Raw genomic sequence first — 72,089 nt, 5'->3', positions numbered from 1 at the left:
CTTGCTGGGACTCTGGGCAAGACACTTAATATAGCTGAACATGGTAAGGCTGAATTTGATGAAGGCTCTGAGCATCCGGAACTCCTTGGAGATGCGCGTTTCATAAATATCCCACGGTTGGAGTAGTGACAAATCCCTAGGAGTCCTGTGTTTCGATTTCCAGATTCCAAGGAGGGGACACGAGGCCTTCTGCCTCTAAGTCTTCCCTAGCCCAGAGAGGAGGAAGATGAAATGATGGAAAAGGAATTGTGAGCATTTACTGAATGATAATACTGTTGGAGTCATCATAGAAATACTGCCCCAGGAATTTTCTCTTCTGGCATCTAATTTTTTTTAAATCTTCTTGGGCTTTTCCTGATCCATTGGCCAACACTGTTGGATAGCAGACAGTATTATGATTCTAGAACACAGGGTTTTCCACGTGGCAAACCCACAGGGGTAGATACTTGTCTCCATGACATGTGTCCCTTCCAGCCATGGTACTAACAGGAGTTCCACACAGCGTCTAAGGGAAGACGGCACTTCTGTGGCTTATCCTTTATGGTGGGTAGAACGAATCCTCTCCGGGGACAGGGAGTCTAGGGGGGTTTTCTCTGCACTAGACCAGACCTTATTATAGGAAATGATGTGGACCCTCCAAAAATCTGAAATGCACTTTCACACTTATTATTTCTTTTGATTCTTCACAACAATCTACGAGCATGAGCTCATTCGTTTAAAAACATTTACTACTGAACAGCCACTCTGGCCACACACATGTTTTGGTGAGTGATGTGACTTTGCTGGTGAATTAGAGGTACTGGCTATCCTGGCACTGAAGACTGAGGGTGTCGTGGTCCCTCCGCATTTCAGGAGGTCAGCTCCAGGACCCCCCATGGATATCTAAACCCTTGGACACTCAAGTCCCTCATGTAAAGTGGCACAGTATTTGACATAGCTTATACACATCCTCTAGTATACTTAAAATCATCTCTGAATGACCCGTAACACCTAATACAGTGCAAATGGCTGTTATACTGTTTAGGAGATAATGATAAGGGGAAAGAAATCTGTCCATTCCCAGTATAGAAGTATAGATGATTTATTTTCCTGAATATATATATATATATATATATACTTTTTTTTTTTTTTCCCCCAAATAGTAGGTTGAATCTGATGATGCAGAACCCGTGAATGCAGGAAGCCCATTGTAAACAGAATCGCAAAGTAAGATAAGCCAATTCTTAAAACTGTGGTAACGAAGGTAGACTGTAATGAGCTTCACGATGTTAGAAGCTCTGCTTCACAGAAGGAGGAAGTGGAGGGCAGAGGGTTAAATGACTCCAGCAAGGTCATGAGTCATGCCCACCGTCATCCAGCAGGGCCTGTGGACTAGCATCCCAAGGTAGGGAAGGCATTGGTCTAAATAGAAATGATGACTTTTTCTACTTGGAGGGGATTGAAAAGTTTAATGTGCTTCTTTCTTTGTTTTCTGTGTCTTGAGTAACACAGTTGAATTGGTCCTGTGCTCATCAACATGGAATGACCTAAAGCCGTCCTGCAGATAGCAGGATTTCCCCAGCCACTCGAGCCGATGCAGGCCCTGGGGGATTTGGAGAGCTTTTGAAGGGTCTCCCTGGCATCCAACTGTGCCCATCAGCATCTCCAGTTGCTTTTCCTCCTTGATAAAAAACCCTGATCCCGTTCGGGTCAGTTTCAATGGAGAGCAAGAAGCCCAGGAAGAGAGCTAACCGACTTAACCCTTCTGCAGGGGGACTTAATTTGCTGGGTTAGCTGGGGGCTATGCAATACCTATTGCTCAGATTTCCTGCTCCTCTCTGACCTGTCCTTCTCTCATAAGGATTACGTCTTCCTCTGGGATTGGACTTCGAGGCCTGCTTTTTAGATGGGGATTTATTTGAAACGGGCGAATGAAACTTATCTAGCCATTAGCCTGTTGCCATTATTCCTGTCTGGTCAGCCAAATGAGAGCTCAGACAGAGATCCCGGAGCCTCGCCTTGACCATACCGCATTCATCCACGAGTGTGGAATTTCGAGGAACGGCCCGAGAGCTGGAGCAGTTTACCCTTCTTGGGTCCCCACCACTGCATTTGGTTGATGCAATTTTCAGCTTGATGTGGACTTTGGTTTTGCTTTGTTTCATATTCTGGTTTCCTCGACAGCTCAGAGCCCACAGCCACTTCTTTGGAGAAACACATTATTTCCCATTGACCAAATATAGAAATCATTCAGTGATTGTCCAGGAAAAAAAAAAAAAAAAAAGTCATTACTTGCTTTCCCCCAAATTCTTTATCCCATTGGCTATGGGAATTAGATAAGATTAAGTTCTTAGGCAACATCAACTTATGGGGCAGACAGATTCTGTGCTGTTCAGCTGTGTCAGGACAACATTTCTATCTGCTTAAACAGAAGACAATGTGCCCAACACGCATACTCAGCCAGCCACGCCAGGTCTGCCTTAAGTAGAGCAGCATTAGGTTACTTTAAGGTGACAATTTCTAAATGAGAGCAAAACTGTGTAATAAGATTTAAAAAATTGGACCCATTCTTAGTTCACCAGCTCCCCAGCCAGTGACAAAATATGCCATTAGTGGCCACAGCACGATTCTGAAAATATACCTTCCTTACGATTTAACGCTTTTTTTTTTTTTCCCTGTGAGCTAAAAATTACAAAGCCCCGGATTTCATCGCTCTTGCAATCTATTCTTTTCCCCTGACTTCCTGTTTTCATGAAATTTTAATCAGGCACTTAAAATAAATAGCTATGCAGAGTTTCTCTCCCTCCCCCAACGCCTGGGATGGATGTTTTGGGTAGTGATAGTCCAGAGACCTTGAGAGCGGTGAATCCCGTTCTGTCCTGGCAAGACAACAGAAATTGAAACACAGCTCTGTCCACCACCACGTACTCAGAGGGGACGGAGTGGTCCTGGTGGATCAAACACATTGCATGTTGGACTTTTTCTTCTTCCTCTTCCAAATATCGACAGCAATCTGGTCAATGTACAAGGCAAGCAAGATAAAACACCACTACTTTATTCTAGGAGAATGAAAGAAAAAAGGAATAAGCCACAGTAAACTTTTCAAATCCCTCTAAAGTGGAGAAATTAGCTATTTAATGTGGGCTGCTGCTTGTTATTGGTAATGGTTTGAAGGGTGTATATTTGAGTCCTCTTCATTTAAGCAAAAGATGCCTAGTTTTAAAACCAGCAAAGATTTGGCATTCTTTTTAATGAAATGATTCTATCTACAAATGACATAGGGAAATTTAGTATTTGGGTCACAGAACCATTATATTAGGGATGGATGTCTTTTCTAGTTCTAACTTCAGGTTTCAAGGACCAAGGAAGAGGTAAGAATACTACAGGAAGAACAGGGTTGCCACCTCCCATGCTCTGTAAATCGAAGCCCGAGGAACCTGGAAAGAAAATCCTTAGAGACACATGAGGAAATCAGCTTCCTTGCCTGCAACTCCCAAGCTTCCGTGTGACAGCTAGCGCGCAGCGGGAAAGACTCACTTCAGCAGTGGCAGGGCAGTGGAGCCCTGTGGCGTTCCATCCTTCAACCCCCAAGAAGCATCGTGAATCTTCTCGCCTCTTTTGCTTCAAATGCAACTCAGTCCACACTAACTGACAAATGGCCAAGGATGGAGAGTTCCCTGACTCCAGAGGTCCAGTGCCTGGCTTTAAATACTAGGAGATGTGTCTTATACTTGAATAATGAGCTGGTAAATATTTCTTACTGGACACGCGCGCACACAAACACACACACACACACACATACACACCACAGACGAAAATGGCGGCAGGGAACCCTGGTTCTCACAAGTTCCTGGGGTGTCAGCACCCCACCATTGCCAATTTCAAACTACTGTGGCATCCTCAAATGTGAATTTGAGAGATGGGTAGTAACTTCCCCCTGGTAATACCTGTAACAATGGCATAGAGAACAGTGTTATATGTTAAAATAATTAGGAAGCAAGTATTTTTGAGTATTTAATGGCATTAAAAAAGAATCTGATTGTAAGCTTATATAATTTAATTTTTAATAATGGTGTTGCACAACAACTCACAACATTTCTGAAAATTTAACAGTGGGTTCTTGTGAAACACACCAAGCACCCCCTGGGACACACCCGTGTGGCAGGGGGACCTGGCAGAAGAGCTTTGTCCAGTTGGGAATGGCTTCCTGTCATCTGTGGCTCAGTAGACTTGCCTATTTCCAAGGATAAACCATATTTTTGGCTTTGTAATAGTTTGGTCTTAGTCTCCCCCCCAAAAAGATTCCCCAAATTGACCACAAAATACCACTGTTGTCTGTTTTTGTTTGTTTGACAGTTTCAACTTGTATGTCTCCAAATACAGCTGCTTGTCAGCCTTCTTACCTTGTTTAAGTGGAATGTGAATAACCTCTGAAGAGAGGAATCAACTCTCCAAACAAAAGAAGTCATTCAACTTTACAGAACCTCATGTCAGAAGAACCTGAAAATATTCCCCTTCCTACTGGCCCAGAGGATAAATTTCCACTCAGGAAAAGAAAAGAGATTAAATTTCCACCAGGTTACTTTTCTAATGTCAATGCTGGAGAGCACATAGAACAGGCAGTCTGGGGTGCTGCCGCTGATGGGGGTCCCATCATTTGGTTATATTCATCAAGACCACTTCTCAGAGAAGCTGAGAGGGACAGCTGTAAGAATTCCTGAAGTTTGCAGAAGAGAACACTTCGAGGATTGGCAAGAGCACCTGAGAAAGGCCTCCCAGTAAGATGGAGCCTGCTAGGCGTTGGTTCCAGACCAACAGAGAAGAAGGTGAGAGTTTCGCAGCAAAAATCAAATTTGAGGATTCAGTTCAAGTTTCCAGGGGCCTCTTATTCCAGTACTTTTCTCTGCCCCCTTTAATTCCTTGGCCGTGTCCGATTCCAAGGTCCCAGCAGCCCTTTACCCCTTTTCTTGGCAGTCTCCATAAGCAATGGTACGGTTTTCTGGAATGGTACTCTCGGAGAAGAGCGCCAGGCTCCTGCGGTTGGATGCACTGAGCTCCTGTGAACCACCCACACTATCAACAGACACCATCCCAGTGGCCGGGAAATCATCCTGCTCCTGGCAAATCCTCACCACTTGGGTAGGAACTGAGCAAAATGATCCAAGCCAAGCAAAACCTAGCAGAGCAGGCTCTCTGTACTGAAATCCAGATTCAGCAGGAAGGATCTTGGCAGGGCTACAGCTGGGCTCAGCCCTGGTTAATGTCACAACCATATCTCAAATAACCCATTCTCTTAATAAAACACAGTTTGACTTAGGGCTTTGAGATATCAATTCGAAGGGAGAAAAATATCAAGAGGGAAGCCAGGAGGGAGCCTCCTACCAGATTAGCGCTCTTATTGGATGCATATGCTTACACGCATTTCTGACAGAATAGTCCAGAACTCTGAAATTGAAATTGGCCATCTTTGGCTCCTTTTTAACTTACAATCACTAAGTACTCGGGAATTCTCAGAAATGCTGAGATTTCTTAGGGCTGGTTGTCTGCAATACTGTGACTTCCCTTCAGCCCCATCTAGGCGGTTGGGACCCGGTGCAGGATTTCCCTGCGTTTGCATATTTATAGGGTCTCCTCCAGGTCCACTGAACAGAGCTGGGTGCCAGCGAAAGGAAATCAGGCTGTCAGGAGTTTCTATTTTTGTTCTTATCTATAGTCTTAGTAAGCCAACTCAATTCCCCCAATGGAGAGGAAAACCACCTTACGACTCCACAGCCACATCAGGGGCATCCTGAGCAGACGGGGATGTGGGAAGGGGACTGGGGTCAAAAACCTCCAAACTCCAGCTCCTTTCCCCTGGGCAAAAGCGGGAAGAGGGTTTACTTTGGACTCAGAGCACCTGAGTTTGCTCCAGGGTCCACCTCTCTCTAGCTGGAAGCTGGAAAACTTCCTGGATATCCTGAGTCTTGGTTTCCTTATGCATGAATAAACAAACAGAAAATGAAAAATGAAAAGGGAGAAATTCCCCATTGGGGAAAGTAGGGTCAAGGGTGTTCAGAAGTCCGTCTACGATTTTATCAATTTCCCAAGTCTATAATTTTTCCAGAATAAATGGTTTTTAATAATAATAACAGCAACAATAAATTTAATAGTATCTCAGAGGGTGTTTGGGAAAGGTTAGATGTATAGCAGATCATCGACATTTCAAAAATGCTGGCTGAAAACAGATGGGAACGTGAAGACTAAGCACTAGATGAATATAATTTTAACTCAGTTTCAAACAAGGGAGGATGCAGGTTATGTTCATCAATCATCAGGAGAGACGTTTCCCTCTTAAAGAACAAAAGTGAGACGTTCTCACCAAATAGCCTCAAGTGGGAGCCAACCACGTGCATTAATAATGTTCTCTTCATGGAGGACCCAACCTTGAAGAAATCCCCAAATGTTTCCTCTTAAAGCCCTCGTTACCTTTACCTCTCTTCTAGCCTGAGAACACACTCTCATGACCCAAGATTTCCATTTCTCAGATGGGAAAACAGACCTGGAAGACTAGTGGTCTGTCCAAGGTCTCACAAGCAGCTCGAATAGGCCAGCAGGCTGATACACATCTATGGTCACATCATCTTCCATTTGGCTGACCCATCTCATCAGGGTCCTGAAGGAACTTAAAATTCAGAGCCCCTGCGGGCATTAAGAAAAAAAAAAAAGATGTAAATATAGATGGAGTATCCCTTATCCCAAATGCTTGGGATCAGAAATGCTTCCAATTTCTATTTTTTTTTCAGATTTTGAAATATTTGCATACCTATCAGCAGATATCTTAGGGGCAGGACCCAAGTCTAAACAGGAGATTTGTTTATGCTCCACATTCACCTTGGACACATAGCCCGAAGGTCATTTTAGACAAGCGCACCTGCAGTTTGATGATGACCTGACCCACGAGGCCGGGTGTGGAATTGTCCAACTGGGGCATCATGTGGGCACTTGGCATGTTTTATATTTGGAGCATTTTGCATTTCCAATATTCAGATTAGGTATACTCAGCTCATACTTGGAAGGGTTGGAACCCTATTTACTAAAAAAAATAAATAACTAAAAAACAAATAAATTACATGCCTTTGGGAAGCATGTACCGAGTGCACTAAATGGCAAAACTCAGGAAAAAACAATTAAGGATGTTATTAATTGTATAACGTGTTTTTCTTTTACAAATGTAAATGGACATGTGTACCAATACCTCAGAAAACAGATACAAACCAAACCCAAATATTAATAAGGGTTTTTCTAGTGATTGAAAAAAATGACTGCATGACTATTAATTTTGTTTTTGATTTTCTGAATTTTTAAAAAAGTTCTCTAATGTATGTCTTTTCTAATAAAATATATTAATAAGTAATTGTTTTATCAATTTTTTTCAAAGTTAGTTATGATTGCTTCTCTGCATAATTTTGATCCTGGAGAGAGTAAGAATCATGGGCCTGGGGATGGGAGAAATGGAGATTAAATAGTCTTTCACCACTTCCCTGGGGGCCAGGAAGGACTCTGAGTCATACTGTGGCTGATGGGGAGACGGCAGGGGGAGAACGGCTCAAGAGTGGGGAACTAAAGACTTATTGTGGACCCGCCCTCAGGAGGGTTTTGGGTAAAATCACAAATCCCAAGCTCTCATTTCCTAAAAGTCCTGCCTCATCAAGTGTCGGGAAGTCAATAGGATGAAGTGTGCACCCTGAACACTCTAGGTGAAGAGAAGTTACCAACGTGAGACATCTTAATTCTATCGCTGTGGAGCTTTTATAGTCCTACCCTGGCCTGAGTGTTTCCTAGGATGACTTCCATTTCTCCCCCACTTCAAAGAATTAAATAAAAGATAGACCAAACTATGGGGAGAGAAGCCTATTCTCTGTACCTCCTCCCTCTGAAAGGGATTCTGGAAGGAGTTTCCTGAGCTAGGAAAGCACAGGGAAGCAGGGGCAGAGAAGCTTGGGAGCTCTGATGTCCTGCTGTCTGAGCGCTCTGGGAAGGGTGTGTGCAGGCAGGGGGCCAGCAGAATGCCCCCTGAGAAGGCATAAATACAGGCTGCCCATTTCCACGTGACTGGCATATGTTATGGTTGGATGTGAGGCATCCTCTGAAAGTTCGCGTGTGAGACAACGCAATAAGATTTAGAGGAGAAACGATTGGGTTATGAGAGTCTTGTCTCAATCAGTGAATTAATTCCCTGACTGAATTGACTGAGTGTAACTGACAACTGACGGTGAGTAGGGTCTGGCTGGAGAAGGTGGGCATCGGAGGCGTGGCTTTGGGGTATATATTTTATACCTGTAGAATAGAGTCTCTCTGCTTTCTGATCATCATGTGAGCTGCTTCCCTCTGCCACATTCTTCTGCCGTGATGTTCAGCCTCCCCTTGAGCCCGGAGGAATGGAGGCTGCTGTCTATGGACTGAGACCTCAGGAAGTTTCACCAAACACAGGACAGAAAGATGAAGCACGTGTCCAACAGATGAGGAGCCTCTGCATGTGGGGGCAACTCAAATCTCTAAATCCAACAGATTTCTGGTTTCTCAGGCGCCACATCGAGCAGTCTTTTCTCAGAAAAGAACGTTCAAATTATCTGCCCTTGATGAACTCAGACAAGACTTCGGTAGTACGAAGACATGGAACTAAGCATCCTGATCAGATCCTTAAGAGAAATGGCACCACCTCAGCCCCACGTTATTTCAGGTTTTTAGTGAAGTCGAGTGAGGGCCTCTGTCAGGCACAATAATGGAGAAGGTGTGTGTGTGTGTGTGTGTGTGTGTGTGTGTGTGTGTGTGTGTTGCCAGACCAAGAAGATGAACAAAAAAACACAACAGAACCGGTCAGTGCCTCGGATGTCTTTGAAGAAGCACATGGATCTTGTCTCACAGTCCCCAAGTGGCCAACATATCCATGTGGTCAGTACCAGCTTTGCACAGTTAAAAAAAAGAAAACAAATATCCAAATATCCAATATCATTGCTGCGAGCTGGCCTGTGGGTCTCTGCCGACATCTGACCTGCTTCACACAACCTCCTGGCCTCTAAAAATAGATATTCTGTGGTACATATAATTTTTATAAGATGACTAATACAGGAATGCCCTTTGGGATAACTTAGTGTCTTCATTTCTCCTTTTTCTCTCTATATTTATCTATGTCTTCACTGGCTTCTTTGGATAAAAGTTAGACTGTAGCAGCTAGGGGCCAAGAGGATTAAGCAGGAAATTATTTATCCATTCGTTAAAGGACTGTAATAGTTTGTCAAGAGAAGAGATATTTATGTATTTTTAAAGAGGGACAGAGCAATGGAGAGATGGGGGTCTCACTGTCCCGCAACTTACCAGCTAATCTGACAAGAACTCTTTAACTTCATTTGTACTTTAAACAGCATTCCTTTGATTACAGAGACCAGAACCCACTTGGAGAGGTGGTTCAGAGTTGGCTGTTCATTAATAATGGCGTGGGGACAAGCAACGAGATTTAATTTCTAAGCTTTGGCATTGTTTTACTCCTTCCAACAAAAATAGCACTCCAGCATAATATGTTATTAATTTTCTCTCTTAGCTAAAACAGCAAATAAATAAAAATTCAGGTGTCGTGCAAACTTGTGCTTCTGCTTCTCCTGTGTCTCCCTTCCTCACTGTCTTGCCAATGCAGTTTTGTTCTTGTGAACAAAGAAGTTAGATGAGCTGCACACTTGGATTTAAGAGATCAAGGATCATTCTGGAAAAGTGCCAGAAATCTGTACTGGAACATGATGGTTTGAAGCTCACTGAGCGCCGGTACACACCTAGGTCTTGATGCTTTACATGCAATATGGTTGACCCCCAAGATCTGAGACTTACCGAGTACTGCCAGTTGTCTACCTTAAAGACCAGTGACCAGTCTCTAACTACTGCCTATGAGGGGCCCAGACTTGGAGGGAGATAAGGGGAAAGAAAGATGACACGTCGGAGCCCAGGTTCTCACCCCAGCCTCACCATCTCTAGATCTCGGTTTTCATTTCCTTGTTTGTTGGTGTTGGTGAAAATACCCAGGTCCTCTCCACGCTGGCTGCACTGACCGTGAACTGCTCTGTGGAGCTGCCCTCCTGCCTCAAAGTCTTCCCTGGAATCTCGACCTCCTCCCGGGAAGCCCTCCTTGATTCCCTGTGGACAGGGTCATTTGTTCATTCTGCATTTTGGATCAGCAAGGAAAGGCGAGGCTCTGAACAACCCCCGCTCCCAGGGGTTGGCGCCCAGAGGCTCGCTGCCTAGTCCCACTACAGCAAGTCTGCAGGGGCCCGGTAGAGGTTGTTATTCACATCATGAAGTCACTCGGAGACCCCAGCAGTTGGCCGTGCCATTTTCCAACACCATCATCTTAACGTGTGTCTTCCTGGTTTGCCAAAGCAGAAGAAGAGAGTCTGAACAGTTCTGCTCTAACTTTCAAGTGACTCCACCCAGAAATGACATCAGCCACTTTTACTCCTATTTTATTGGCCACAGCAATAGATGGGTCCTGCCCTGAAGTCAAGAGGTGTTTGGAAACATCCTTAGGCTCAGGAAGGGAAGAAGAGCTGGAAATATTAAAAAGTGTATCGTTTATCACACGTTTCTGTCATATACACTATTCAGGAAGGATTGCAGGCAGTGTCAAAAACTTTCATTCAGCTATAGTCCTATAGGAAATGTCCGCCAAGGCAATGCCCAGGATCTGCATATATGTCTTTCTCCCATTGCATTTCCAGAACTGGGGTTGGGTCCAATTCACTTCTAGTGCTAAAGTTCAGGTAGATAGTAGGTGCTCAATAAATATTATGTAGATAGCTAGATAGATGGTAGATAGAACGGATATACAAAGAGAAGCCCTTCTTAGCTATGCCAGGTCCCCTTGTAGGGCAGCTCTTGGGTACTCATCACCATCTTGAGTACCCAAAACTCTGGCCCAGGCAGAGCCCATGAACTTTTAGAGCATAGAATTCACTGCTGATTTCTGCTAGTTGAAAATAGCAACCAGACACGGATTCTGTGATGCAGTTGGTAGAAAGAACTTCTGTGTGTGCACCTGTGTGTGTGTGTGTGTGTGTGTGTGTGTGCATGAGAGAGAGAGACAGAGACAGAGAGACACAGATAGACAGAGACAGAGAGATCAATCTATTTTAAGGTTGTTTCACTTTTGTTGATTCATTTGTTGATTGTCACAGAGCAGAACTCGGTGACTGCAGCTTTCTAATAAGTTTTAATGTCTGCTGGAGTGCTTTTCCTTCTCACTCTTCCTTTCCAAACACAAGGAAAGGTCATGGCTTCTATTTTTCTTCTCTCCATGCACTTTATAGACTAGGATTCACACTTTGCGACCAGACCCATAAGAACTCAAATTCTGCATTTTCAGATCATGAAGTGTGGGACAAAACTACTTTCTGTGCCTAAGATTCAGTCTGCTCATCTGTGGGATGGGATGAGGGGGTTTCCAGGACACGTGATGCCATGGGAGCCTACTCAAGTCAGGGGTTCGGGGCCTGAACTATGGAACATACCCAAGCAATGGCCACTGCCATTCTGAGGTTCCCAGGTTTCACATTCCATCCCTGACCTCATCTGGGGGTGAAAAAGATGCCAGCTGTCTCACTGGCATTCAGGGCTCCGGGTTTGAATTTTGCTGCTTTGGCATTTCAAGGTGGCAGATCTCATGGCATCCCAGGAATTTCTAGGAGCCATCTGTTCTCAAGCCTGTGTGCAGCGAACAACTCCCTATTCCACTCGGAAAAGACCATGGGTTCTGAGAGCTGCAGAGTCGACTCCAAGCCAGGGCAGCATCCTTCCATGCCCAGGTCTGATTGGAAACAAGAGTGATGATTCTGGACATGAAGGCCAGCCCTGCCCACTTAGTGCTGTGTGACCTTGGGCATGCCACTTCCACTGCTGTGCCCCTGGGTCCTCAGCTGTGAGGTGGAGCTTGCAGTAACACCTTCCTTTTAGAATTCTTGTAGGAGGGCAGATGACTGTGAATATAAACCCTCGTCACAAGGCTTGGCACAGCATGCACCTGGGGACCACTGGAGGCTCATGACCATGTGTCTGGGTGGGCCTGCTGGTGCCACCCCCAGGGAAAGCCAGGGCCCAGTACAGTGGAGACAGCACCTCTGAATCTGACTAGGACTCTGTGCTGATCCAAAGCTCATTTGAGCAGTGAAAATATTCACCAAATGGCCTACTTCACCATGCCATAGGAGGTGCTGACTCGGTAGTTTGCCAGAGTGGTCTTCCCGGGATCCTATGGAGGTGCAGCCTGGTGAACCCGGAGGCTCCTTCCTCTCTCTCCCTCTCACGTTCTCTCTCTGGGTGAAGTCAAAACACAATAAAAAATGAACCAACACCATCAGTGGAAGGAAGGCTTTCAAGACAAATGCTGTTAGAAAGTTGCCTGTTTACAAAAAAAAAAAAAAAAAATGAGGCCAGCATCCCATATTAAATTCCAAAATAAATTCTGGATGTGTTGAAGATTTAAATGTCAGATATAAAAATCATAAAAAATGAAGAAAGTAAGGATGAAGTGATGACCAATGTATACGCGGGGAAATCTGTCTAAACACTGAAGCAAAGAAAGACTATATTGAAGTGTAGTACATTTCATTTATAAATGTTATACCTGTAAAAATGTAAAGGTAATTAACAGGCCAGGATGCACATGGAAAACATTGCATCAGAAATATAATAAAGGGCTAGTACACCATATGTAAATAACTATGAGAAATCAACAAGAAAAACATCAATATTCATGGACAAAAATGTGAGGTAAGGGAAGAAAAGAACTGACAATTTACAGAAGGAGGATTACGATGACTGTAAATAAAAAAATGGAAATGTATTTGTGAGCAAAGATATGAATATAGGATATTGAAACAATAATACATCATTGTGCTTTTGTGTCAAAGAAAGTTCTATACAATGAATAATTCTCTTAAGGCAGCTCAGTGAAACTTGTAAAATTTGTAGTAGGATAGGCTGTTTCAATCTTTGTGAAAAGCAATTTTGTTTTATGTATTGAGATTTTGCAAATTCTCAATTTTGCACATTGTTGCAAATTCTATTTGTTAGAATTTATGCTAAAGAAATATAGACTCTGTACAAAGATGTGCAGTGTAGTGTTATTTGTAATAGAAAAAAAATGGAGAAAATGTAAGTGTCCAATAATAACCTCATGATTGAATTACTTCATTTATAAAGAATAACATTCAGCAGCCTTTAATTTCTGGGGCAATAATTAATTACACATAGCCTAAAACTTCATGGAATAATACAGGTCGCCTCTCTGTATAAATACACAAGATCATAATCACGTGAAACACTCCGAAGAGTGTATGCATTAAGTGGCAACCTTCTCCAGAGCTTTTTTCTGAGAGTATTATGAGTGAGTTTTGGCTTCTCTTTTTTGTCCTGTTCTCTAAGTATTAGACTATACTATTCCTATAATAAAACTATGTTTCTAAGGAAACAGGACCAGATCAGTCCCTCCTGGAAGAGACTCCCTCTGTCAGTTGTTCCTGCTAAAGGGAGGACTCAGACCACGGTCACAGACTCTCTGTCAACTGGAAACCGTAGGCCGTGGGGCCTCGTTGGAGGAAGTGGGCTACCGAGGGCAGCCCTTGGGGATTATATTCTGTCCCTGGCCCCTTCCTCACTTTCTCTCTGCTTCCTGCCTCTCCTGAGCTGAGCAGGTTTCCTCCACCACACCCTTCTGCCATGATTCTGTGCCTCACTTCAGACCCAGAGCAATGGAGCCAGCCAGCCATGGACGGAAGCCTTCGAAGTTATGAGCCAGACTCACCCTTCATCCCTTTCAGTGGTTATTGTCAGGTATTCTGGTCATAGTGACAAAAAAGCTCACCCTTGAGGGCAGCCACACACCAAAGCCTCTGGGGCCAGCTCAGGAGACACTCCCTGGGGACTGGGCGACCCCTGCGAGTTTCTTCTGGCATCGGGATCCCACCCTGCTCACCTTCCTGTTGCCCATCGGGAACACCCCAGGAACCCCTGTGGGAAGCCCTGGCCCACACCGGGCGTCTGCTTCCTGCAGTGCACCACAGAGTGGGCGGCACGACCTTGTGAGGGTCTGGGTGAATGAGAAAGCTACACTTTTCACAGCAGAGCGGAGGGAAAGGATCCTGTATCAGATGTGAGCACCAGGAAGCCCCTCTTCTTTTGCGAGTGGAGGGGACGCAGTTATCTTAAGGATGTTGGGAGAAGGGAGGCGTCAAGGGGTCGGCCCCTGAAAGAGCTTAGCGGAGTCGGCCACGGGGTAGATTCAAGGTTAAGGGCACGTGGCTACTGCGGTCACCAGCACAGCGTCACCACCAGCACCACCACCGCCAGTGCCAATGGCTGCCATTTCTATACTGTTCTGGTTCTGCTTAGACGGCTGCTTTCTGCCTTCATGCTACGATCACTGTTACGACCCCTGTTGTTCGCATCACAGCCACTGCTGAGAAGCCGTGGCTCTTACTGCTGCCGACACTGTCCTGCCGCTGCCGCCCTTACTTCTGTTGCTGTGCTGGCACTGCTACCGCTATCGCCATTGCTACTATTTGACGCCCCCTTTACTACTACTGCGGCTGCTTGGCTGTTGTTAGTTCAAACAGCTCATGTGCGTTTATAGCCTCCACATTTTCCAGAATGGGGGGAAATAATCTTGAATTATTGTGTCCCGTCATCTCCGAAAGCTCTCCCATAACTGTCAGACGATGCACCTGTTGGTGTGGAAAATATGTGTGCCTGTAACTCAGATCCTTGTTGAGTGAAGCAGCAATGCTGAGGCGTCTGCGTCAGGCCCAGTGGGGACTCTGTGTACATTATTAGTCCCCACCTCCCTGCCAAAGAAAGCTCTGCCACCCAGGAATTGTTCTCCTTTTAAGGATGAGGAAACTGAGGCTTGGAGCCCAAGTGGGCAAGCGGGCGAAGGGCGGGCAGGCTCAAAGATGTCCTCCCAGGGCTCCTTCCACCGACTGAGCTGCTGGGTTTTGAAATAATGACAAAAAGAGGTTCTGTCCTGGCATCGGCTCAATTTGATTGTGGCAGGAAACAGGTTTCAGAATAAGAAAGAGGCTGAGCCGATTTGTCCCCGTTCTCCGGACTCCCTCCGAGAGCTGCAGTCCTTGGTGACAACTTTCCGCACCTAGTAATGAGAACCCATGTCGTCAGCAAGTGACCGTCTGCCTGGGACACTGGTCTCCCTGAGGCCCACCTGCCCAGGGAGGATGAGCAAATGGCATCAGGGAGGAAATGGAAGGCCACGGGAGCCCATGGTGCCAATGTGTGGGACAGAAGCAGGAAGCGGCTCCTGGGCCGGCGGGGCCTCCCGCTAGCTGGGCTGGTGTCCCCAAGGCCCCCTGGTGCGTGTTATTTTTGGACCCCACCACGTGATGAGTAAGTGCCTGTCGGATTAGATAGAGTCAAGGCCAGCTTCCAGGCTGGTGTCTCCCAAGCAACTCGGGTCAGAGGGACTGAGGCCTATGGCGGGCTTCCAGCTCCACCCACCCCAGACCTCTCCAGGGCCCTGGATAACGAAAGGAAGCATGGCGAGCCAGGGGGAAAGCTCTTCCTTCCCCTCCAACCGGGCTCTCCGGACGGCGCACGTAGAGACCAGACCTGAAGACCTGGGCAGAATGGCTTCTGCCAGGCGCGTCTCGCTAGTTCGGCCTACGTGAGGCCTGAGCTTGGATGGCGGACTGGGTTTCCTGGGCTGGGAGGGATTTGCTTCCTTCCCTGTGGGACTCGCCCCTCAACCTCGGCATTTCCAGGCACTGTCTCTGGCCTGGCTTAATCTCTCGGGACCATGACGAGCAGACCATGAGCGACTTTAAGAAAGGAGTTTCAAGGTGCTTGGTTTTACATAATTAAGCCCCCAGGTGGCCTTTCCATCACAAGTCAGGGGAAGCTGCCCTGCAGTAGAAAAGAAGCCATCCCGTGGGTGCCAGCAGAATCCCGCCTGCCTGGGTGTGTAGTTCTGTCTTTCCATCTCTCTCTCTCAACCACGTAAGCAATAAAACTCAGCAAAAAGGTTCAGGTTTTTTAAAAGCAGAACCATGTCACCATGAGTTTTGCATTTCGCTCGACAAAGTCATTTGGTCGGCGACATCATGAACAGTGACAACTGTGATAAAAGCAGATTCTTCCCAGGCATTCGGAAGGACGAGAGACAAAGGCAGCCCTTGCCCGAGCTACCTGCGTCTGTCAACACGACTCTGCAGTCTCTGGCAGACACGCAAGAGTGGAGTCTGGAGCCAGAGAGAGCTGGGGTTCAATTCCAGCCGTGCGCCAGGCAAGTGACACAGCCCTGATGTAGCTGCCTTCTGGGCTCTCACTTGCCTGGGGTATAAAATGGGAAAGGTTCCTGCCGGGAAGGCTCTGTGCCAAGATCTCAAGAGCTGCTTATGCAAAGTGCTTGTGGCTGACCCCGTGTGGCTGCTCAGCCAGTGGCGGGGTGTGCTCAAGATGGCGGCCCTCCTCCTTCTCACAGTTTCCTGTGGGCAGGAGAAGAAGGTGCAGCGTGCCTCCCTGTCTAATGCTCCGGCTTCTGGGACAACACAGTTTAGGGCTCAAGCTTGTCCACGTGTCAACGCTAGGTCTACAGCTGAGTAATTTCCAGGCCTTTTTTCTCATACCAACATATGGAGTCAAACACCAAGAGACCCTCCATCATTGAATCTTGGACCAAGAGATGGGAAAAGTTTATAAGGTTAAGTTTTAAAAAGCCACACAGCAGGCAGTAAGATAGGGTCAGCTCTATGTGGAGGAGCTTCAACACAGAATAGAAGACCAAATACAAAAATAACAAATAACTATTTAGACTCGTGTTGTTCAGTGCAATAGAAATTAAATTTTCAAGTAATTAAAATGAACTATAGTTAAGCATTCAGTTTTCCTTTCATGTTAGTCTTATTTTCAGTGCTCAAGTCACCTGTGGCAGGTGGCTACTACTTTTGATAGCAGTAGATCTAGAACATTCCATCACCTGAGAAAGTCCCATTGGACAGCCCTGAGATTAAGGGATCATAAGCTATTTCAGTCTTTATTTTTCTAAATCATATTTCATCATTATTTTTTTTTTCTATTTTAAAAAACTCAATATGGACAGGCCAAGAAGATAACTAAAATACTATTTCGGTTTATGTATTAATACTGTGCACTGATTACATTCATATTTGTAAATTTATTAGTATTGTTATATGACCTTGACCCCACATGGCAATCCTGAAACCACAAATAGAGGCGCCGTCCTATTAATAAGTGAGGTTGATGCTTTTAGGGATTTTCGTGTCTGGGTGAGGTGGAGATGAGCCCCCAGAAGTTCCCCGTTGTTCAATGCGAACTCAAACCGTCTTGGGCCGGGACCTCCAGATCCCTTGGAACGGGACAACTCTCCCTGCTCCTCGAGAGGTCATGGGCATGCCTTCCATTTGCTTTCTTTTGTAACTCCTACAGTGTTACACAGATGGCCTTGAGTCTTCCCTTCCATGGTTTTAGATTCTATTCTTAAGCAATGTGAGGGGGAAAGTAAGGCTAGGCAGGGAAAAAGAACAGACAGCACAAGGTGCACCCAGCACAGGTAAAATCCAACCTGGGAAGACACCTGGGCATGTGCGTATGTTTGGGTGAGGGAGGGGAAAGCATTTCCAAGCACACATGCACAAGGCCCTGGGTTTGAACCCCAGTGTTGGAAAAGAAGAAAAAAGTGAGAAATGCAAAATCAGAGTCTGCTTAATCTGTAATGCCTGGTGCAAAATGGTAATGCCAGGTTAGCCAGGATTTCAAGAGGGTCAGGGGAACATGAAAGCAAGAAGGAGGCCCTGTTCAGCCTCCCATGCTGCGTATCCCTGAAACCAGCTCTTTTCTAGACTTTTCCACACACCACAGGGTTGATAAAGAAATTTCAGTTTAAAAAAAATTGTGGGCATTCCAAAATAACCAGTCACGCTTTTTTGTCTTTTGCTTTTTTTTTTTTTTTTTTTTTGCTTTGGAACTAGTATTGCTGCAAATCCCTCCTAAACATCCTATCATTGGGTCTACCTTCCATCAATATTTGACTCTGGAACGTCTCTGTGTAGCCTACTTCAATATCTGGTACACTCGTAGAATCAGAGAGTAAAAAGGCGGTCACAGGTTTGGAGTCTAGCAGATGTTGAAGTGCACAAAGCATCAACAAATGCAAGAGATCTATCCGCCAGGGAGACTACAGCCACTAACAATGTATTGTATACCTGAGAGACTTGGAGAGATGACTTTAAGAGTCTTACCAGAGAAAATGAGGAGCAGGCGCGGTAGCACACGTTAATGAGCCCGATTCCACCACATCACAGTGCAGACTTCAGAACATGTTACTGTGCAACCCAAACATAGACAACTTTGTCTTTATGAAATAAAAAATGGATAGTAAAAAAGATGCCATTCTACTGGGAAAAAATTAAGTTGGTGTGACTGCCACTACTGTCCTGGAAGGCCTGAGGAGACTCTATGACCCTAAACTTGACCTCACTGGCCGAAGACAGAGAAGTCCCGTTCTTGGCACACTGGTCTATGTCCACCTTGTAAAGTAACCAAGTCATTTTATCTTGGATGCCACTGCTTGGTAACACAAATGAAAATCAAGATCAATGGAAGAATCACCTAGACTCACTCCTGAGTCCACACCTACAGAATGGGCTTTGGCCTCGTCCTCTTTACTTGGAACCATTTTCTGTAAGGAGTGGGGCGATGTGGAATGGGATGGGAGGGGCTAGAAAGTTTCAGCGTGTTTGGGAATGCAGAAGTGTGATAAGATCAGTTTCGAGTTTGCAGCAGAGAAGTCTATCCTTAGGGAAACTTAAAAATTAGAACTACGCCATTTCACGTAAGAGCAAGATGGCCTTAAGAGAAGCCACTTGGTTTACATCAGGATGTGGTAGCTAGTTCCTGGAAGGAAGGAGTCAGCCTGGAAGCTACCCTCTGTGTCATGGCTGTCCTTGTATCCAGCATCTTCTGATCAGGAGCAAGGTGAGGAGCTGGGCACTGTCCCTGAAGATAGAAGCTGCATGGTCATATACTCACAAGATGGTAAATATTATTAAATGTAGGCAGGGAACAGATCACGGTTGGACACACAGATACTTCAAATCCACCTCTGTGTATGGCTAGCTGGGACCTGGGGAAAGTAACTTTCTCTTTCTGCCTCAGTTTCCTTCTCTGTGAAATGGGGAGTACCTGCCTCACGAGAAAGTGTATATACCAAAGAGAAAAGGCACATGAAGAGCTCGACCCAACACCCAACCCCACGGTTAACAGGGCTGTGGAGACAACAGCAGGGAGGTCAGATTGCGTGGCTATTTATGAACTGGAAACTAAATGAGGAATCTACACGTGGCAAACATATTTTTCTTAGCTGGATTTTGGGACATATGATTTGATAATTTCAATGGCACATTTGGGAGCAATGACATTGAAAGTTTTAATTCACATAGGTGTTGGGTGGGGCAGGACATGTCATGTAGCTGTCATGGCCAGAGGACCATGAATAGTGTGCCTGAAGGTTTTTCTTTCAAATGTTCCTTTCCCAGGTCAGGTGTATCTAGCACTAGGTTGAAGGCAAAGAGAGGGACCTGGAGATGAAGAGGCAGTCTCCACCTGAAATGCAGGAGCACACGCCCCCACATGCACTAGCAGGCACGCACACGCACACACACCCGACACACGTGCATGCCTGCATCGACACACATAGACACACGTGCAATCAGTTTGTTAAAGCATTCTAAGTCTATGCTAGTCTCCAAGTTGACACACTTACACAAACACACACCCTCACTCACTTGTCTTGAAAAAACACTTAGAAATACCTTTGTGGAAACCCCTAAGAATTAATTTTAAGGTCATTTGGAACTCTATATCCTGCACATTGTTATACAGATGCAAAAGATAGCTCTTCTGGAATTGATATAGCCAGATCCACTGGAAGAGACTAAGATTCCCAAGAACCATCCTGGATCCCAGGAAGTTCAGCTGCTAATGGCTCAAAGGTCTGTACTACACGCATGCTTCACATATAGGACAGCTCATTGCAGAAGCCCCAGAATCCACTCAGAGGTGAGCCAGGACTTCACATCTGCCCACAGCTGACCATTTCTCTCCATCTTCTCTAACCCAAACTCACCATCTGTTTTGGTTTAAAAATTATATTTATCTTTGTGTGTGTATGTGTGTGTGTGTGTGTGTGTGTGTGTGTGTGTGAGGGATAGAGATATACAATAGTGTAGAAGTATAAGTATTTTGTTTCCTAATACATGGGCTCACCAAAGAAACAGGTTCACCAAAAACTGAGATCAGTTGCTTTAATAAACATATCATGGTTTGATGTAGTGGTTGTTTTCTTTTTTAGACTTGATTTATCTGTCACTTTCTTTCCAAATTTGATTTATTGGTCAATTTCTTTTCAAGATTTGATTTATTGGTCAATTTCTCTTCAAGATTTGATTAAAACACATTACATAAGTCTTTTCAGATCTATTTCTAAATATCATATATATTTCTAAGTATGGATGTTTAAAGTCTTTATTCATAAATGTTCTTGATTGATGCTTGTTTTTTCATTAGTTTTTTTTTTCCTATATACTCCAGGTAGTCATTTATTCTGTAATCGGAATCAACATAAACAAACCGTAAAATCCAATTGTGTAATGAATTACTCATATCTCAGACTCAGAGAGAAAAGGAACTTCAGACATAGCAAGGTAAAATCATCTGTGCGTGTGTGTCAGGGGGCACATTGGTTGGTTGATCTTGAATCTCTGGATTTATAGATGCATTATCAAACAGTTCTGCAGGATAGGATTCCAGCATGACATCTCCTGTGACCATTAATTGGTCCTTGGCTACTCGGATGGCCTTGACAATGGAGAGTCCTGTAACATTCTGGAAAATGTTTCATTTTAATGTCTCCACAGTGCTTAGCCTCTTCTCTCTTGGCGCTTCCCTACAGACTCCATCAGGAAGCAATGCCTGCCAGACACCCCAGCCCTCTATCAGGCCCTAGGATGCTGGGTGCTCCCTTGGACGGCAGGTCATCCAAGGTGGGCTGGGGCATGACAGAACAGGCAGATCTGGATCTGAGAGTCCGAGGGCTCAGAGTCACACACCTTCTTGTCTACGCCCCTGAAACCTCTCAGGATAAGAAGAGCATTCAGAAACGAGTTACCAGTATGTGCTCTGGGAGGATGGAAGGTACATCAGCATGTGTCATTATTTAGAAAAGAAATAATTACGTCCCTCTGCCTCCACACACTCTTGGCCTGGTTTCCTCATCTGTAGAACAAGAACAGTATCACTCACTCTGGAAGGAAGTCTCAAAGAATAAATACACTAACACATGCAAAGCGCAGGGCCCCGGCCTGGGGAGACGGCCGCTGCTGCCGTCTGCTTCATAGGATGGCAGTGAATACTAAGGACAGCTGAAGAAGTGTCGTCTGCTGACCAGTCGTGGCGGGTCGGGCCTGGGGCACACTGCTCCAGGCGGCATCTGCCAGGGTGCGGTTGGTGTTGCAGACTCTCCCACTTCCGGCTGGGTAGACTCAGTCAAGGCCAGAACAGTGAGCATCATCCCCTCTCCCGGCTGGGGCTGCCTCACTCCTCAAGGTAGCCTTCTGCACTTTAAGAAGTTCAAGATTATGTTTTTTTGTGAAAGCACGTTGGAGCTCTAAGTCACTCAACAACTGCAGGTCATTAATGTCAACTTCAAGGGAAGGACTTGGGTGGTTGCAGCAAGGACTGAACTTAGTTGATTCTCTGCCCGGCCCTTGGCATGGTCAGTGAAGAGCAGCTTTGATTACACTGGCCATGTCCCCAGGGTGGAAACCTCTCTTTCAGATTGGCACTCCTCTGAAAGTGATCCCTTGTGGTTCCCTGTTGTCTCTCCGAAGCCTGGTGCCAATGTGGGTCATCTTGCAGCATCTGAAAAAGGGGGCGGACAAAGCCTGATTCAACCACCTTTTCTCCTGTCTTATTTAACAAATTGGGATTCTAAGAAAATTATATCTTCAAAATTGTGTGTAAGATAAATCTCCAGTCTGGGTGCTGTGATGCAGACTTGTAATCCCAGAGGCTGGGGGAGGCTGAGGCAGGAGGATCGTGAGTTCGAAGCCAGCCTCAGCCACTCAGTGAGCCCCTGTCTCTAAATAAAAATGTAAAAAAGGGCTGGGAATGTGGCTAAGTGCGTCAATCTCCAGTACCGAAACACACAAATAAACAAATAAATCTCCAACTCTTTACCATGATACAAAGCCTGAGACCTACTTGCCCTGTGACCCATCTCCCCTGGGACCTACCTGCCTGTTCGTGCAGGCCTTCTGTGGCACCCTGCTCTTGGAACAATGGGAAATGCTGGCTATTCGTTGGAAAATCGTCCTGCTCCCTGGATCTTCAGAGTCTCTGCACTCACCAATCTTTCTTCTGAAGCCACTTTGCTATCTCCAGCGACTGGAGAGTCCCTCATCTTCCCATAATGCTCATTTCAAGTCCTGCCTCTTCTGTAACCCTTTCTAAACTCCTCCACCCTTGGACAGTCCCCCTTCTCTCCCCTCAGGCCTCAGGGCAGATCTCATCCCTTATCATTTGCCTTCCTTCTCCGTGCAGCCTTCCCGGGCTGTGTGCCTGGGTTCTCCCATCTGGATCTGATGCCTCTGACTGGGGACCGCGAGGGCTGCTTTCCCTGAGCGGTCACGTTTACAGCAGTGGGCTCCCGGCTGGCCAGGGAGGCCTTGGAAAGCAGCGACATCAATGAGCAGGACTGAGGCTCTAAGTCTGCCACAATCCCAATCAACTAGACTCCATTCGGCTGCACCAGTTGGGTTTGGGAACAAGACTAGGAAGATGTGGTAACTCCTGCCCACTTCCACTTGGGCACGGTTGAAGGAGCATGGAGGTCGGCATGCAGGCGAATCAGGGTCTGCAGTTCCCATCTGTGGGAAGCTTGACTCTCCACCTCTCCACCTGCACAATGGGTTACTAACATCCCAGACCTGGAAGAGTTGGGAGTAGTAAGTGATGGGAAAAAACAATGGTCGTGGCACTTAGTAGGTACTCAAAAATGCTGACTCCCACGCTGAACCTCTGGGTCTCAAGGGAGGCAGCCACCCTCAGAGCCAGGCATCTCCTGGACTGCCTGGGCCTCACAGGCTCTCTGCTGCATAAGGAAACTGCACTACTCAGCATTTGGCTGGAGAGTATCAAAGAGCCAGGCCACTTGGAGCCCCGGGGCCCAGACCAAGACCAGTGAGAGGTAGGGTTGGCCTGTGTCATCTGGAAGGCTGTGGAAGTCTTTAGCTCCTCCTGTTACAGAATTCTCTGTTTGGGGACAGCTCAGGCAGACAGGGTGGAGCAGTTTATGCTCCAAAATCACCTTTGTCAAAGAGATGCCTCAGCCATCCTACCCCAAGCCTGTGGACTGGCATGATGAAATTAGGCTGGTCAGAGAGCTGCCAGGTCCCAGCCCCGCTCCAGGCATGCCACGGCCTCCAAGGAGGCCCAAGGGAAGGCTGTTCGTTCTCAGAATTCTTTGCTCTGCCTTCTTAAGGGGTGTCTAGCAAGGCACGCAGGGCATCTCCATAGTGACGGTTGTCATTGTACTCAGCGACAGCCCTGCTTTACTCAGTTCTCCTACCTTTGCTAAAAAACAGCAATCAAAATAAGAGCAACAGCAAGCTCACCGTGCATGTACCGGTGCCTGGAACTGCCCTGATGCTGCAGAAGGATTTCCTAGGGCCGTTTTGTCAACAACCCTGTTGAGGCAGGGACCAAACTCTCCATTGTACAGATGAGAGCACAGAATCGAAAGCAAGTGGTTAAGTCAGTGTCCCATAGCTGTGTCTGTTGGTCTCTAGAGTCTGTCTTCCTAATCTCTCCAGTCCTCGCTCATTAGGAAGGTGGAAGAGTGTGAGCCACATCAAAGACGCTGAGACAAGGGAAAGACCACCTCAAGGGAATTTGAGGTCCAGTGGTAAAGAACGTCAAGGGTCAGTAATTGATTGGAATTCCAGCAGTCTGAGGAACATTTCAGAAGGAATGTCACAAGACAGAAGCCAGGAAGATAACTGGGTGAAGGAGGATGCTTACAAACAAGTGAAAGCCCCCTTATCTCCTCTGGTTTGGGCCTCTTGACCCACTGGGTGAAGTTCACCAGGACAGTCATTAGAAAGGACGATTTTTTGAGCCCAATCTCACTTCCAAAGACATGGAATTTTCAAGATGTGTCCAGAAAACTAACTGACCATTGAACAAGCTCTCCCAGGTGAGACTTTTGTACCCTCCAAATTTGAAAATAGTAAAGCTTCTCATGGTCTCCCTGTCCTATAGTACAGGGACAAACCTGATGTGGCCCTTCATGCTTCTGCCCTCAGACTTATGGCTGCTCCCACCATTGTCGATTCAAACAAAGTAATAAAGAAAGGGCAGAATTCTGGCTTCCTCAGAAGCTAGAACCCAAACTGTGGGTAATTTAAATCTGATAGGAAGAACTTTTGGCCAGGAGGAGTGGACAGATGAACTCCCTCTATCTTCTTCTTAATGTTTGTTCTAAGGACATATCTTGAAATAAACAGCTGGTCTTCATGAGCTGTAAGCAGTGACAACATATCAATACACTTCCAGCCTCCTCTAGTCCACTGCCTGGACACGAACCCAGGCTGCTCTGGGCTGTGTTTCTCAATAAAGGACCAGTGCTCAATGCAAGAAGCAGTATAAGAAGCACCGCTCTATAGGTTACAGTCTGAGATCTCTGGAATACACTGTTCTTTGCTATTTGACCGCTTACTACCTCTGAACAAGTGTGCTGGTAAACATTTAATGATCAGCCTTCCAAGGAGAAAAAAGCCCTGATTTTAGTGTTTGCTGATTTCTGTGGGTAAAGATGCCCACAATGGCTGAATTTAACCGACCAACATGATATTATTAACTGCAAGATTGGGAAGAAATTACCAATGTTGCATCAGTGTAAGCTATTTCTATCGAATGATACATACGTATTAATAACCTCAAGGATAAAAACATTGCAAAATTTACCCCTTAGCTCAAGCTCCTCTTCAAAGCATGTCTTGAGTGTCCAACAAGTTTTCCATAATCTGGTTTAGCATATTGATTTTAGAGAGCTATGTGGATTTTCTGCCTTCCGAGGTCCTTGGTTATCACTGCCTGAACCTACAATAATATTCCTTCAGAAGGAGATTATAAACTGGATGATCTCATGAGGAAACTCAGTTTAAAAGAGGTAAAAGTCCAGAAATTAACTGGTGACATTTTATGAACAATTCAGTCACATAATAACAGAAATTATGAGAGTGAGGTTTAAGTGGGTAACGTAGATCTTTGAGCAGTCTTCTGAAATATCTCTTTGGTTTTTATTCATCAAATCAAGTTGAATTGGCACCTTCCCATTATAACTATGAAAATTTGGTGAAATTAGATTATCTCCATACCTTAATTTACTCATCTGAAAAATGGGACTAACTAATGATAACCACATCACAGAACTTAATATATATGAAGAGCTTAACATAGTGCTCTGCACAAAGTACTCTCTAAGTCTCTGCTATGTTGGGGATTTCCTGTTATAGGGGATCTGCCATACTCACATACAGGAGAGCACTGTTTAGCCAACCCTCACTTTGACAGGCTTCAGCCAGCAGGATCTTCTTTTTTTTTCCCCTCTAAATTCAATTCCATTTCTAATGCCAGCTATATCGACACTTGGGCTGATGAGGAAGAGCTAAGCAAGACTTTTCTGCCAAGGTAATTTCCCAAAGTTTCCATTTTTGGAGGAGAAAATTAGACAATAGCCAAAATCAGCAGTTTGAGGGTAGAGGAGGAGAAAATGAGCTTCTCTTTGCCAATGGTCTTGTCACAGAATTTTCCAGGCTCCCAGGTGCAGAGTGGGAGAAGAACTGTTCTGCCCATGAACAAGAAGAAATAGATCCACCAGTAAAGTCAGCCCAAAGGCAGAGCCCAAGGAGATGAGGGCTGCTTTAACTGTGGGTACTTGCTGTTTACTACCATTGTACCCAACCCACCATTTACCACTTGTGTGGCCTTGGGCATGTCAGAGCCTCTAAGACTGTTTCCCCATCTACAAAGCAGGGAGAGAAATGGAGGCCAAGTCTTTGGGTGTTGTGTGGATTCAGTAGGATGATCTATGTTAGAGTTGAACCTAGTCACCCTCTAGTCATGTCAAATGAGCACAGTGATCCATAAACTGAGCCCAAAGGGTGCTTCAGGGAAAGACAGTGAGTGTCCCATGCTGCCAGGAGAGCAGATCAAGGGAAGCATATGGGCATCACTTGCCCACCCCAAAATGTCAAAACCAGGTCCCTGTTCTAGAGTTTGAGCATCAGACTGAGCAAGTTTGCAAGTGACCCACATGCCTTACAGCTGGAGTGCTTTGGCCTCGGGTTGTTTGGGTTTGAGGGCCCATTTTCCTAGCACAGTGGCCATCAGAAAGAGTCAAAAATAATATGAAAGGGAATTGTGTCCATGTATGCTTAAGTTAGATCTGGAGATAAGAAAGGAAGGAGGGAAGGAGAAACTGAGGGAGAGAAGGAAGGAAAGAAGGGTTAGCTTATCAATCCATCTTCAAGGAAATGCCATGGTTTGTGTTGTATAGCCATAACTGTATTTGACTAACTATATTGATTTGATTGTCATTTCATATGATCATAGTTCAGCCCTTCCTTGGGCTGAAATTAAAAAGCAATATTAGAACTAATTTTTATCATTATTTTCTCATTGAAGAGATAAAGGGAGGTTTGTATTAAACTTTGAAGGGATTGGATTTATTATATCAAGAGAGTGAGACACAGAGATAGCTTGTCCCTCTGGAAGAAGTGGGAATGGGGGTCTTCATGAAGAGTGGGAACACAATCATGGCCCTAAGGACATATTGCTGAGTGGCAGACACACCCTCTCCTCCATAGCATCTAGTTGGGATTAACGCCAAGAGTCCAAGGACTTTCACTGGGACAACAAAACAAAAGAATGTTCTCCCTGTGGCTGTAAAAGATTGTCAACCTGGCTCTCGTGTTTGTAACAGGGGTTCCTGATTCCTGGAAGTTCGTTAATTTGGAGGGATTATCAAGTAGCCCTCCAGCATCCTCTCCCTAAAGCCAGGAAAACCATCCACAGCATTTGTTTGTTCTTGGCTGGACACAGTTGCTTCTCCTCTGAACCAACAGAAACACCACCAAACCCCCATTCAAGGTATGCCCTGTCAGTCTCCTCAAGTCCCCATAGTTGTTCAGGGACTGTGGGCCTTGATTTAATTGCCGTTTCTGAAACCAGAATCACTCGTGAAACATAAGTGTGGATTCCCAAGGACATGGCTGTGGTTTGCTTAGCTATTAACCGAGCTCACACCACTGAGAACACAGCTTTCAGGGGGCCCTGGTCCCAGGCACTGGGTATCTGTAACCCACATGGCACTCTTGTTAGACCAAACTGCTGCTAAGGGAGGTGGAGGTTCAGTTTACCACTTAGATCACCCTGACCGTCCACATGCAAGACCTCCAAGGCCCCAGTCATTCTTTCTCCTCAGAAATGTGCGAATTCCAAACATGTGATAGTCGGCAATGATTAGACTGGATCTTCCCAAGGGGGAGTCTGCAAGAGACAGATTTTAAAAGTCACGTAGTTTTACCTGTTGCCCTGATCCCCCATTCAGTAATTTAAAAGGAAGCAAATGCCAGGTGATTGAAAAGCTTGAGCCCTCCGCTCTTTTATTGACTTGTCACTACAGATAAATTGACTATAATTTACTTCAAGAGTAAATTACAAGATGTTCATAAAAAAGAGGCGTACATTACGGTCTCTAATTAAGATGTTCAACATGATCCTCCTTTAAATTGGAGAAGCCAACGGAAATGGAAAGCACTGATGGTGACTTATTTCACTCTGCTTCTTTCCCTTTCTCTCTATCATGTCGAGTTATTGTCTGGCAATCTGATGGGCAGATGTGGTAAAGCAGAGCCTGGTCCTCCAAGTTCTGCTACCCCAATGCTATTTTGGTTTTGTGGAGTTTGTTTTGTGTTTCTACTCGTGTCTATGCTCTTAACACTATTCTTCGAAGAAATTCCGAAACCACATACTGCTTTGGAGACCCTACTGGTTAAATCAGAGACCAAAAGGATTTGGGATGGATGGGGGGAGAAACACCTGCATGAGCCCCCATCAGAGCACTAGAAAGTAGGTTGAGCCCGTGGAGTCCTCAAACACACACGCGCACACACGCGCGTGCACACACACGCACATTTAAAAAATAACCTGAACTATTTGACTTTTTGTCTGCAAACGCATGCAGTTACGGACCATGCCTTAGGGAGGGGAACAGAAAACGTTCTCTAGAGCCAAGAAAGAAAAGAAAGTTGGAACAGTGACCCACACAATTCAAAATGCAAGCCAGGGGCTGCAGAGAAAGGCCTGGTGGTGTGTCTGGGTTCTTCACAAGAGAAGCATCCCAAGCTAGGACTCAGCCTGGTAGCTATTTGCCTTCATTTGATCAAAAAGAAATTTGTTGAGTAGCCGAAGTGTGCCAGGCACCACGCTGCTGTGAGGGACCAGAAACAGATCCAGGGGTGTCTCCAGTCTAAACAGGAGCCGCCATTCCCCGGGGCTCATGCCGCCACGAGCCAGTTCTTAGCTGCTGCCTGCCTTCAGCATGTTTCTGCCTCACCCCCGACCCAGGACGTAACCTGCTGGTGCTGAGCTCAAACAGCACATCTGCAAACATTCAGACCACGCTTGGCCTGTTCCCAGACTTCAGGCCCCTGGCACGATGATCAGGGAACACTTGTTTAAGGTCTACACCAACGGAGCCAATGGACCGAGAAGCGGCTGGTGGGCCAGACCGGCTCCCTTTGCTCCCTCAGAGCTCACGGTGCTTTTCCACACTGTCCACAGCCTGGACAGGAACTGACACCACAGAATGCTTCTCAGCCTCACCCCTGACCACAGTCCCAAGGAGGCAGACTCCTCCATGTCTGCAGACCTGGGACCCCAGGCCAAAGCATCAAGCTCTCCCCTGCCTCATTCTTAAGGCTCCAGGCTCTGGGGAAGGCACCTCCCCCTCACCAGAAACCTGCTCTCCAGGGCTCTAACTGGGACTGGCTTGTGGAGGAACGAGTAGAAGATGAAGAGCAAATGGATGCAGGTGTGGCTCTGAGGCCTTCATCTTTGTCCCTCTGGATCCAGCCCCTCCCCAGGTCCAGAAAGCAGAGTAGATCCCTCCCTCCTTTTGAAGTTCCAAATCAAATCAGAGCAAAGACCCAACTCTTCAGCCTCCTGTTTCTAGTTTACATCTGTCTACCAGACAGGAAGTTCTCCATTTGTCCTTTTTGCTGTCCCTCTATCCACTCAGCAAATATGAAGTCCCCACTGTGTGCAAGAGTGGAGCCGACAGTGACCATCTGGGGATGTTGGTAAAGCCAACTCCAAACTATTAGCTCGGGTCGAAGTTTCTTCTTAATCTGGTTCACAATTCCATGTATTTCAAAGGCACAAAGGGAGAGCCTTCCTGAAAGGTGGGGCTCATTTCAAGTAAAACTAACCCTACTCTCAAGATTCCCTCCCCAGGGCTACTGCTTCCCCCTTGGGTCTCCAGGGATTCCCATTCAGTGGCTTTCCCTGAGCAAATGCAGGTCCTGTGGGGTGGCCACTGTCCTCTTCACCTTTGCCCTTTCTTTGTTTTGTTCCAGAGAAGCTGGGAAGAGAATTTCTTGGTCCTGGGAAGCATGCTGGCTCTGCAGGGGACTTCTTACACCTGTCCCCCGGTAGGTCCGTCCTGGTTGCAGGGAAGGAGGAAGGAGGAATCGTGGAGAAGAAAAGGGAGAGAGCACAGGACTGGGATCGCCGGTGTGGGAGCCGAGCCCTGACACAGGCCAGGGAACGAGCGGTGGACCAGGCACGCCATCTCCTGCAGCACTGGAGTCTCCGTGGGCCTGATAACCACCCTGCTGGAGGTTCTGAAGGAGCCCCACTGTTCACAAAGTGTGGTCACCTAGATGAGCCCTCTCCAGCCATGTGACAATCCCAGGAGGAGGGAACACCCCGTGCCCTTCGGCACACCCATCTCCTCTGCTCGTGAACATCAAGATTTTGATCAGGTGTGCTCAGGCAACATGGTTCTGGGGGAGCCTAGCAGATTCCAGCTCTGGGGCCTGTGTGGGGTGAATCTTGATCAGTCTAAGGCCACAGTGGTTAATCCTGCAATGAGCACCACTTGGAGGGAGAAGGGATGCCCGTGCACTGTGCACTCTCTTCTGCCTTGGGATTGGCCCTTGAGCCCCACCTTCATCCAATTGCCCAAGCCCAAGAACGGTGGATGGAAAGAGGAGAGAGAGTACTCCTCTATCATGAAGCAGGGGAAGTCAAAACACGCACTGCTCTGTGCCCGCAACTTCTCAGGGGAGATTACAAGTCATTCGTACCATGCGGAGTCAATTTTTCTGTCACTAAAGACCCCAAATACCCTTTCACAGTCTTCTCTATTGGCTTCTCAAGCTATGGCCCATGGGGACTCAGTCTACTACCGATTTTATGGGGATAGGAAAAAAACCCTTATCAGAATTCAGAGCTCAGCCCAGTCTGATCACATATGGAGACCCACAAAATTGAAATTATTTTCCAGCTGACCATTTACAGAAAAGATGGCAACCCCTCTCTATAACATCACTACCCAACTTTAGCAAGCCCTCATGAATTCATAGCACGCCCCTGAGGACTGAAGATATCCTTAAATTCCCCTAAGTGGGCAGTATCCTCCCCCATTTTATAGATGAGGAAACTGATGTTCTGAGAGGTAGAGGCACTTGCCTCAGGTCACACAGCTAGAAACTGATTGAACAGCAGGTCTGGCAAACTCCAGGTCATGGACTATTCCTTTGAGAGTGATCCCGCCTGGGTCCTCCAGCTCCTGTTGACTCCTAGGCCTAGGTTTGTATATTAAAAACCAACTCAGGCAATTCTGACCTTCAGACAGGTACAAATCTCTGTAGGTAGTCTGCTCATTGTTTCTCAAACATATATGCACATCGGGATCCATTAAATGCCCACCCTCTGCCTTTAGAGAGACCATGACAATCTCTGACCAGTAGAAAGGAACACAGGTCTGACTTTATGAAGTTTTTAGTCCAGCATCAAGGAGACATTTATCTCCTGAATCTCACAATAAGTACAAAGTTACAAAAGGCCGTAACAGTTGGGAGAGGAGAAAGAAGGGCCTGGGCTGGTCAGGAAAGAGGCTACAGAGCAAGGGTCAGGTGCCATGATGCAGGGCCTCAAGCCCTCCTGGGTGCACAGCCCAGCAAGTGACGCATGAGTTGGGGAGCCGATCTGCTTCTTGGGAGGAAGAAAATACAGGCACATCTTGCTCACCTTGTGGTGGCTGCAGAACAAGCCACCTGCAGACGCCTGATCCTGCCCAGGCATCCCATCACACCTGACTCTCCCCTGCTTCAGTATGGACCTCATTATTCCTGTCCAAGAGTGAAGTACACAGCCGCCCATGTTAGTGGACACCCTCACTTTGTGTCTAACTGGCTTGAATCCTTAGACCTGAACAGATGCTTAAGGGGCTTCGGAAACATCTCATCAGGACGTAGGCCTTTGGAAAGCTGTAGCGGGGCAGCTCTTGAGCGGACACCATTCTAAATGGACAATAAGATGGTACAGGGCTGGGACAAAGGCTTCCATGTCACCTCCCTCCCCTCCATTCCTCATTCCCAATAAATAAATCCCATCTACCAGGCGGCGGGCCTTCCCGTGTCCAGGGAGGTGTGCCCAAAATTCCTCCTGGCCCCAGAAATAGAACCTTGAAGCTTCCCACTAATTTTTATAAGGCACTAAATGTGAATTTCCTTCTCCTGTGTTGGAGAACTGGAAATTAAGCTTAACGTACAAACCTTTATTTTCCAAAGAGGCAGGTTGGCCTTCTTCTATCGACAGACTCCAGAGCTTAGATTTATTACAGAATGGTAATCAGGCAAAAGAATAAATACACTGCATCTTTAATTCATTAATCACCTCGGAAAGCAAAATGAACTACAGTAAAGAAGACAATCTGTTTTCGAATGTTGGAGGTGGGGGAAGAGGGAGCCAGTTTCTCAATAAAAGCCGGTTGCTAAAATCCATCTTGTGTGCAGATCAGAGAAAGAACAGTTCGCCTCTGAGGCTGTGGTTCTGCTGGGAGCTGGGAGCTCTGCAGAGGAGGCCGGGCCTGGTGTCTGTAAACGGTGCCTGGTTGTCCCTGTTGTCCTCTGCTGGGCTCCTGTTGTAACTCATATCTTGAACCACAGACTGGCTCAGAGACCATGCATTGGAGTCAGATTGTCCAGGGTTCAAATTCCTGCTCCACCTGGGAAATAGGGAGTCCTGGGGGAGTCATCCTGATGTACTGCCTTGGGACACACCAATCTCATAGGATGTGGGTTCAAGAGGTGTTTTGTCTTTGCAACATTTTGCTTTACCGAATTCTCATGGAAACAAACCTGGGCTAAGGTTCCAAATACAGGCAAAACTCGCACATTAGGTTCTCCTGCGGTCATGAGCAGCTGTGCCCAGGTGGAGCTGGCATCTGGCTTTGCGTCTCAGATCTGCCTGGCAGGCTAAGAGCTTGCCTTGTTCCTACTGCTGCTGTTCCTGAGTCCTGGCAACCTGGAAACTAGAAATAACTGTCTTTCCTCGTCTTTAACAGACCTACAAATTGAACAGCAGTTAAGGCAGCATCTTAGCCTCTCTGAGCCAGCCTTCAGAATTAAGGTCTGTGCAAAGAAATGATAGAGAACAAGGACCACAGACGGTGTTGACTAAGCCCTTCCAGGGAGTTGAAAAGACTTTTCTCCTTTCATCTCTGCACGGGGTTGGCCCTCTGACTGTGCCCATTTTACAGATGAGAAAAGAAGTTCATGAGGGAGATCAAGTCTCTCCCACACGCTCACGCTCATGGCTGGGAGGTGAATAACTGCCACCCGCTCTTCAATGCGCACTTTCCACTGTGGTACTGCCGCAGGAGACTCCCATTCACTCTCAGCAACAAACTAAAAACACAAGCCCGACTCTCCCTCCTTTCCACATGAAGCCAGACAGGCTAGAGAGGCTAAACCCAGGTTTTTCCACTGACATTTGGGGCTGGGTCATGTTCTGTGGTGACAACTGCTCTGTACGTTGCAGGACACTGAATGGCATCCCCAGCTTCAACCCGTAGTACATTTCTGCCAAGAAATGACAATCAAAACCATCACCAGATGTTGCCCAGTGTCCTCTGGGAAGCTATGTTGCCCCAGTCAAGTCCCAGTGCATGAGCCCAGGTGAGATCACGCAGGTGAGAAGCCTGGAGTTGGGAAGGCATCTGGTCTACCTGACCACTCCTTGAGATTGTTTTTCAAGTGTCACTTTAAGTATCTGAGAACAGCAGATCTCAATGCTCAAGTGTGGCCCCTCTTCCTGTATCCCCTGGGGACTGGTTAGAAAATGTACATTTTCAGATCCCTCCCCCAGGCCACCTGAATCAGACACCTGGGGGTGGAGTCCAGCAGCCAACAGATTCAGGTCCTCACTCAAGTGGGAGAGCCAGCTCCTTAATGCAGTTAGTGGTTCTCAGCTGTGCCTTAGAGTCACCTGGGGAACACTGGAAACATGGGTGCCCGGCCCCACCCTGAAACTCTTATTTAGTTCATCAAGGGTGGGCACAGGTACCGGGATTTTGAAAGCTTTTGATAATTCTCACAAGTAGCCAAGGTCCAGAAGCACTGGCCTGGAAAGTGCTCCCCCTCGTTTCCAGGAGGTGCTGGCCCAAACCCAATAGGCCAAATAGGAGCCATCGAGGTCAGTCTCACAACTCATCAGCTCAGGTCTGGCACAGATGCAGCGAGGACCTCACAGTGGTCCCATTTGCTGTCAGTCTCAAACCAAAATCATAAAGCCCAGCCCAGCTCGTCTCATTATTCCTTTTTTTTTTTTTTTTTTTTTTTTTATCCTCCTCCATTGATTTCTCTGAATGTCTGAAGTTTGGGGAAGCTATTTAGTTAGACTGCACCAGCTCAGCTCAACAGGCCTCCACTAAATTTGGCAGGTTCATGCTTTCCGTTATGCTGGACATATCTGGAAGGCGAAGGCATTGTCACTGTGGGTGGAAATGGAATCCAACTTCTCCTTTAACAACACCTGAGCATCCTTCAGGGCTCCGCCTGACCGGATCCCTCCCTTCCGTAACTGTGCTGCTTTGTCCCTGTCCCTCCTCAGCCTTTGGCAAGCCTACCTCCTCACCAGCCTTTCAAATTCCAAAGTCATTCACTGATTAACCTGGCTCTGTTCCCTCTTTCCCTGTTCCCATAGCCCAGAACATTCTGTCACTTCTTCCCAGGTGCCTGTCACTTCCCCTTTCCCTGACATCCTTCTTTGATGCCTCCTCCAGCCCACAATGGTCTCCCTCTTCTCCATTCCTGGTGTTTCCCGCCAGAGCAGCAAGCTTAGCCGTGCGTTTGGTAGTTTTCTGTTCGCCAATCTTATCACCCAGCTTCTGACGTGGCTGTGTACAGGTAAGGCCTTGCTGGAGCTCTCCAGGTGGGTGGGAGTGTGGAAGGGATGACTGACGTCAGAGCAGCAGCATTGCCCCCTGCAAGCAACCTACCACGGCTCATTGCACGCTGCCAATATCAGTCCCTGAATGTGGAATGGGAAGATGAACACACAGTTAGCTCCTGCAAGTCAAAGACACTAGCTCTGGCACACGGCGGACAGGAAACCTACCAAACATTCACTGGGAATGCATTCTGTGCAAGTCCCTGTGCTACACCCTCAGCACAGGGGAGAAAAAGTAGAACACTGGATCACAGTCTAGAATGGAGCAAAGAGGAAACTGCCTTTCAGAGTGGCAGGCCACAGGCGGAAGACAAGGGACAGACAGGTAAAAAGAAGGGAGCAGCCAGCCTTTCCCAAACAGGCCCTGGGATTTCCTTGAGTTCTGAGAACAAAAATCCTCAGTGTTTTTGTACCAAGAAGGCATAGTTGTTGCTGGTCACTTCTGCTGTCACCTGAATGGTAATGGGAGCAAACAGTGGAAATGGGCACGTAATAAATGCCACCAGGTTTGTTGGTTAACCTGCAGAAAATTCTGCAAGGCTGACTTTAGGATCCCCATCTGCAAGTTGAGGACACAAGGACCTTAAGAAGGGAGGTGAATTCGCCAAAGTCACTAGCTAGGAAGGTGTGGCATTGTGGAGGCTGCTCGGCCCTGACATACCTGAGTTTCCAGAAAAGAAAGTGGTCCTTTTCTGCATCCAAGGCCTTCTCAGCTAACAGTCCCTTACAGAGAACTATTCCCCAAAGATATTCAAACTGGGTTCATTGACCTGGAGCCCCAGGGGACCCGGGCGGGGAAGAGGGCCAGGGTCTTGGAGGACCCACTCTATCCTCAGCAGTTTCCCGTTTCTATTCTATATAGGGATCCCACATAAACTTTCATTTTACAAATGGCTCCTCTGCTGAAACAAAACAAAATAAAATGAGTTTGAAAGCCTCTGATTCGTGCTACATCCTTAAATTTATGGAAGCAGTAACTGAAGCCGGGGGAGCTGCTGGCGGCCATTCCCAACACGCTGCATTTCTTGCTAACCTAATGGAGTGTTGGAATACTCCGGGAGTGAAAGAACTTCGGGGAGATTGTCAACAATGCATCAAAGCCCAAAGGTCTCCCTGCCAAAATGGAAAACTGCTGAAACAAAATTTTTAACCACCAGCAACCACTGTCCCTGGACTCAAAGGAATGGGGGTGCACCCCATGACGTCCTCTGCTGGGTCCCTGCAGCAAGGGTCTCTGGTAGTTCCGGGCTTGGCATTGCCAATGTCTCAACACCCAGTTGCATCCAGATTCATGCTGGAAACACCGGCCCTCATGGTGTTCTACATAATTTCTCTGCAGGGGGTACTGCCCTGGTCACTGTCTCCCACAAACTGCAACAAAAGGTCAAAGAAATAGAGGGGCAGAAACTCCGCCTCCGCTGTCTACCCGCCACCCGACTCTCTTCATCTCTGTCCTCCTGAGAGACTATGACTGCATTGCTGTATTTTAAGATATAACTCACAAATTAAAAAACCGAAAGAAGAAACACATTTTTCTGTCAATGGCTTAAGGGGATTCCACCTCTAAGCTGCTGCTAAAGCTTTCTTAGTCTTTTTTACATTTGTAGCATTTTGGAGCAATTTGCTGGAGTCAAAGAAAGCAGTGAAATTTCCACAACCGACTTCAAAGTCCCCAAATCCTGCATCAGTGGAAGGGAGTCTGGGAGCAACACCAGAGGGGACGTTTTTCAAAGAGGCGTGTGTAGGAACGTGCCAGGCATTTTTGCCCTGCGTCTCCGATTGATGTTAATGGCAGACATGTGACCAAATCCCCTTGTAGTTCTTTGAAAAATGCCCCTCCCTTTCTTTCCCCCAATACTGTGGGCTGTGACAATGCAGATGATGTGGGGGGAAAAAATAAAAAGTAAGGAGCCAGAACCGCTGCCTCAGCTCCTGGAGCCCTACCGGCCTTACTGAACGCATCTGGGCCCCTTTAACCCGGTGGAGAGTGTGGAACAGGGGCGGGTGGACGGAGCAGAGGGGCTGGACGACTAGAAGGCTTCACACTTGGAAGATGAATTCCAGACAGAAATGATTTGAGAAGAGGGCACTGTCCCCGGGCACCACCCCACGGCTCATTCCTCTCTTCTGTCACTTAGCCTTCCCTTCCCATCCCCTTCTTGTCTGACCGGTCGATTTCTGCTCCACCTGGCCATGGTCTCTCCATCTCCCTCTGTGCTCAGGGTAATCCTTCCTCCCCAGTGCCTAAGTGACCTGTTGTGTCAGCTGAAGCTCCAGTGCCAAGTTCATTTTCTGCTGCAGGTAGTGCCCGGTGTTGGCGGAGTGAAATCTTAAAACCATTAAATCATAACAACTTTGAGGCGAACCCACGGGAGGAAAGGTGCATTTTCCATAGATCTCCAGAAGAGGACGTTAAGAAAGAATCCTAGTGCAGAGGGCCCCTAGCAGGCTGTCCAGGAAAGGAAACTGAGCCACAGCAGTGATTAGAAAGTGACAGGAGAGGGGTCTTTTGAAAAGCTGGAAGAGGAATAAGAGAAGGACTTCTCATTTTGACAGATTGCAAAGCTGGCCTCTTCAGCATTTCACAAACTTTGGGGGCTCTGATCTGCGGTTGGTCTGCTTGTCTGTGTTCCTAATTGCTCATCCAGGCGCACCCTGAGCTTTCTGAGGGGGCTCGTAGACAGCTACTGCATGCCACTCTTGGATACGGGGTTGTGCTAGACACAGAATAAATGAAGTGTGAACTCCACGCCCAGGGTGCACAGTGTCCAAGAGGAGAATAGAAACTCAGGGCACAATCATGTCATGAAGGAGGGCATGAGTGTCTTCAACACAGTCCATTTTGGTGTGGCTTAATTCTGTGCTTTAGTGGAGAATCGATGTGTCTGAGAATCTATGTGTGATCCAGCCTTTGGGTTAACAGGAGCCAAGGTCATCTTCCCTTGTTCCCGTTCCTGCTATAACCCCGACTGCATACCACATTAGCACCTGAGGATAATGATGACGGATAATATAAATATCTCATTTGAATCGGCAGAAGACTGTGCACAGAACTCAGGAATACATCTATCTTGGTAACTTGAAAACTAAATACATTATTCTCCTTTGTATGCAGAAATTTTTTTGAAAAATTACACTGTTAAAATTAGCCATTCTACCAGCTCAAATCCACTGTAGCCCCTGTGGCTCACTCGCTGGTTTGGGAAGAATGATCAGTTAGCTGACTGTGTAGACCAGCAAAGGTCTTTGATTTTCAGTCAATTGACTCATTTTGCAAAAGAGAAGGAGACCCAGCAAGGAAATCAGGGGACGGTGATCCACCCAGGTCCCAAGGGTTGCTTAGTGCCAAGACAGTTTTAAAGCTGAGACTTCCGATTCCTGTTTCCTTTCCCGGGACGCCTTATCCGACTGCCTTGCCCTGCTTATGAAGTATAGATTGATGTTAATGGAGGACCAGGAAGGCTAGGCGCAGCAGGGAATACACAGGGCAATTGTTCACCCCTTTCCACTTTAAACCGGACCTGGAAAATGCTGAGTGGTCAGACATGGGATAAAATGTGGGAATGTTACCAGCAGCTCCTTCATGTGTCCCTCAGACTCTTCTGTGGGAGTCCTCAGTCCTGGTTGTACATTTGAATTTCTGAGAATTCTTTAAAAATACTGATGCCTGAGCACCATTGACCCCTAAAGGTTATGACTTAATTGGTCTGGGGCAGGACATTAATGTTTTTTAAAGACCCCCCTTTGCACCCCTCATACACACATACACACACACACAGACACACACACACACACACACACACACACACACACACACACACACACACCAGAAGCATCCCAGGTTGACAACCATTCTCCAGGTTCAGAGACCTGTTTAGGACTGGGCAGGCCTCTGTCCCTCTTGTTGCTCTCTCCAAAAGAGATGCCGAGGAGTCTCAGGTACCACTTGTCCTCCTCAGCCCAAGCCTGTTCTCAGAACATCTGACTGGGCGGGCAGCTGACCGTGAGGACCCACCCGAGCCACTGCTGACAGGATGAGAGTGAGTGAACTGCTATCTTTGCAGTTCACAAACTGGAATTTAAAACCTTCAACCAGCCTGTGCATGGAGCTTAAGAGGAAAGGGCGTTTCCTGAGGACCCGGGCAGGGGGCGAAGGTGGGGATCAAGCGTTCACTGAGCTGGGTCTGTAGGGAGAACACGGCAGATGTGCCAAAAGAAGGAGGGGAGGAAAGAGGGACAGAGGGAATGGACCTTTATCTTCATCTCCTCCACGCTGGATTTTATTTTATATTCACAACAGATATCTTTGTTCCTATAACAAAGACACAGAAGCCTCAAGGCAGTTCCTAAGGAATCCTTGGTCAAAGCCCTAGGCAATGAAAACACTCCTTATGGTGGCTCTGTTTTCCTTGGATGGCTCATACAGGGTTTCTACCAGAGCAGAGGATCCCAAATGGGGGTCCTGGATCCTGTGGGGACCCGTGAGCTCTTCCCATTGCTGTGACACACAGCATCCCCCCATGACAACCCTCTTCTCTTGAACATCCATCATGGGATCGTGCTGACCTGATCCTGCTGATCTGATCCTGCTGATCCAATGAACAAAATGAGTACATAGAATGAGAGATGAATCATCAGACACAGGGCACAGAGAGGGAGACTAACGAAAGAGTCCTGGCGTGCTGAAAACAATAATGAGGACTTTGATACTTTAAGCAGCTATCTTTTAAAAACTGTCCCTACACAATGCTAGTTCCATGAGATGGTTAACTAAAAAAAGCTCCCACGTTCACATAAGTTTGGAAAACATCGGGCACCGTTTGTGTTGGTACAACACACCCACACATGATATACACATTAGCATATAAAGGCTCTGAGATGACGGTACCAAAATTACACGTTTAACTTTAACCCATAATGTCCCTAAATCACTTGACCACAGAAGTCCCCAGAGCATAGCTTTTTTATTCCCCCACCCTGGGGATAAAAAGTACAGCAGATAATAGGTCTATCACCTTTTTTTTTTTTTTTCTTTTTGAAAGAGTAAGGCAGATAACAGCTATAAACTATTGTTCTTCTCCATTTTTCAATTTTGAAACCATTTATTTTAAAGCAGAAAGGGAAAGTCCAATATCATCATAGCAAAGTTATTCTAGTACAAACCAAGGCTTGCAAGGTCAAGGTCAAATTTTCATCCTATATAACTTGGTCCATGGTCAAGCATGGCAGGGTGTTTACCCTGTGCCAGGTGCTTTACATACATTATCATATTTAACTCAGGTGCTTTACATACATTATCATATTTAATCCTTTGCTCAGGCCTTTGAGGGACTAACCCTATCTTACAGAAGTGGAGACTCTGTGTTCTTTTTGGACCTACTGCAGATTTAGCTGACAACTTTTTATCAAATGGGGCTTGCGCGGGAGTGATTTAACGTGGATTTATCTTCACTATCCAGCAATTTCCTGAGTAACAATTGTGCACCTGACACTTTACATATTACAAGGTATTAAGGAAATGTATCATCTATTATTTTTAAAAATGTGTTTGAAATGACAATCTTTATTTTTTGAGTAGAGAAAGGTGACTCCGTTACCTCCCCAAATCCAGCCATGGGACCATTTGCTTTTAGAGCTGGAACAGTCCTTGGAGTGGAGACCGTAGTCGTCACAGCTCCGATCCCCTGGACATGGGTCAGGTGATTGGGGTTTTATTCTGGCCTTGATGGACCCCACTTGGATGAAGGTGACTGGAAAGGAGCGGGTACCTGGGCTCCCACTGCACAAGTGGAGGTTACCAATGGGGTGTGCAAAGCAGGAGTGAGGGACTGACTGGTCAGGGCAGGGGCAGCTGGTGTCTATTTAGAAACACCTGCATGACTGTCATGTAGGGTCCAAGGTCACCTTCATTGCTTTGGTGCCTGAGTTTCCTCAACTAAATAAAGGAGATTAAAATATCTGCCCCCCTGGTTGATTTAAGGATCAAAGATGGCACAGGTGCTGCCTCCCAAGAGATGCCCCATCCACGGTAGCTCACCGTCGGAGCCCATGTGACTTGGGCGATCTCTGAAGGGCAAGGCAGGGCCGAGACCTGTTCCTCAACTCCATGGACATTTTCTCTAACTCCCGACAAACTCAGGCTGTCCCCAAAAGACCAGAAGAATGTCAACTCCCTTTAGATTAGAAAAAATGTTTTTGATTCTCCTAATAGTCTCTATATTTATAGATTTAGGAGAAAAGAAGTCTGTAGTAAAATTTTTTGAATGAATATTATAGCGCAAAACCCAAGAAATGTTCTAAATGGTGACTCAATCTCCATGGCTCCCTCAGGGAACCCCTTTTCTATGTCTTCCTCTTCATTTGGGTGATCTTTGCAAAACCTGAGCTCCAGATAATCACTCGCTTGGGCTCTTCAGTACCCCTGATGCTGGTTACATGTGCTGGCCTCCCAGTTGCAAATTTATGTCTCTGGTATCTTTGTAAAAAAAATATATATTTTCCAATTTTAGAACGTAAAACCCTGCTAATGAACAAGTAACATATAGCAAATAACGGGTAGAATGTCTTCTCTAGAAAGAAATTTCAATGAATGAGACAATCTGGCATTAATTTAAAGTGAGTGTTTGTTTTACTAACATTCGTAAATTTCATCCTTCATTAAACACCACACCATACGCTTATAACGTGGTATGGCCATTGTTTTTGTAAGTTATAGAAAACACTTTATTTCATTGCAATGTTTTGATGTGTGTTTGTCAAGATTCAGGCCAGGGACCCAATTTTCCAGAGAGCCATACCAAGTTCCTCTCACGGCTCATCAATCCCAAAACTATTTACCCAGGACTCAGGTGGATACGAATATTTTCACTGATACTTATGATCAATTTTATCTCTAGTTTTAAAGCATGTATCCTTTTCCATACTCAAAGGTTTTATTGTATCGTGCCTAGTTTCTAGATAGAATTCTAGAGCCCTGTTCATTTCTCATATTAACAGCTTAATATTTAGACTTGGGAAGAAAGACAAGGAAAAATGGAATGAGAAAACTTTAGGTTTCCCAGTAAGTAACACTTGCCTTTCACTTGGCAGACATCAGGATGAGTTGACACACGGAGTCTTCCGAAAATCTGCCCTTCCACGTTTGAACCCAACAGTCCAAGAAATACGTGAATAATTTTGGCTTGATATTAATCACAAATTATTTTTTCCTTTAAAGAATTAATTAAAAACACTAGATGGAATAAATATTTCAGGAGACCAGCAGCAAAATGGGAAAATACCATGTGTTTGGAGTTTTAGTGCCCTCTGAGTACAGAAATTTATTTGCAGCAAGCAGAAAATAGACAGCCAGCATAAAAACACAGCAGAGTCCCCCTAGTAAAATTATTTATCAAGCTAACAAGGGAGGGACCCTTCTAGTAACAACAAGCCAGCCAGGAAAAGCCATGGCTTTATATTTTACCTTTGGGTTAGCAAACCAGTAAAAATGCCAACTGACAAGCACTTCACATAAACATTTCTTTCTAAATGAGCTTCCTTGTTAGGGGGAAAGGAAAAAAAAAAGTCTTCCAAGCTAAGGAGTACTACAGCTTACAGAGAATTCTAGCATGCATATTTTGACTCTTCAGCACACAAATACACAACCGAAGATACAAGGCAATGTACATTACAAATGGAGTTTAAGCAACAGATTAGAAGTTCATCATGGAGCACCTGCTTACACCCTCAGCAGTGCATCCCTGAACTTGGATGTTGAGCAGTCGCAGGATCGGCAGATGCTTTTTCAGAATTAGTTTTAACAGGCTCTGAAACCAACCACATATATTCACACACACCCATGTGTACTGTGTGTCCTAACATTGCCACTACTGTAACGGCCTCCTTGCTCTATTTTTTTCCAAATATTTATTTTACGAGCAAAACCCCAAGGTGGGATTTTACAGTTTAGCTTAACAATACCAAACTTTGATTATAAATTACAAATCTCTTTATGGCAGCTTGCAATACAGCAAAACAAAATAGCAAGACGAAAACGAAAGAAAGAGAAGGAAAAAGGAACCTCGGAGTGAACCAGCGACCTGATCCCAATTAAATTTTAAAGAAATAGTAAAAAAAAAAAGAAAAAAAAATGCAATCTCAGAATAACTGCATCCTCAATGGCTCTGAGAATAACTTTTGCCAAATTTACAATGAAATCACACGCTAGGATCCCATCTTTCCTAAAGTGGAAATCCCACGGGTTAATGGTGGAATGATAGGAAGGTGCCTTTTTTATTGTGGAAGAAAACGATGCTGGTCACAGTTACAAGAATGACACTGTAAAATGCTGAGTGGAGACAGCCAGAAACCTCTTGCAGGAGCCAGACCCCCACCCTGCTCCCCACCCATGCCTTAGAGGAGGCTTCTCAGAGGCAGGGATGGCGTTCCCTTACTAATATCAGCTACACTCAAACAAAATAGAAGGAAAAAATGAAAAACAAATCCTTCCTTATGTTTTTCCTTCTCCAGGACAGGGTGACATTTCATGACGCCTCTGTGCAACCTCCCACCCTCAGGCAGGAGTCAAGTTGCACCCTGTGCCGTTCTTCCAGGGTCAAGGCCCAGACTCTCCAACTCTAATCTTACAGTCCGGTTTGGGATCTGGGTGCATTCTTTGCCCACAAATCTGTAGGGGTAGCCCAGGCCTTGTGGTATTTCGTGATCACATTCCTGCTTTGCCCTTGGATGAGGGGTCACCAAGCAAGCAGAGATCAGAGCAAGCAGATCTAACACTCTAAATAACTAGGCTCCCCAGCTGCCAAGGGAGACTGGAATGTCTGCGCGCTTCACACGCTTTGCAACCACTTTACCACTGTCACCTGAGTTGGGGCTGGACTTTGAAAGCCACAGAGATGGAAGTTCTGATTCAGTGGTCCTTCTGAGCAGGTGGGGAGGCGATGGGTCTAGGAAAAGAGTGAGATGCCAAGGCCACAGGCAAGGAGAGCAGTAGAGCCCTCAGACCTGGGTAGACCAGCAGACCCGGAGTGACTGGGAGAAATCCTGTCCCCATCCTGTGGCCTCTAGCTCTAGGAGGGCAAAGCCAGACCATGCCCTTTAGTTTCCTCTTGTTGTAGATGATGGCAAGAAACTGCTCAGAGTTTCAAAAGGAGAAGAAAAAAGAAAAAGAAGAAGAAAAATAAGACATAGAAAGTCTGGAAATAATAAAAACAATAGCAAATCAACAAAACAACCTTTAAGTGTTGGGACATAGTTTCAAGTGCATTCTGGGCACAGGCACAAAGACTGATAAAGCAGGTCTTAGGCTGGGTCACAAAGGTCCGCAACAGGGAAGGAGATTTCTGACCTCTCTTGGCTTCCATTGCTGCTGAGAGGCGAGCTGTGCCAAGCATCCCTGCCAGTGGACTTAGGCGCCTTCCCAAAGGCAGCTCATGATCCAGACTGCTCAAGGTACAGCGTGCACCTTCAGATGATTTGAAAGAATTCAAATCACTCCATGAAAAGAGAGAGTAAAGAAGAAAAGGAACGGGGAATATAAACAGAAAATTCTTCTCTATGCAAAACGTTCAGCCCAGCAAGACCCCCAACATTAGGTTTCTCCCCCATTTCCTGCACATCAGGAATGAACCTCATTTTAAACATAAACAAACTGGAGGCATACCACTGCGCAGTATAGACTTCAGCCCTTTAATTAACTACCATGGGTAACAAAGGGACTCTGCGTTGATTAACTTTACTGAGGCGGAGTCACCCCTGCATTAGAATCCTTTTAAATAATTACGAACTCCAACTCAACCCTGCTGCTGGAAGCAGGCAGAAGCCAGGGAAGAAGAAAAGAAACTTTTGGCCTAGAACCCAATCTAAAGGAAGATGACCTCAGGGTCAATTTCTGGGAGCATTTCAGATCAATTCAATTCGCACCTCCACTGCCTACCTGCGAGCAAGTGAGCTTCCCCTGCTTTTCAATAGACCCAAATGACTCGAAATCGTCACTGACTGCATGGGAATGAGCACATTATTAGAAGATGTTAGCTGAGGGAAAAGGGGAAAAATTCCTACCAACACCTCCCTGTGCCTCTGTTTTTGGACTGTCTGTCTCACTTCACTGGTGAGTGTTTCATAGGCTGCACCCCAGATTCCTAAACAGGTGCTAATGTCTTCCAGCAGCTTACACCTGAGGTTACTGCTCAAGTGACCACCTTGTCCCCATTGAGCAGACCTGTAAATCCCACCGCTGGTTTGATTTTCCCATGGAGCACCTGAAACTGGGCCCTCCCTTCCCCCACCCGGGCAGGCTAGTTCCCATCTGCAAGGATCTAAGTGCTAATAGCTTTATTACATTTCCTGTAGATGCTGGAGAGGCACACTGAATTTTCCCCCTGGGTTTCCCTTGTCCTCGCCTTTTCCAAATATTACAAAATGGAAAGCAAAAACAAACAAACAAAAAACCCTCAACCCTGGTGCTTAGCTCATTTATTGCTGATAATTTCATTAGGTGTCAGGAAAAGCAAAAAAAAAAAAAAAAAAAAAAAAAAAATGCAGACACAAAACAACAACTTGACAGTAATTTTTGGAGTGAGGAAATGAGAGACTCAGTAAGCTGCAGGTGAAGGGAGTTTCAACACTGGCGTCTGCGAACGGCAGCAGTAAATCTGAGCTTTTGGCAGGTGCCTGAGTGCATGGCGTGCTTTTAGAACGAAAGCTTTTTACAGAAGCACCATTGTTTTAAGTAATGAGTCCTGCACTTTTGTAGAAATTCCTTCTTCCTTTCCTCCCCCCAAATCCATCATGTTTTTTTAAGTCCACCCCTCTAAGAGTATCCCAGAGTCTACTGAAAATAATGCACACTCCTGTAGCATCATTAGGCCAGTTATTCTGCTATAATTAATTGATTGAATCGGCTCAGTCGTGGGCCAGTGTCTGCAGAATGGAAAACACATTAGCCAGACTGTATGTGAAGGAGGTGCGGTGGCTGATACGGAGGGGCATAATAGAAATAAACGAACACAACGACGAAAGCAGTCAGGGGGAGTCTGAATAATAAAATGCCCCCTAATTTTGTCAGTGCCCATAGATACCTTGATGCAATGTGCTTGGGTTATACTCATGGAATTTGTGATAGGTTGGTCCCTGTTGCAGATATCCCAGCAAGATATCATCTCCTCCTCAGGTCGTGGGGTGGCCAGGACCAGCCATGTGGACCTTTCAGAACTTCTGATGTGGGTTTTCACATGCCCTTCACATGGACACACCAGATTCACTGCTTCCATTAAGATATTTTGATGGACTCTTAGAGGCACATGAGTTTAAAGAATCTTTACTTTTATATTTGAACTAAACAGCTGCGCACGACATGCTAAGGCACCCCCCACTCCACCCCTGTCCACACCGGGCAACAGAAATTTACGTTTTATTTCTGGAAGATTATGGGCAACATGGGAGGGAGAGTCAACAAAATAGGAAAGAGATTTCTGAGTCCTTCAGCTGGTTTTGTTGTGTTGTGATTTAGTCTTATCCCGGTTCATAAGACAGTAAAGCCTTCCTCACATTTGCCGGCCTTTTGAATTCCTACCATTGGCATAAACATGTCCCAAAGAGAAAAAAAATCCATAGGTACGTTGGAACCCAGGATGTGCTGTTTCTACAGATTCCATTGGCATCCCCCAAAGGTGACAGTAAAACCACAAGCAGGCCGGAGGTGTCACACCTGCCTTCCTCAAAGGCAGCTCTGTAAGGCTCGGCTGCATCCAGGTCAGGAGCCTGTGAAATGGGCAGAACACCGGCACGAGCTGGCCAAGGTCTGTCGCCACCTTCCCAACTGGGGTTTCAGCACCTGAGACAAACAACACATTTGGAACACCTGCTTTCCACCTGGGTGCAAATCCTGAGCTGTAGGTCACCTCCTTGCGAAGATTCAAACTTGCAGACGGTGTCCAAGGCTAATCCGAAAGTCACCCGGAATGTGAGGGTCACAGAGTGTCATCACGTTTCCATGGCAACAGTCACACCTCAGTCAGCAGCAATGCTACCTATAAACACTTTCCACCAAGTAGCCAGATTGGGTGAAGGGTGGACAAGAAGGGTGGAGCGTGGGTCTCGTGTCAGGAGACCTCCACCAGAAAGCGCAGTCTTGACCTACCACGCGTTGGGGTGGATTTGCGTATGGTAGCCTTTAACACACACCAATGGCAAATGTTAGTCAGGATCAAGGGATGTTACCAAAAAGGAAAATTTAATCTTTCTGCCATACCACTTGGGATGAATATTTTGTAATATGTCCATGAACCATTATATAATCTAGACAGTGTTTCTGAGAATAAATGAAAGGTAATTAAACAGTTCCCCAAATGGCTTGTGATTTAATTTTCAGACTCTAGCCTAGAAAACCGCTGGAAATAAGCCACAAAGCTGTACATGGTAGAAACTAGCAAGGAGGCGAAAACCTAGTGGTTCACCATTTTTTGGTTTTCACTACTGAAATCCCTTAACCCAAGTGACTTTCTGAAAATAAACTAAGTAACTCCCCCAAGAGTACCAAGTATTGAACTTTTCATATATCAGCTTATAATATCTAATATCACAGAGGAACTTCAAGGAATTGTCTTCCTCATCCCCAAATTCCCCATCTGGACCAAATGCCTTTCTCTTCTTTTCTCTTCCTTGCTCTCACCTGTCAATCATGTTCACAGCTGAAATTTGATTTCGCTCCCACCAGTAACCTTATATGAAATATTAGCAGAAGGGTCAGGACCAGTGTGAACCTTGCTTTTAAAGTTCATTAACTCTTTGTTCAAAACGGATGGTTTCAATGTCACAAAACCTGCATAGTGGTCCTTGATCATCATATTTAACAGACCATCTTGAAATTGCAATTATAAAGACGAGGACAAGAGAGGAATAAAGTATCGGAACTGCATGCACTCACACGGACACATCGGTAAACCTTAAAGGTAAACATGGAGTTACAACCCATGTATGGGAACTATTAAAGGAAAAGTTAATTTTGCATAAGGTTAGCAAAGAAACCATATTCCATATTCACAATCCAGTTATTTAGTGAGACTCTCAACATAGCAGCATGTACTTGTAAGTAATCAGATACTATTTTTGAATAGAGAGAAAAATGAGTTCTGTTTTTCCAAAGCTCTCCATTCGCCGGATCCTTAAAGTGCCTCTTTTGCAACGAGTAGCAATTTGACAGTGTGACTTTTGCCCCCCTCAGTTTCACTAGGAACCAAAAAAAAAAAAAAAAAAAATGTATTTCATGCAAATTTCTCAGCAAGCAAAATTTTTAATAAAAAAAAATCAAACTCTGTGCCATTAGCCAATGAGAGGTAACAAGAATACATAAAACTATGACACTAAATAATTATTGGTGTGAGAGTGTTGGTCTACCTCTCCAAACGAAGAGGGTTTATAATTAAATTCATGCTGGGATACTTGTAATTGAAAACCCATTTAAATAGCTCGATTTCATTTTTTTAGTAGATGAAAATCAGATTTCTGCCTCCCCTTTGTTTTCTCCCCTCCCCTTCTGTCTCCAATTGAAGTGGGGAGTGGTTCCAGAGACACATTTGGATGCAGAAGGAAGGTCACACTGTGCTTTGAAATTATACTAAATTTTCAGAATGTGAGTATGGACCAAATTATAAGCGACCATCAATTTGGAATATTCGCTAGGCCCAGGTAGAACCACCCAAGAGCAATGGATGCCAGTTGCATGGTTCATCCAAATGGCCTGACATTCACTTTTTTCGGTGTTGACACACTATGTGGGATAAAGCCAAAGATCTGAGATCTACTCAGACTGAATTACTCTGTAAGTGACATCGATGAAATGAAATAAATACAGACAATGAATGCATGCTGGTTTTCACATATATTGCTGGTATGGTTCCTCTGCAGCACCTAGTATCACATTGTATGTTGTGTGTGAAACCCGAATACTGAAACTATTCCAAACAGGAACTGTTCACACCCAAAGAATGAGCAGCATTGCCTGCTTGCTGGCTACCTCTCCTCTCACGGCAAACTCACTAACACAAGCGCATGCAAATCAAAAATCAAGATGTACCTCTTTGACTTCAGGCAACTGGACTTTTCACATCACTGATGTAGAGGACTCCCTTGGGTACCTGATTTAGTAAATATATTAAAATAAACAAAGGGTAATTAATAACCATGAAGAATGTTTCAAGGACAGTTTGTTAACGGCAGCCTAACTATGATAAGGGCAGAGTTGGACTAAAAGAAGAGTGATTTAGTTCCACTTGCTTCTGCCTGGTGGCCTCAGCCCAGCCAGGTCAGAGGAGGGGTTGCATGGAAGGGCATGGCTTACAATGCCTGTGACTGCCTCTGAACTCTGGCTCCCCCACTGGGAGGCTGAGCTAGCCATGAACCCACTGGCCTGGCAGTCTGGGTCAGGATTGAAGCTGTTCGCAGTTCAAAGGGACCCAAGAGATTCTGGGTTTGCAGTGGGGAGGAGTCAATCATTTCTGATGGGCCTCTCATTCACAAGCGACTGCTGATGGCCCATCCATCCCTCTGAGGACCCCCAGTCCACCTTTGGCAGGCAGTGAACTAGGACACATTCTCTTCCATTTTCTACCCCCTCCTCTGTCGCTCTGGTCTGTTCTGCTAACACTGCTGACCTTAACTGCAAATGTTCTCTTAACAAATAGAACCATTGAGATTCTACCCCTTTATTTATTAACTACTTCTCTGTTTAAATTCCTAGCAGGGAGTACTTAGAATGGCGATACCAAAATGAGGTTGCTTGAAAAAAAAAAGGACTTTTTACTTGACAATGAATAACAAAACACAGTAATTCAAAGTAGTTAGCTTTCTATGGTTCAAAAAACCCTATTGCCATTAGCCGTACTAATGTAAGTGGCAAAATAATGATCATTTACTGTACAGAGCCCAATATTTTCCAGACAGCAGTTTCATAACAAAGCAGACCTGTCATTGCTTCCTATAGTTAGTCACACTATACAAATTCAGACTGTCAAAATATATTTAAAATCTAATTTAAAAATTCAACACAGTTACAGCAAATCTGTGTATAATAGCTACAACAAACTATTAAGTCAATCTAATTTTTTCCAACAAGGATAGTCAGTTATTTTTCTTTAATCCCCCATGTTTTTTTTTGGAGTACCTTACCACTGGTGTGAACAGATAGACTATAGTCATTCACATGCTGTCTGCAGGCAGCTATAACTGAACACATTATCTATCTTCACCAAAATTGTCATTCACTGTAACTGTCTAATTCTTTCAAATGCTCTTTACCTAAATAGTAATACAATGCCCCAAATGTTTGGATAACAAATCTGACCCCATGTATCTGCCAGAACTGTCCCAAATACATTATGTGCCTGCATTTGTATTTCATGGTACAAATATTTTTAGACCCTTAAGGTACAAATTTCTTTTTCATGTATTAATCATTTGTCAAATATATTATTTCTTTGAAAAGGAAAGTAGAAAAGAAACAAGATACATACTAAAATTATAAAATTCAAACGTATCAGTAATATAAATTGGTCTCCATTTGAAGTTCAAATACTTAACCTCTAAAACAATGAAAAGAGAAACTTGCCATTTATGATGATTTCTTAAAGATATCCAGAAACAACAGATTCTTTCAGAAATACAAGAGAATAGAGTTTAAAAGCTTAAGAAATTTTGGAGAAAACATTGCTGTGGTTCCTTTGGGGCATTGCAAACATCTGTTAAGCTCCGGCAAGGAATATTTACATGAGATCATATACTTGTGAGGCATTTTTCAATTTTAGAAAAATATTACAAAGCAATAATTGAACATAGTCTTGCAAAATGCCCCCTTTTCCTTCCTGACCATATCATTGATAGTCTCCGTTATTTTTGGAGAAAAAGAATCAGCCTCATTAAATGCAATATTTGGCTTCTTGCCTGAAATCTCATAAAGTAGATGTCCTTTTTAGATCATCGGTGTCACTTTCCTCAGGATGACCTCTACTCTCCAGCTACCTGGGGAACCCATCCAGTTATCAAGGCATTTACTTTCAAAAGGCAGAATGGGGAGGGGGGGATCTGTTTGCACACCTGATCAGAGTCCAAAAGCCATTGTGGTTTCTCTGTTCTCAGTACCTTTGCCCAGACCAGTCACTGGGGAAAGGTGGTGAGGGCAAGGGGGTCTTGCCTGGGAGTGAGAGGAGATTTTTTGAGTTGGACCACGATGTTGTAATCTAAGCCAGATGTCTGACAGCACAGAGCCTGCTACACTAACTGCGGAAGAATATTTTTTAAAGAGACTAAGAGTGTGTACTTATACTGTAAGGGAGGTTTCAGAAGGGCTAAATATCTTCACAGTAGTGAATTAGCACAGACAGTGTATCCTGAAATGTGTCACTGATCCTCAGCCTGGGTCTCCACACCACTCCAAGTCATGTAAAGTCTGCGGAGGGAGCTGACCTGTCTTTTACATGAGAAGGTTGTTCTAAGACAGAGACTTCAGATCAAGTTCTTATGTCTACCAATGGACAGAGTAGACCCATTAACTCTGCCCTATGATCACTTTAGCTTCAGAAATAGAAACTGCGGGTTTATCTTTGAATAGCTTCCCCCACTGCAATGTTACTTTAAATGAGTCCATAGATGAAATAAATACATAAACGGCAGATGAAAGAATATGTTGAATTCATTGCCTGAAAATGGAAAGAAACAAATATCCCCATTTAATAAATTCAATCTCAAAATGATTGCCCCAGGTTTTTTTTTTTTTTTTTTCTTCCTATGCTATCAAAAAGGATTTTAAAACAGTCTGGCCCTGTAAAAATGTTTCAGATATGTACATCATTGTTTTAATTTCAATATATTTATCTGCACACTAATAAATCCTCTAAGAAAAAGGGAGAAAGGAAAGAGGAGATTTATGTATGAAGACCCAACGGGACTTTCCTAGTTTAACCACGGACCCAAACCCAGGGTCGCTCTGAGAAGGCCGCCCTACGTAAAAATGATCCTTCTTGAAATTAGGAGTTTCAAAGTTTGTCCTCTGGAGACTGTTTCCGCATGCCTAGAAATATCTGGAACCTCTTCCTGGCCCTGATGGAAGAATCCTAATAAAGTTTGCGTCACTGGTTTTGTAGTATCATGTACATCAAACTATACACCAAGGGAAACCCAAACCACATCGAGATTTCCGTGAAGATTTTTAACTTGCTATCTTTATTTCCCTCGTCCACTTTTTCCTCCTGCTTCTGTCTCTAACCAAAGCGGGGAAGGAGAGGGGGATAGATCTGGAAAATGGGCCGGAAAATTAATGAGTAAAAAATCAAATGATCTGGAACCAATGGTTTTATTTACAGAAGGTTCCGGGGCTCTGGAGGACGGGGCGGGGGTCTCCAGGTGAAGGGCAGAGCCTTCGCCTCCGACCCCCGCTCCCTCCCTCCGTGCGCCCACCTAGGAGCGCAGCAAGGCAGGTAGTTCTGCGAGCCCCGGACGCTCCGCTCAGGCCAGCGCGGTCCTCTCGGAAAATTTAAGCCAAATTCCTCTAGAGATCCGAGCCCCCCGCCGCGGCGCAGGGAGCGGCGCGGGCTCTGGGGGGCGCTGGCTGGGGCCCCCTTGCGTGCCTCCCTGTGCCAGGCTGCGCCTTGGGCGTCTCCGCCTGGCGCTACGCTACCGTCCCCAATCGCACCCGCCTCCCTGGGCTCCGCCTTGGTCCTGGAGCTGTTGTCGGCACCCAGGGACTTCCTGGTGACCTCAGGCAGTTGCCGGCCCTGGCCTGCCATCCTGGCTCCAGTCGGTGCGCACCTGCTGCGCACCCGTCAGAGGACTCCAGAGGGAGGCCAGTGCACAGGCCCCGGCTCAGCTCAGGCCACGGGAGCGGGGCAGCAGTGTTTAGGGCGACTTGTGGAGCAGGTATACGAAGGACCTGGGGCCAGGGGGACTCTGTGGGGTGGGGGTTGTGCGTGGAAACTGGGAGGGGGCTTAATCTCAGCATCCTTCCCGACTTCCCTTTCACCCCAGCTTTTAAGAACTGAGTTAAACATTCTGGAACCAACCCCCAGCTCTTCTCCCAGAGCAGCTCCCCAGACATGGCCCCATCCCTGCCTTTGCCTCCATTTAAACTGTGGCAGGAGTGACTTATGTGATCCAAGGCCTCAACTTGGGCGACCGCTTCCTGACTTGAGGGCAGGGCCCCTTAGGCCCTCTTATGGCCTTAAGTGACCAGGCATGCCTGAAAGGGGTGTTGAAATCATGAGGTGGACACCGGGATGGAACAGGGCCCCAAACCCTGGAGCTAGAGGCCTCACTATTTTTATCGATCTGTGGGAAGTTCAGTGCCGGTCAGCAGCTTCTCAGTCACCCTGAAAACAGATCCTTCCTGGCCTGAAGAGGGGACCCTGAGAATGACCTGAGCTGTGTCCTGGTGATGGGGGGTCATAAGCCAAGGTTGGCCTCTGTCAGCAATACCTTCCCCAGCCTTGCACAGGGTACTCCCTCCCCTCTTCTCCCTGGGCCTAGTTTGGGGCAGCCTATAGTCCTGGAGGCCTCAGGCCTGTTTCTTTTCTGGTGAAGCCTCCAAAGGAGGTCAGAAACCCACTTCTACGGGTCTCCAAAAGTGGATGTGGTCACATTGAACCAGGGCAAATATTGGTTGCAAGAAGAGAACCGGCCCCTCTGTCACGACTTTTTAGACCGGGTTCCCTTTACGACCATCTTGTGGGGATAGAGGTTTCCGCTCTTCCCTGTCTAGTTCTGTCAGGTTTCCTGGCCTCTTCTGTTCCGTGACTGAAAGAACCAACCACAAGGAAAAACCATTCTTTGGAATCTGAACTTGGAAACAGGCAATACTGAGAATCAGAATATTTAAAATAGAGAAAGTCAGAAGTGAAATCCCGGGTGTGTGGGCTGGAGGTAGGGGCAGCAGGGGTGGGGGGGTGAACAACAAGAACCATTTCTCTTCTCCCCTCTTTGTCCCAAAACTCTGGCTGTCGCCAGCCTTTCCTCTTCCTCTTTCCTTGAATTAATGCCCCTTTCTAATCGTAGCTAAAGATCCAAAATGAATCTACACAGAAGGGAGGAATGTGATGTTGCAATCCAAAGTCCCAATTATAGGGGGAAATTGTTATTTAACAGAAAGAAAGGACAAGAAAATGAATCGTGTGGAACAAGTGAAGAGGTGCTCCGTAGATGATTCTGATTTGAGTAAGAAACTCTGCATTCCAGTCAGAGCCTCTATGGAAATGTTTTGGGAGTTTCTTAAAACTGTCCAACTCTGATGCAAATTCATAGATCTGATTTCTGTGTGCTGTTGATGTGCGCTTTCTATCTCAGCCTCCTTCGGCTGGGGAGAATTATGCAAAACACCCAGAGGGCTTTCAAATTTAAACAATAAAAAACTGTCACGATGTCATAAAACCTAGTGCAGGGACCATACAAATATTGGCATAACATGTCTGCCTAGTACCACCGAGTCACACATTGGTGCGTTTTAAGTGCCCAGAAGTTAAGACATCAATGATTTCCTTCAAGTGCTGTATTTGGATTTGGTTCCCCAAATTGTTTCCCAGAAGGAAATGTCGGTGTGTTCATTTTTAAAGAAATAGTGGAGCCTTGTTAGCATTGGGCCTCTCTGACTTTGGCCACTGAGCAAGTGAAATTCACAGGGCTTGTCTCTTCCTGGGATTCCTGCCTTCAAGCCCTACTTTCTCTCTCTTCCCTCCTTTTTCACCTCCGACAGAGGGTGCAGGGAACAGGAACCAAGGCTTTGCTATGCCTTGGTGCAGAGGTATTTGATTTTTTCATTTGTTTGGTTGTTTTGTTTTGTTTCTCTCTAAAGGATAAAGATGCTCCCAATTTGTGGCAGGACTGTACTTCTTTATGCCCCAACAATCATGAGATAGCCTGGGAGACTGAAATCCTCTCCCCCTGTCCCCTACCCCGTTTATGAAAAACTGCCACACAGTGCTGGGTTTGTTCAGGAGCTGGGGCGGAGCCATGCCTGCAGAGAATTCCCCTTTTCTAGGGCTGTTTGATGTCTGGATTTTGAAAATATATATCAAAAGTGAGAAAAGCAAGGCTATGGGAAGGTGGGTTAAGGCTCTGTTTTTAAACAAATGCAAAAGCAAACAAATCCTGATGCTGAGGGCCGGACCCTGGGCCACCCCTTTTATGGCCACTGTGTACCCCTGCCCTGACTTGAGACATCTTTGATATTGAGGGAGGGCTGAGAGTGAAAGCAAACTTCAGGGTTTCTCTTATTTTCCTCACAACGGGAAGGAAGGCACAGACCACAGATTATTCCTCCGGCATCCTTAGGAATAATCTGGAGTAGTGGCAGGGACAGATTAACCCTGCAGAAGAGAACTTCCCTTTCAAAAGTCCCCAAGCCAAAAGCAAAACAAAACAGAAAACTAAGACCTTCCTTTCAAGAAAGGGACTAAACCTTTAAAAAAAAAAAAAAATCCAAGGAAAATGAATCACAGTAGGGAGGCTTGCAAATCAACAATCCAAAGCTGGCCCCAAGGACTTCCTATCCCTCTGCCTGAAGGTTTATTGGAGCGCTCAGGCCCCAGAGCTGGGGAGTGTGTTTTTTTGGCACAGGCGTCAAATGGCTGAAGGTTGTCAATCATGTATTTTTGTCTTCCATTCTATCTCAGTTAGTCTTTAACTACCAGTAGGCCAAAAAAATAAAAATAAAAAATAAAAAGTAAAAAAAAATGAAAGATGTCCGTGGAGCAATCAGACTTTTAAATATATTGATTGACCCAGGATACTGCGGGACTGCATTCTATCAGCCAAGAGCATGGGAATATGGAAGAGTTTGCCTAGACCAGAACCTTCCCTGCATACCGTACTCACAGCTTCGGAACATGTCATAAGTAACTTCAGTTATTTAGAGGAGGAATGGCTGGGAACGTGGCTACCGAGACAGCTGTGCACCATGCCGAGGGTGGCCACCATTCTCCCTCTTCCCTCTGCTTTTAGCAGTAAAGCTAGTGGTTTGGTGAGGGGAGGATCTATTTAAGAAGAGAAGAATCTGGAACTGATGCTACTAAATAAAAATGACTAAGGTAAAAGGGAGAAAAGATCAGTGCATTAGCACTATGTGTTCAGTAGTAAATAGAAATCTCCCATCCGGGCAGTGTGTGTTCAAAGGAGGCCCAGGTGGTTACAGAGTTGAGACAGGGAGGAAATGAGGTCTACAGTGCAGATTTATCTGCTGGACAGAAGGAGGACCCTTGCCTATTTGATGCTAATATATTAACGTGTCAGATACATTGTAAAAAATTATGAGATGATTTTTGAAAAAGGAAACATGCAGAAAGCTGGGAAATTAAAAGATGGTGAGTTTTGTATTGAGGAACAGAAAGGGAGGGGTGAGAAAGCACACAGAGGGTGTGTGTGTGTAGCTAAGTTTGTATTCGGCCACACGTTGCTTTCATTTACAGCTATGTCTGGTAAATGAATACGTTCGTCATCTTAGGACATGCAGTGCTACTCAGGGCCCGGGAGAGAACCAGGTGCCCGCTCCTCTGATGGTTTTGCCCGTGGTGGCATCTGTTTAGAGAGGGGAGTCTAATATGTATATTTTTCTTCTTAGTAAAATTCTCTGCCAGGGAAACAATGCAGCATGAAAATTGATTGTTTAGAATGTGCACATCTGCATATGCCTTAAAAAAGCTAGCTGTTACCCCCTTGGCAAACTTTTCTTCATGTACATTTGTAATCTCAGTGGATTTTTAAAAATTAATATTCCAGGTTGAAAACAATCACACCTGTTCTGTTGTGTGCACGATAAATCGAAAAGCATGCATGCCCTTTCTATGGGTCCATGCCTGAGACCCTCAGACAAGAGACATAGTTAATTCTTAATTAGTGCAAAGGTCGTACATTTAACAACCTTTTTTTCTAATACAATTTTTCTTTAAAAAAGGAGATTAACTGGAAATCAGGGGTAAGTTGTTCTCCAAAACTGCAAATTAATAATAATTTTTTAAATGTACAGCTCTCACATAAAATTTTGTTTTGTGAACACAATGGTAAATATATGTTGCTGGGGCTTCCAAAATGTGGTGTATCCCACTGATGTCTCCAACTTGCGAGTGGACTCAGTTCTGTAATTGGAATGAAAGGAATTTTAACACTATTTAGACAAAGACTCAAATGTAGCGTAAAGGGAAAAGTTGGATTTCTTTATGTGATTTCGTCTTTCTTTCTTTTTTTTTTTTTAATTTATAAACTTCTTTGTAATGAAGGGCACCTAGACAGGATTTAGGAGCTCTTTATATATATAAAAAAAATTGTGTTTGCCTCTCACTATCTTTCAAAATTTTTAGTAATCATTACCTCCAAAAATGCCTTTCACCGTGAGTTAACCTTCTCTTACAGCCAACCGCCCAAGACCCAGTTACCAGCACTCCTTTCACTTTCTAATGTCTGGGGGCCCAAACAGACTTATATTGAATCTGCCTTATAGATTTCTATCAAATTCCTTAATTATGGCAGAACTACATTTTTCCCCCCAAACCAGGTCTCGCTTTTCATGAACGAACTGCATTCAGTGTGTTCTGAATGTCAGTCTTGATCTGGGATTGTGTTTGCCTAAAATCTCCCATCGGATGCTGAGCTTTTTTGTAAAAGTGACATGTCTATTTCTGCATCTTCAGAGGGAGAGTGAGAAATAAAAATCCCCCAAGTTGAGGACAGTTAACTCCTAGCACAGGGGTGTAGCTTTGCTATTAAGACTTTTGTTAAGCACAATTAAGTGAGGATTCAGGAACCGAATCCAAACTGGCACAGAAAGGAAGGTAAAAATGTGGAGGGTAAGCAATGTCTTCGTATCCTATGAAAGAGAGACAGGAAGCCCTGTGATCAAAGTGGCCAGCACTCTCCAGCGCCAAGCACAACCTGTTTTCTTCAAAATAAGGCCTTCGTTGGGAGTTGCAATATTATCTATCTCTTTTTTTCTTTTTAAGAATTGAAAACAAAACAAAACATAAAAACAAAAGTCATAATGTTTAGCTATATTTTTTAAACAGTGCCTCTTTGTCTAACATTCTGTTAGCTTCTTGGGGAAGTTGACTAAGAGTGCAAACTGCATGAATTTGTAACATTAGTTGCATGGATTTGTGTCAATTTAAAATAGGTCAACGCTTAGGATTTCTACTAGGGAAGGGTAGCCAAAAATCTTTCCGAATGATCTTCAAGTTAGTCCCCATAAACAGTCTGTTTTGGGGTAAATACTAATAAATTAAAGTATACCTTCTTTCCATGAAGGCATTATTTCCTGCATATATTTCTGGAGCTAACGTGATGTGAAATCATTACCAGCTTGTCTAAGTGCAGGCTCTCCACTGAACAGTTACTGTGAAATATGATTTGATAACACAGTTTAAACCAGATATGAAGTGGGAGGTACAGAAGTAAGGGGTGGATTTGCTTTTTTCCTATTTAAGAGAAATGACCTTCAAAAGTTAAAAAAAAAAAAAAAGCAAAACAAACCAAACTTTGATTTGTCCGAAGTGTTTATGTCCAATCTCGTCAGGCCTTGCTAACAAGAAAGTCATGGTATATAAGGAAAGAAGGAAAAATAATCAATTTTAGCCAAAAGACGACAAGAATTATTTATCTTTACCATGATTCACATATGTGCCTCACTTCTGATAGGCCCGTTTGCTAGTTGCACTTTCTCTAGACGGCTGTGCCCCTGGGTTCAGAAAGCTACTCTACCATTTTGTTTTCCTTTCTTTCTTTTCCTTCTTTCTTTCATTTTTTTTTTTTTCCACCAAAGAACAATGATAGTTCAACTCATTTGAAAACTGAAAACTTTGGGGAGTAAAAAATAGAGGTCATAATTTACGTCTCTCTTAAATATTCCTAATTCTTCTATGGGGCCAGCTCATCAGCCTGTAACTTCATCCTGAATGACTCTCTCCCTGTTCCTCCTCCTCATCCTTCCTCTGGAGAAAAGGATGCATTTTACACTTCTTACAGGATTGTTGGGCCCAGTTAAACTGTACACTAAGAAACTGAGTACAGAATCAAAAAAAAATGCAGTTTATTATTGTAGATTATTCTTTCTCTTGATATAACCAGAATTGAAAATGAAAGGAAAGCACATAGGAACATCACGCATGGTTAGTTAGTAACTCAAGATATAAAACAATTTTGCACAGCAAAATATGTAAAAGAAAAGTAACTGACAAGATTTTTTTATATTTATTGTGGTAAGATTTACTTTTCATTTTTTTTTAAAGACAGGATGTCAGTCCCTGAAAATAACATTTACTGATTATTGCCTTTAAAACTGTGGATTTTTTTTTAAGTTACAGAAAATCCAGTTCTGCACCACAATACAACTGTAAAAAAATCTGCATCATCTTAAAACTGTGCAGTAATGCCATTTTTATAACTGCATAAATTTTATTAGCGTTCTAAACAGTTTTGCAATTTTTTTGTATTATATGCTTGCAGGTTATATCTTAGTGCAATTCAGTCCCAAATACTTTAATTTTGAAAAAAAAAAAAAACATACATTTTGAATGTAAAATTCCCCTACAGATATAAACAGGGGTGTTTCCCCTTTTAATACTTTGGTTTTCAATACAGTCAGTGGTATAGCAAAAACTACACATACCCAACTTATATTTAAGTTGCAAGCACATGCTGTATAAGCTACTTTTTTTAAACAGTCCCCTTGCAAACTCTACCCCCCTTAACATCACAACAGTAAACAATTTAGTGCATCAATCTTTTAAAAAATCTACAGCTACACAGACCTAACTCTTTCAAATTTATCTATAACATTCCTTTATCTGTAGCATACATTTTAACTGGGCTAACAGATTATAAAAACTAGAATTAAATTATATACTAGAAACCCATAGCATTCCACATTTGACAATGACCAAAAGCCAAAAAAAGGAAATAATAATAATAATAATAAAATAAAACAAACCGAAAAATAATGGGGCAGATTTCTTTTTTTTAAAAAATAAAATTTAGACTGCTTTCGGCAACAGCACAATTTAAGTCCCCAAAGGGGGGGGGGGGATCATTCTTATGAAAAAGAAAACATTATTAAGTGTTCCTGAACGTTTGCCATGATCAATTGGGAACCCATTCTGGTGTCTTTGACAAGGAATGCCTTCAGTGCATATACAGTGGGAGGCTGAAGTTCTGAGTAACTCAAAGCTGGAGCAGATGCAAACTTTCATGGGAAGAAGGCTCTAGGCTTGCACTTTTTTGTTCTGAACTCAAAAAAGTCATGAGGCAATAAAAACAAAAGTATGAATGCCATGCTCTAAGTCTTCGAACGTCCATTTCCAAGCCAAAAGGAAAAAAAAAAGAAAAAGAAAAAGAAAAAATAATTATACCATACATGTCCAGCATGCAGGCTTTTTTTTTTTTTATTAATATATTGTCTCTTTTTCCATAAAGTCTTTGAAACAGTTATAGTTCATTGTTGCTAAGACAAAGTAGCAAGCATAATAATGCATGAGATGAGAATGAGTTTTTTAATGGCAGACTAAACTCTCAGGTTTGGCATCAGAAGGCCAAAACTCACAAGTCACACCCAGGTTGATGCAGGCTTGATTGTGGCAGGTTCATGAGGTTATTTTTCCTCTATTTTAGCATAACAATGCTAAAAACCCCAGATGGAACTCAGCACGCTGCAAGTCTATAACATTTCACATTTTTTTTTTCTTTGCAAGCTCAATCTCACATGAAGAACTCAGGAGGAGGAAAAAAAAAAAACTTTGCGTTTTTTTTCTTTTATCTCAGGGGAGGAGATGGGTGGAGGGGGGTGAGGGTGGAGGTTGGGCAACACAGCAAGCTCCATAAAGTAAAATTAAGAAAAAAAAAAATCCAAACAAAATAAAACACACACACACACAGAAAATGAACACCAGCTCATGAACTGAAGAAGAAAAATAATATGCGAATGATGCGGGCTTCAAAGGTGAGCAATGTTTCACATGGAGAACTCTGCTGGGATCTTTGAACATTGTGCAAGTCGGAGTGGGGGGTGTTAAAAAAAAAAAAAACAAGCTAGCAAGTTACGGGGGGATTTCAGATTGGCAATCCATGAGCCAAACACCCATTCCCTCCCCAATTTAAAACAGTCGCCACCACCAGAAACTCGGAGCAATGTGTGTGTGTGTGTGTGTGTGTGTGTGTGTGTGTGTGTGTGTACAGGGACCAAGGGGGGCGATCTCGGTAGGGGAGGGGGCGAGGTGGTGGCGAGCGTGGCTCTGCAACTAGCAAGCCCACACCCGAGTCGGACCCCCACGGAGCACTTATCAAGGTGGCTAGCTGGGATCGCGTGTCAGACTCACATGAAAAACTCGGGAGAGGACGGGTTGTCGCTGCTCGAGCCGTTTTCTCGGAAGCCGCTGCTCACCAACTTCTCGTATTTCTCCTTGTACGCGTCCCTCTCGCGCACCAGCCTGGAGATCTCCTGCTTGAGGTGGTCGACTTGCTGCAGCAGCTGGTTCTTCTCGGACTCCAGGACGTGTCTCTGCTGCACCCTCTTGAAGCGGCAGGACTGGGCATAGCCGCGGTTTTTCAGGGTCCGCCTCTTCTGCTTCAGCCGGATCACCTCCTCCTTGCTGACCCCGCGCAGCTGCCGGTTCAGCTCGCGCACGGACATGGTCACCAGCTGCTCGTCGGAGAAGCGGTCGTCGAAGTGCAGGCCGCCGGCAGCGTGGTGCGGGTGCAGGGCACCCCCCGCCCCCGCCGCCGCCGCCGCCACCCCCGGCGCTGGCCGGGCCACCGCCGCCCGCGCCGCCCGCGCCGCCGGCCGAGGCGGATGCGCTGCCCGCGGCGCCGGGCGCGCCGGCCGTCGGGTGGTGGTGGTGGCCGGCGGCGTGGTGGTGGTGGTGGTGGTAGTGCGGGCCTGCGCCGCTCTGCGCAGCGGCCGCAGCGATCACGGCGGACACCACGGCGGCGGCGGGGCCCATCTCCTCGCCGCTGCCGCCTAGGGAGGCACCGGCGCCGGCCCCGGCCGCCGCGGCCAGCTGCTGCGCCCCGCGCGCGTAGCCATCGAAGCCGCCCTGGAGCTGGTGGCTGTTGCTGATGAGCGCTTCGACCGCGTCCTCGGGGCTGAAGCCCAGCGCCTCAGGGTTCAGCTGCTGCGGGTAGCCGGTCATCCAGTAGTAGTCTTCCAGGTGCGCCTTCTGCTCGCTGCCCGAGCCCGGGCTGGGCGCCGAGAAGCTGGGGGAAGGGGGCACCGAGCTGCACGGCGTGCTCATGGGGGTGGAGGACAGCGAGCCCCCGGCGATGAGACGGCCGCACTGGCTGATGATGCGGTCGGTCTCCACCGGTTCCTTTTTCACTTCAAACTTCATCAGATCGAAGTCATTAACATATTCCATGGCCAGGGGACTGGTGGGCAGGTCGGAGTTGCTCATTGCCAGTTCTGATGCCATTCTCCTGCCGCCGCCGCCGCCGCCGCCGCCGCTCCGCCAGATGGGCTGCAGGAGAGGGGCCAGCGGGCTATGCTGGGTGGCCAGCGGGTGAGCCAGCTTGCCGGGCTGGGGCGCTTCTAGCTCGCGCGGCGGTGGCTGGCCCGAAACCTCCGAGCGCGCACACACCCCCCGCCCTGCCCGCGCCCCCCGCGCCCGCCCTCCCTCCCCCTGCTCACGCCAATGTGCTTGCTCGCTCGCCCCGGCCCCTCCTCGCCTGCTCGCCTCCGTGCGCGCCGAGCCGGCGGCTTCAGGCTCGGGAAGGTCCTCCGCGGGCTGCGGTGGCGGCGGCGGCTGCGAAGCCGGAGGAGCCCGGCCTGGTGCGCGGCGTCCCCCGCTCGCCGCTCCGCTGCGCGCTTTGCATAAGGAGGGCTCGCCTTGCCGGCCGGGCTGCAGGCGGGGCGCGCGCGGCGGCCGCTCGGGGCTGGAGGCGCGGCGGGCGGCTGTCCGGTGGCGCGGGCCTTGGCACGGGGGAGTTAACACTTCATGCTTCTCGCCTCCTCTTCTGCCTGGCTCTTTTTATTTATTTTTTTCTCTTTTCTCCTTTCTCTCGCACTCTCGCTCGCTCTCTTTCTCTCTCTCTCTTCCTCCGTGCAAAGTGCAAGACAGAGGTGCAGCCCGGCTGGAGGAAAGGGAGGGGGGAGTTTAGTTCTTTCTTTCTTTCTTTTTTTTTTCTTTTCTTTTCTTTTTTTTTTTTTTTTTAAGCAAAATAGCGAAGTCCTGGGGAAAGGCGAGGCAGAAAGCAAAGTGGGAAGGGGGGGCAGGCCGAGCCGACGAGCAGCCCAAGCTACAGCTCGAAGATGAAAAAAGATTTTAAAGCCTCTGATCCAGCAAGAAGAGTTTAAAGCAATTGCTGAGTTTTATAGCACTCGTGACGTCAGGCCCAAATGGGAAATTGACTGGCACTCCGGGCCAATGGGAGGCGGCAAGAGCGGCCGCGATTAGCATAATAGTATAGAAACAAGGAAACTTTTCGGAGCTGTCAATCAGGACCCAATCAGCTGACTGTCAGCTGGGACGAACTGGCTTAACCCTTCCCGCTCCGCGGCTCCCGGGGAGGGAGAGAGCAAGGCCCGGAAAAAAGTTTAGTGCGGGAGGGGAAGGAGTTTTTCAGAGAGAGCCTAGTATCCGGGTGCACCCGGGAGGACAGTTTGCTTTTCTTCGGAGCGCAAGAGAGGCCTGTCTTCTGGAGCTCCATCTCGCCCGCCACTTGATCTGCTAGGATTGGCCTAACTCCCTTTCCCTGCTTGTCCCCCAGCACCGGGACTGTGAAGTGGCCTTTTGGCTTTTCCTCCTCGCTGCATCTTGGGCATTCCAGGTGTCTTCCGGGAGACCTTCCTTCCCGCAGCCTGACTGCGCTGGGAGCTCAAACTTGGACCAACTCTTTGTCCCTCTCTCCAGTGCGCTGGAGTTGGGGGGATGCGCGGGGTGCCGGGATGGCTACTGCGCGCGGCACCCCGCCCCGTGGTGAGCCCGCTCCAGCGCTTTGGAATCCGCGGAGAGAGAAAGTTCATTCTATAAACCCTGTTTTTTAAAGGAGGTGAAATAAGTTTTTAGGGCCATTCCACGCGGAGACTAGCTGCCGCTAGCGTCGCGTGCCCCTGCGGGGAGCGAGGCGCCTATGCCAGCGACTTAACTCCGGCAAAGCTGAGATGGGTCAGCCAGGCTCCCGATTCTGGACAGAGTTGTATGGCCTTTGAGATTCATATTCATTCTCCCCCCCCCCCTCTCTCTCTCTCTCTCTCTCTCTCTCTCTCTCTCTCTCTCTCTCTCTCTCTCTCTCTCTCTCTCACACACACACACACACACACACACACTCACCATCCCCTTATGAAATTCGACCCTGTTTATCAGGGTCTGGCGCGCGCGCCCTTTGCACTGTAGCGTTCCACTTATTTCGGGTTTGATGGTGGGGAACAAGAAGGAAAAAAAAAAAAAAAAAAAAAAAAAAACCATACCCCAAACCTCACTAGCTCCCCTCAAGGGTTAAATTTTAAACCAATTTTTCTCGGACAAGCCCGGAAACCAGGAGTGTGTGTGTGTGGGGGGGGGGACTGCTCACGATTGCAAATGCTAATAACTAGTTCAATTTTTTAGATCGATTCTTTTAAAGCTGTGCAGAAAAAGAGAGAGAGAAAGAAAGAAAGGAAAAGGAGAAGAGAGCAAAGAAAAGAAATCAACAACTCTTCTAAGATTTTAAAGCGATAGGCAAGTTGGAGAAGCCGAGATTTATTTGGGGAAAGCAAAGTTATGGGAAGCCGACCCACATTTGGAAGTCCAGCCCACCTGCTTGGAAGTTGGGACTTGATTCCACCTATTAATGAAATGCACTTGGTTCTAGTCGATTTTTTTTTTTAACTTCATGGGAGGGACACACACACACACACACACACACACACAAATTATGAAAAGCCTGCAAAGGATCGAAGAGTGAAAACTATTGTTGGACCGAGTTGGTTTTTACCTCAACAGCGCCACCTTTCGGCAAAGGTCAGTTGAAATTGATCCGTGTCCAGTTTTGTTGAAGTGAAAAGAAGCTGTTTCCCCAAAGTGGGAGGAGGAAAGAGGGGAAAAAAGTTAGTTGGACCTTGGTGGTAGAGCCCGACCTTGTAGGAAATGGGACGAAGAAAGTGCTAGCAAATGCAGGAGACATATTTCCCCCCTTCATCATTAACAAAGAAGCTAGGACAACAGATGCTCTGGCGGGCATAATTCTGGCTGAGAGACCTTTGCAGTCTGATCCTAGGTAACTGGGCCCCAAACTCTGAAAGTGGCAGGATGGATTTTCAATGGGCTTTATGGCAATATCAATAGAATTAAAGTTACTTGTAATTCAGTGATAAATGAGATGTCTCTAGTAAGTAAGATTAAGTACAGTGCTATAAAGTTGTTTATCTGAAAAGTAATTCTCAGAAAACCTGACTTCTGACACTTGGTCATATATTAAGCCAGCTTCTTGAACATTGCACTTCAGAATGGTCTTACCCACCTGGCAGGATACTTTACTATTTATAACCAGACCTTAGGTGTCACTCACCAGCTTCAGATACCAGATTAACCCATGTTAATTTCTCTGATCCTGGAGTCTTCTGTTTCAGCAAATCCAGGAATCCCTGCCGGGAAACTTCCCAGATTGGTAGGGATATCCTAATCCTGAAAGGCCGGCACTGTTGGTATTTTCCTGACAAGCCTACCACGGAGGAGTTGTTTATAAGGGTAGTTTTGGTTTAAGGGAGTGCTTTGTTAGGGTGGAACGAACTGTGTTTAGTCACAGTTTGGTAAGAAAGAGTGAAGATCCTACCAATATTTATGCTATCTAAGATAATTCCCTTGCTTTCCTCCTCTGAGGATATTTTACCTAGTAATGAAGTTAAGGGATTTTAGTTTATGTGTTCAGAGGAAAATGCACTGCTTATATTACACAAACATTATGGCATTTAGCCTTGTTCATGATGTCTAAAGTTTATGTTTTTTGTGTAAAATGTAGATTTATGTGTACTTGGAAAGAATTAATTCTTTTTTGTTTATAATAATTTTTAAAACTCCTTCTGCATCATGTTTTTGTTAAAAGCTATAAAGTATGATCCCTGCCTCTCAAGAAAGTATTTTTGACCAGGAACACTGAAGCTGCTACATTTATAAATAAACATTTTATAAACAGAATTCACTAATGACGAAGACCATGCCATATAGTTTCATGGCCGCATACCTAATTGTTGCAATTATATATCATTTCTAGAAATTAAATGCCCATGTTTGGGCAGCTAAATGTATTATTATCTGCACATTTTTTATGGTTTATTTTTGTTCACCACTGTTAAGCCGTGGTATTTTTCTTCCTCTTATTGCAGAGTCTTTTATAGTCTCCCATTTTCTCTTGGAAACAGAGGATGAGAATTATGCTTTAGATGTGTAGCCATAGTGCTCTCAGGCTTGTAACTTAATTCCCATTTTTGTCCTTTTTACTTTATTATTTAGTGATTCACAGGGGTGTCTAAACATTTACAGTTCTCTGTTAGCAGCATTTCTTTTATAACAATTGAGCGCTCTCATTTTAATTAGTACTATTCAGGTTTCTGATTCTCTACAATTATAGCAGGCCACATTTCTTTAGACTTCTTTGCTAACATTGTTTGTTTCTCTTCTATCCAAGCCAATCTAACCCAGATACAATATGAACTGTGTTTTCTTGCTGCTTAATATCCCCTCGCTATATATACTCTGGTAATCTCTGTAGAACAATATACAGTAATTTAGAAACCATGCGTTTGTCATTATTGACCAATTCAAACCAGTAGCATTAAAGTTTCTGAAAGCAATGAGTATTTATAGAAGATTTTGAGGGGGAGGAGGGCATGGGTCAAATCACGTAGAACATTTCGAAAGAGTAACATCAAAAACTCAATTGTAGTTTCGTGTCAGTACATACATAACAAGTTTCTGCAAAGGGGAAGAAAAGCCCCTCATGTCTAAATTACAAAGATTAAAAGCTAAAAGGAATGTGTCTTTCCTGATGGTGAGTTATAGCAACTCAAGTGCATCAGGTTGCCTCAGATGTACAGAATCTGAAAACAGCAGGATGTATCCAGAATAGCAACTGAACTCTTTGTTTATCCGGGAGCTGATTTTATGGAGCAGAACTAAGCAGTGTCCACTAAATTTTACTATGAAACCAACTAAATGGATTTGAGAAAGAGTTCTGGAGAGTGACTGCAGGATAAGGCGTCCACTGTGCTTAGGTCTAGTGTTAGATAAATCCTTTTAACAGTCTTCAGTTAGCAGGGTAAGTAAATCACAAATCACTGTTAGCAGATTCATGGAAGAAAATTAATAGAATCAGATGAGATAATCTGATAAGGATAAAATTGCTGAGGGAAGTCTCCATTGGTGAATGTGAAAAAACAGTGTGATTACCAGGAGTCGTTATGAATAGGTGAATTATGTGCTAAATAATCATCAGAGTAATTCAGCATTTATTAATTCTTTTCTCTTTAAGCAATTCACAGTTGTAAGTTAAAGCCTCTCTCTCTTTGAAGACAAATCTTTTATAATTTTTATTAGAGGTAATTTATTATTTGCATTACCTGTATTTACTTCATAATTGAACATTTTGCATTCAAATTTATGTAATGCATTATGCTTGAGAATATATTTCTGCCTGATTAGCATAAATAGTCACTTACCTCATGAATTACTAACAAAGTTTATCTTAAAATATAGGTTTTTTTATTAAGTGGAACACAAACATATGTACAATAAATTCTGATTTTTCCAGTGCCGTTAGAGAACAACTCACGTTTGGTTACCGGGAAGCGAGGGGTGGGATGTGGGGAGGAAGCAAAATAGACAGATGAGACTTAGAGTTTTTTCCCAAGGGTGTTGCTCAGGTGGGGCCCTAGGGAGGGGCAGGGAGGAAGGACAGGAGGCAGAGCTGGGCTCTTCCTACACTGGATTGTTTATTGGATGATCTCAACTATAAATGTGGAGTCCAAAAACAAATAAACAAAAAACTCTTAATCAGTGATCTCTACATGGTGGAGGGTCATGGTAGCCAGTCAATAGTATTGATGGTGTTTGGGGGTATTTTATTTATTTCATTTTATTTTTGGGGTCTCTCCAGTGTTCCTCTTAAGAACACGATCCACACAATTTTATGAAATACTTGTTTTGCACAAGAGATGGGAACAATCCCCATGTTTACTGGGTAGGGGTGCCAGTTTCAGCCAGCTCTGTTCCCTTGCTTCACCCACAGACACCCAGCAGGGCCTGGCAGACAGGAGGCGTTTGCTGAATAATAGCTCTGGGGACACAGGGACATTGGAGCAGAAGGACATCGTTGGTTGAAACGATGGGCCCTACTTCTCACTCGGGCCACTCCAAACCAGCGTTTCCACTCTCAGCTCTCTTGCCCTTTCTGTTTTTAGGGGGAAGCTGCATCTTTGGGATTTGTTCCCTCAGTTAGGGGCTGCTTATGATTCACCCCTCCATTGTCACCCCTTTTGATCCTATTCACAGCTTACACCAGTGAGGGAATCCGTCACCAAAGCAGTCAGCACTTCGAAGAATTTTATCATGGTGAACTCAGAATTAATTAAAAAAAGAAAAAGAAGAAGAAGTAGTAGGGGATTTTTTAAAAAGGGACCTAATATCCAAAGAATCAGTATGCGGGTTGTGTCTTTCATGCATGTTAACTGGGGGACCATCTCCAAGATGGCGCCAGCTCTGTGAGGGTCTGTGTGCCTGCCTTCCTGCCCTTGGTGATGTGGCCATTCGAAAACTGTTCTAGAAGCTTTAGCAGCTGTCCCACGTGGGAAAAAAATGCAGTTATAGAAAATACAGGCTGAACTTAAATTCCCCCACCATGGCGGGGGGCGGGCAGTGTAAGGATGCAGGTGGTTTCTGGATTAGCTTGTCTGGGGCCTGAGACCACGGGTCCCTCAGGGTCCTGTTTTATGTCTTAGTTCTTGGTCGCACATGGGCGTGGCCGAACTTTCTCCAGTGTTGTTCTTTGCCATGAAAATCCTGCACATGCCCAGCCACAGCCTCAGTCTGTCACAACAGTGTTCCTGATCCGACCAAGAATGGAAATTGGGTAATAGCTCCACCCACCCAAAATAAAAATTAAAATCAAACTTACAGACCCTCTGATAGTATTTTTAGTTAGTAATTTCATAGCAGTGACACTTGTTCTTTGTTAAATATAAATATTTGGACAAGATAGAAAGAGAAGGCTATCAAATGAAAAAAAAAAAAAGCTGTTCCTCATTTCTAGCCAGCACCTATCCTTGGTCTCAGGAGTGACCATCTGAAGTAGTCACGGGCCTGGGTTTGCTGTGTATACAGAGTGGAATCTTAGCTTGGGCATGGTTCAGATATGTCCACCTGGATCTCAGAAAGGTTTGGAGTGCTTGTTTGGTTTTTGGTAGAATTTATCTAATGGAATCTCATCGTGCATGTGTGTGTGTGTGTGTGTGTGTGTGTGTGTGTAGGGGGCAGTATTTAGAGACCTGATCGTAACACTTTCTGGCCCTTAGCAGGTGAGTTGGCCGCATGCAGGGCTGACTTCACCGGGCACAGCAGAACAGTGGTCATGGGACTGTTGTGGGCCCACGAGGACATTTTAATTTATTTTCAAATCAGAATCAAAGAAAGGAATATAATCTAGCTTGGATTATGTCTGTTGTCATACCAGTGAAGTCTGAAAGCATCATTTAATACCAGGAAGGGGCCCACGGAAGCCAAGGTGCCCCGGACTCTTGGAAGTCCACACAAGACTCCAACACGTGACTCCAACAACATTTTTCTTGGTCACCTCCAGTGACAGCTCACTACCTGCCAATTTTCCCTGTCCTGTCCATTTGTTTCTTTGTTTCAGCCCAAGGCCTCACCCCTTCTTCTAGATGTTAGGCCTGATTTTATATGCTCAAGAGGCCATGCACTCATGGAGACTGAATGGGCACAGGGTCGTTGGGAAGTCAAAGACAGCCAGGAGGACACCCTTTCCCTGCATTCCGTTTCTCACGTTAAACATAGGCAGGGCCTTTAGGCAGTTCCAGGTCTGCTTCCTTTCCAGTGCCCTGCCTCCTGACCACCAGTTCTCAGAGAGGGTCCCCGGGTCCCTGCTGCACTCCTAGGATCCAGGTCCCACAGCTAAGCCAGGTGGCTAGGTGTGCTCTGCTCATCTGCCTCCTGGAGCTGCAGCACATCTGCCCCCATTCCCAGGGACTCACAGTGCCTGCACCCTGGATATAAGCTCTGGGCCCTTTCTTCTCATATTTCCTCCATCCCGAATTTGTGTTCTTACAGTTTTCAACCCAAGCACAGAAATTACAACAATCCCTAGTACAGTCCACGTCATCTGATTCAGCCTGATCCTTGCTTTGGATCCTAGCTCCATTTAGATCTAGAACATACTATTGACTAGTTTTACTTTGCTTCTCAGCTTTATGCCAGCTTGGAAGGAAATGGATGTGCTCTGTGTATGACTTAACTTGTCCTACCAGGTCCCTCGTCTGTGGATTGGGAGCTGGCCAGGATCAGAGACTGGGCCTGGGAAGTGTGTTGTACCGTGTGGGCCACAGAGCAGCTCCATAAATGGCTGGTCATCTCCTGCATCCCTGCCGTCCCTCTGGGTTCTTGATGAGAACACAGGGAGGGGCAAAGCCCTGTGCATTCTAGGAGACCCCTCCCCTCTCAACCCCTAGCAATCACACAAAGTGACCCACCAGGCCATTCGAGTCCATTAATGGACATTTTAAATAGAGACGGCCTACTGTTGGTAATTGGGGTAATTTTAAACTAAATTGCCCCATCTGGATGTCCTGCACATATCTTTCTAATGAATTCTGAAATAGCTTCACTTTTCCATAGGGTAGGCGAAGCTCTCTGTTGAACAGGCATGCTTCCCGAATAACTGTCCCTCTTGAACCTGCCTTTGCCTTTGTAAACCCTTTCCCCTGTCAAATACATATAGTAGTTGTCCAAAGTTGGGACCTCAGAGACTGATAAAAAATAGATAAAACCTAGACAAACTAATCAAAAGGTTCTGTGTATGCAGAAAAGCATATTTGAGCTCCAGTCTTTCCTCTGGTTTTTCTCTGGTTTAGATCACCAAGTTCCCTGCCATTTCCTGATGCCAATTTTGAGGCCAAGAGGCTCAGAGGCATGTCCTTGAACAAAAACGTTCAGAGTTTCAAGTGTCCACTTTTGAGCTCAGCTAGTCCCCCTGGTCCCTCTCGAAGGGACATAAATGTGCAAGCTTTTGCAAAATCTCCCCTCCAAGGTCCACCTGGCCCCCTTTCAGAGACACCTGGGAATAAGTGCAGGAACCAGCCCAGGAGTTATTTCTGATGAGCTGTCTGTGTCCTGCATGAGAGAACTCGACTCTCGCTGGTTCACAGACCCAGCCCAGGATCCCAAGGGCTCCCGAGGGAGGATGGAAACCCTTTGGAGAAGCATCCCTGACTGTTGACTGGTGATTTTGTGAAGAGCTGCTGATTGGAGATGAGTCTCAGGGCTGTCCCAGGGAGGTGCTCTGCAGTAGACTGGACTAGGGAAGGGAGGCCAGCCTGAGGTGGCAGGCTCTGAGGTTGGCACCCAGGTCTGCAGCTTCCTCTCTGCCCTCAGCAAAGCCCTTCACCATCTTCTTCCAACTCATTTTTCAGGTTTCAAATGGACCCAATGACATGAAGAGGTGAAGAAAGTTCTAGGCCCTATGGAGGGGGCACGGAAGGGTCATTCAGCTCCCCAAGTCTGAAGGAGAAGTAGGTGAACAGGAAGCAGACACCCACAGACACGAATGAACACTGCCTTGCTGGGTTTCACAGTTGGCCATGGGTCACGAAGGCAAAGTCAGAACATCTTTGAGGTCAAAATGACAGAGCCAGCAAAGCAAGGTCAGAAGAGCAGGGTCAGACCCTGTGTATCTTCAGAGGTGCTCCGGTTTGGATGGAAATTGCTTAAGTCCTTTGGTAGCAGCACAGTGAGAAGAATATCATGGATTTCTGAGCGTCACTGAACAGATACATCTCACATGCCAGACGTGCCTTGCTTTGGCTCCAGGCCAACAAGTGTGTGAATCCTGCTCCATCCCAGGTGTGAGATTCTGGGCAAATGTGCTGACTCTCTGGGCCAGAGGTGGAGCAGGGTTTGGGAATGACACTGTGCATGCACACTGGATTCGTGGCATAGTGCCTGCCCTGTGGGGAGTGTGTGCTGGTGCCCGAGCAGATGTTCTGCACACACTGTTTCACAGGGCCGGCGCCCGGGCAAACTAGGGCTGGGCTGTGGCTCCCTTCTTCTATCTTTTATGTTCTCGCCTTCAAGCTATGCTCCCTGCTCAACCTGGCCTCTTATTTCCCTCTCCTGACTCAGCAGGATTTTGCTCGCCTGGAATTTCACCATCTCCCACATTCCCTGCCCTCTGTGGAGCCCCTCATCTCTCCTGTGTGCCTTGGAGCTGGAACAAACACTCTTCTCTCCATGTCCTTTACCTGCCAGAGGGCTTGGCACACAGTAGGTGCT

At 45.7% G+C, this 72,089-nt stretch overlaps 1 protein-coding gene across 1 annotated transcript; it reads right to left on the bottom strand.

Moving 5' to 3' along the window:
- Positions 1–20,316: 20,316 nt before the first annotated feature.
- MAF (MAF bZIP transcription factor) lies at positions 20,317–62,219 on the bottom strand. The gene is given in 3 exon segments (XM_079116960.1): positions 20,317–21,945; positions 60,939–61,331; positions 61,333–62,219. Coding segments are annotated over 3 exon segments (1,179 nt in total). The 5' UTR covers positions 62,031–62,219; the 3' UTR covers positions 20,317–21,857.
- Between the last annotated feature and the right edge of the window lie 9,870 nt (positions 62,220–72,089).

Source organism: Sciurus vulgaris (assembly GCF_902686455.1).
Source record: "Sciurus vulgaris genome assembly, chromosome: 17".
NCBI classification, from domain to species: domain Eukaryota; kingdom Metazoa; phylum Chordata; class Mammalia; order Rodentia; family Sciuridae; genus Sciurus; species Sciurus vulgaris.
Note: the sequence above shows the minus strand (reverse complement) of the source record. Positions and strands in the feature narration are given on the sequence as shown.